Source organism: Primulina eburnea, chromosome 12 (assembly GCF_022965805.1).
Source record: "Primulina eburnea isolate SZY01 chromosome 12, ASM2296580v1, whole genome shotgun sequence".
NCBI lineage: Eukaryota > Viridiplantae > Streptophyta > Magnoliopsida > Lamiales > Gesneriaceae > Primulina > Primulina eburnea.
Genome location: NC_133112.1, coordinates 5,908,477 through 5,971,956, shown reverse-complemented (window position 1 = coordinate 5,971,956; position 63,480 = coordinate 5,908,477). Strand labels below are relative to the sequence as shown.

Below are 63,480 nucleotides of genomic sequence, written 5' to 3'. Positions count from 1 at the left end.
GCTGTTTCACAGGAACATGTCTCATATCCTATCCTAATCATGAAAAATCATTGTTTTTTCACTCAAAAAATTGACCCGTGACCCATCTGAAGGATATATCCTTGAGACCGGCACACATAAAACCAATTCAAAAATTGGAGAACTATAAAAATTCATAAAAAAAAACAGAGAAGTCAAACAAAAAGAATTATTTTTAAAATAAGGATATAATTCATTCTGTGAAAATATATTTAAATTTTATTATTCTTCTATTCATTTTAAATTATATTAAAGATATATTTTTTAAAACAAATAAAGTATAAATTTCATTTCAAAAAATGGTGGCTAAATTTAATTTTGTTCAATTTTATTTAGAATTAATTGATAGTTGGGAAAAAAACAAACAATAGAATATGTATTTATTATTATTATTTCAAATTTTATTAAAGATATTATTTTTTTAAAAAATGATGTGTAAATTTCATTCCAAAAAATGAAGGCTTAATTTAAATTTCATTCTAAAAACTGGTGGCTAAAATTTATTTTTCTTCAATTTATTTTAGAATATATTAAATAATATATGGAAAAAAACAAACAAGCGAAGAGAAGTATATTAATTATTATTATTTGCGTTATTCATAGATGTTAATTTATTTAAGTTAAAAATAAAATGGACTCAGAAACTCCTATGAGGTTGTTTCACGAGTGAATTTTGTGAAACATGCCTCATATCTGACTTGAATCGTGAAAAAAAAAGTATTTTTTCACTCCTGAAATAACTGGGTCAGCCCCTCTCAGGATTATATAAATGTCTCATATAAATGGAGTACACATTTCATCACAAAAAATGAAGACTAAATTCATTTATCTTCAATTTATTTTAAATTACATTAATTAATAGATGAAAAACATATAAAACCAAAAATAATAATAATAATGGAGTGCAAATTTCATCAATAAAATGAAGGCTAAATTTCATTTTTCTTCAATTTATTTTAAATTTTATTAATTAATTAATATATGAAAAAAAAACAAAAAAAAACATGTATTACTGAAGAATGAAGGCTGATGCTAAATTTTATTTTTATTTTCTTCAATTTAGTTTAGATTCAATTAATTAATAGATTAGAAAAGACTAAAATTCATTCTCTTCAATTTATTTTAATTTCATTTTTCTTCAATTTATGTAAATTCACAATTCACATTTACACACTCCATATTTAATTTATTTAATTTAATTTATTTAAATTTCATTAATTAATAGATGAAGAACATGAAAAACAACAAAAAAATTAAATATGGAGTGTGTAAATGAAGGTAAGGACATTTATGTAAATTCATTTTATATTAATTTATTTTAAATTTTATTAATTAAAACAACAAAAAAATTATTATGGAATGTGTAAATGAAGGTAAGGTAATTTATGTAAATTCATTTTATTTTAATTTATTTTAAATTTTATTAATTAATAGATGAAAAAATGAAAAACAACAAAAAAATTAAATATGGAGTGTGTAAATGAAGGTAAGGACATTTTTGTAAATTCACAATTCACATTCATATATTTATATAGATATAGATATAGATTATGTAAATTCACAATTCACATTTACACACTCCATATTTAATTTTATTTTAATTTTAATTTATTTTAAATTTCATTAATTAATAGATGAAGAACATGAAAAACAACAAAAAAATTAAATATGGAGTGTGTAAATGAAGATAAGGACATTTATGTAAATACATTTTATATTAATTTATTTTAAATTTTATTAATTAAAACAACAACAAAAATTATTATGGAATTTGTAAATGAAGGTAAGGACATTTATGTAAATTCATTTTATCTTAATTTATTTTAAATTTTATTAATTAATAGATGAAAAACATGGAAAACAAAAAAAAAAAAAATATGGAGTGTGTAAATGAAGGTAAGGACATTTTTGTAAATTCACAATTCACATTCATATATTTATATAGATATAGATTAAAACAACAAAAAAATTATTATGAAATGTGTAAATGAAGGTAAGGACATTTATGTAAATTCATTTTATTTTAATTTATTTTAAATTTTATTAATTAATAGATGAAAAACATGGAAAACAACAAAAAAATCAAATATGGAGTTTGTATATATTTATATAGATATAGATACATTAATTTATTTTAAATTTTATTAATTAAAACAACAAAAAAATTATTATGGAATGTGTAATTGAAGGTAAGGACATTTATGTAAATTCATTTTATTTTAGTTTATTTTAAATTTTATTAATTAATAGATGAAAAACATGGAAAAAAAAAAAAAATTAAATATGGAGTGTGTAAATGAAGGTATTATTTTAAATTTTATTAATTAAAACAACAAAAAAATTATTATGGAATGTGTAAATGAAGGTAAGCACATTTATGTAAATTCATTTTATTTTAATTTATTTTAAATTTTATTAATTAATAGATGAAAAACATGGAAAACAACAAAAAAATTAAATATGGAGTGTGTAAATGAAGGTAAGGACATTTTTGTAAATTCACAATTCACATTCATATATTTATATAGATATAGATTTAAATTTTATTAATTAAAACAACAAAAAAATTATTATGGAATGTGTAATTGAAGGTAAGGACATTTATGTAAATTCATTTTATTTTAGTTTATTTTAAATTTTATTAATTAATAGATGAAAAACATGGAAAACAACAAAAAAATTAAATATGGAGTGTGTAAATGAAGGTATTATTTTAAATTTTATTAATTAAAACAACAAAAAAATTATTATGGAATGTGTAAATGAAGGTAAGCACATTTATGTAAATTCATTTTATTTTAATTTATTTTAAATTTATTAATTAATAGATGAAAAACATTGGAACACAACAAACAATTAAATATGGAGTGGGCAAATGTAAATGAGGTAAGGACATTTTGTAAATTCACCAATTCACATTCAATCATATTTTATATAGATATAGATAGATCGTTCATACTGTTGAAAATACTATTTAAAATGTGTGGTATTGAATATTTGAATGTTGAATTTTATTTGAATGTTGAAAATAAGAGTTGTAATATTGAAAATTAGTGTTTTGTGTGATGTCGGTAAGAGTTGTATTTTTATTTTTTGGATTATTTGTTAAGATTTCCTATAAATTACGATCTCTTCATTTGTGAGAAAATCACAATTGAGTAGAGAGAAAAATATTATAAAGTGTTGTAGTTTGGTAAATTTTGAGGAGTTTGAAATTTTTACTTTTTCACAACACGTTATCAAAGTTTTGAGGCGATTTTTTATAAGAATTGACAGTATAAAAGGTATACATATATATAAACTTGTTGCTAAAACTCTCAAATTAACGGGGTTTTATATGTATTACGTGTGCTTTTTTATGTACCTGTACGTGGAATTACATGGGCAAACAGATGTGCCCAAAGTTTAAAATGATATTTTGGATGCAAGATAGAATAATATATAATTAAGTTTCTTCATCTTTATAACATGTTATCGATTTTCAAATATTTCATATGAAGATTTTCGAGTTTTTTTAATTAACCTCCCGTGAAATAGAGAAAATTCACACTTCTCCCTTAAAAATTAAATAAGTATCTTATACTTTAGTCTTTTATAAAAGTTATACGAACACCCCCTGCACCAATTAGAAATTTGGCTAATTGAAATATTTTGATGATAATTCATAGACCATTGTTCAAAATGATCATCATACAAAACAATTAAAAAGAAATCTCATTTTTTTACAAGTCATATTTTAGGTCGGCTAGACTAGTTCGAATGTTATCTAAGCTAACTAGACGCTGCAAGATCAAGATTCTGGCTGGATAACATAGATACAACAGCCGACAACGTCCGGTTAATATAGATAACATCCGAACTAGTCTAGTCAGACTGAAATATGACTTGTAGCAAATCGAGTTTTCTTTCTAACTGTTTTTCTGCTAATCATTTTGATAATTGGCTTATAAGATATTTATTAGAGTAGATGTCCAACAAGTCAACTTGTGACATGAGTTTTATTAACTCTTATGTAAGACAATATTTATTTTAATAATTTTTTACAATTTTATCCAATTATGACATTTACTTTATTTGTATATCAATGCAAGCTGCATAAATAAAGTCATTGGATCATTAAATTTATTAAGAAGTATATTGAGTATTATAAATTCGTTCATATTCGATTCAACAGCCTAAAACAAGGATAAAGATCGCTTGAGTTTGAGACTAGTATATGTGATGTAAACGTCACGTTTAATTGATAAGGGCATGAAAATGTTCTTTCATACATATGTGTGCTCATTTGACGAGGCACTGAATAATCCTCACTCGAACTTTCCAAGTGATTGTTATTTATTGAGTGGAATAGTATGTGGCTTTAGTTGTACACTATTAGTCCATAGACCCTGGACAACATGAAAGCTCTACATATTAGTATGTACTTTGATTTCTTTTCCGACTCCAATGGGGGTCATCAAGTGACAAGGTTGAGTGTAGTTTTGAAATACGTAAGAGCCAATGTAGTATAGTCGGTGATTCACCGCTCATCCACGTGTGTGGATATCATATGTGATCTGATGAGTTATGTAATATCCCGTGCTAAAATAACTATTACTACTTTAAAATTTACGAAAAAATAATTTTTTTATTTAATTAATAAACCCTCGCATTGTGAATTAAATAAAATATGTGACTAAATTCTTGAAATTAGTCCAAGTACAAAAATATTTCTAGGGCATAAAATATCATTCATAACAACGGAAAAAAGCATTATTCAAAAACGAGCATAAGAAAATACATGGTTGCCAACAAAACGTGAATCAATAAAATCAGAGTAAAAAATGTTTAACGTGCATCACTCCTTTCATAACAATAGCACTCCACAGGTTTGTACTGCACGGTCAGAGCAAGCTCACTAGTCAACACCTCATGCCTCCTCAAAAGCATCATCATCTGCATCGATTAAGTCTAATGAGCCTAAAGACTCAACATGCATAAACCACAAATAGCAAGTAAAACTTAATAAAATTCATGCATTTGAAAGGATATGTAGTAAAAGCTGAGCATACATAAGTATAGACGGGCCATAGCCGCATAAAAGTTTTCGTAAAAAAGTGCTTCCATCATATCATACATAATCATACTTAATTTTGCGTAGAAATATGTTTCAAAGCAATTGGCCCATAACATAAATCGCCTGATCATATTAAACCACATTATTGGCTGGAAGGGATCACCGCAGCCTTTCGACCGGATCTCCAATCCCACATACATAAATCACCGGTCATGCTTTACCGGGTGAGCCTAAAGACTCAATATGCATAAACCACAAATAGCAAGTAAAACTTAATAAAATTCACTCATTTGAAAGGATACGTAGTAAAAGCTGAGCATACATAAGTATAGACGGGCCATAGCCGCATAAAAACTTTCATAAAAGTGCTTCCATCATATCATACATGATCATACATAATTTTGCGTAGAAATATTTTTCAAAGCAATTGGTCCATAACATAAATCGTCTGATTAGATTAAACTATATTATTGGCTGGCAAAGATCACCACAGCCTTTCGACCGGATGCCCAATCCCACATACATAAATCACCGGTCATGCTTTATCGGGTGGAGAGTTCATCGGTCATGCTTTACCGCTTTCCAATCCCGTAATCATAAATCCCCAGTCATGCTTTTTCGGGTGGCCACAAGAAAAATCACATACCTCCAAAATAAAAATATTTTTGTACGTCGATCATACTTACAAACGTTGTGGGCTTTGTTGGAACGCTCTGGACATGCTGCCCCAACCTCAGAAGTAACTAATTAAACATAGTCCCAAAGATGCACTCGGACGCGTACGATTCTCGAATTAATTAAAATAGCTTAAGACTTACCGAATGACTCGGGACTCGAACCATACTTATCCAACAACCTAACCTACTGTCCAAGAGCCTAAAATATCCCTGAACCATGTTCCAACCACTTAAAAACGCGAACAACAGCGCATCTAAGAAAAACAGCGCATGAGATGCACTATGACTCGAATACGCTTCTCACGACTTCACACCTAAACCAATGCGAACCGGACCCGAACCAGAACCTAGACTCGACCCTTAGCATCCCATGAGGACCTGGTCCAGCCCTTTCCAGACCATACCAGCAGCCCAAGCCTCCAACAAGCCAAAACCGTGACAGCTCCTTCATGAGACTCAATCTGTGCACAACGCACATTGTTGGTTCCAGCCTTCTACCCGACCACCCATCCCATGAACCACCACCACAAGACTCATCCTAGGACCCTAATACACGCCCCAGACCATAGCCAAGATCCCTGGTCAAGCCATACAGTGAGTCGCACGATCAAACCCAAGAACAACCCTTACATCATGTGACTTGCGCAAAACTTCATCCTTCGGCTCCTGCTGTACCAGACCACTTCCAGCCCCTACCAGTTCATTTATCAACATCTATAGCCAAACACAGCAACAAAGATTCAGGAGATCCCAACGAATTATGCAACTAAAAACTCGAGAAAACGTGAAGAACATGCACAAATTTTCACATCTTGCTATCGAATCAAATATAACACAAAGTGATTAGAAAGTTACGAATTTGCTATCGAATCAAATATAACACAAAGTGATATAAATCATAGGTTGAAAATGTTTCCATACAACCAACCTATAACTCGCAGAAATCAAAATAACAGAGAATAATGGGTTTTGTGACACAGAATTTTTTCCAGCTTGAGTGGTTTTACGATAAAAATCATACATTCATCGTTTGTTATCAGAAAAATACAAATTTGCTATCAAATCAAAATTATTACAGAGTACTACAAATCATATGACTAAGACGTTTCCAGAAAACAGACCTATAAACAGCAGGAATCAAAATGACAACGAATTGCAGGTTTTGTGACTCCAAATTTTCAGAAATCGTTTAAATCATAACTCATCAAACTTTGCACATATAACCAACATTTTTCTTGCATTTTTCACATCAAATATACATATATGGCATGATCAATGCATCAAGAAAGGTTTAGAACATGCCTTTGCATCTAAACGCTCGAATAAACGAATACCGACGCGATGATACGTGGAGGATGAACGGAGGACGATTCCTCGACGTTTTGCTTGACAAAAACTCATCAAAATATCTAGTATATTGCTAGGATGAGTGCTCAAGAGGTTGCTACTCAATGGAGACACGACTTTAGCCTTTTAGGTTAGTTTTAGTGTGTGCAAAAGTGTGAGTATATGTGTGTGCAATAGTTTTTTTGTTTTCTTTCTTCTTTATTTTTTTCTTAACTTTTAAGCAACTTAATTAAATGGCTAAACTACTAATTAGGCTAAATAACTAAGCCCAAAAAAATTATAAAATAATAAACCGTAAGTTAAAGAATTAACTCCTAATTTTCGAAAATTGCAAATAAAATGCTAAAAACATTTTAATTCATCTAATAAATTAGGCTAATTAAGGTAATTACGCATAAAAACAAATGTTTTGTGAATTACATGAATTTTTAAACCTACATCTAGCCATATCTCTGAACTATTGAGGGTCATACAAGTATTGGATTTCATGTTCTCGTTGAGATAGTCCAATTCAAGATGTTGTATTTGGCAACTGTAATTTGATGGATATCCAACGTGTTGCTTAAAATAAGTTTATAATTAGATTCATTACTGAAAGTTGTGGAAACAGGAAATTAGCTTTAAATGATAATTAAGTTAGAAGTGTGCAACTACCAAAATTAGCAAAGAATTTTACAAAGCTGGCAATTTGAAAAAAAATGGAACTTCAAAGTTTTCACTTTCATCATATTAACAAAATTTGTACTCTCGATACATTGCGCTATCTGATCGTCGATCGGAATTATAATGAGTTCACAATTACTTAATTAGTGAATTTAAAATATTTTAATTAAATAATAATTGATTAGTAATGACTACTGATACCCCATGGATGAGCCCATTACCCTTGGTCCATCCCTAGCCCAAATGAAAGATAGGTCCATCAAGGGCCCAGGTATTCTCTTATAAATACCAGGTTTGATTGTTAATTCGATTCATTCAATATATCATTTTCAGCAGCACCCTTAGCTGCTCCCCCCATATATCCTCAGTCTCTGACTTGAGCGTCGGAGGGGCTACGCGACCCTTAAAGTTGGCTCGATTTCATGGCATGAATGCGGAGTGCCATGAAGCAAAGTGTTGATATCTAACACTTAGTTATGTCCTACATAACTTAGGCATATTGAGTTGGCAAAGTATATGAACAACTTGGCACATTGTGGGGATGTGTTTGGTGCAGAAAAGGTGTTGGCAATAGTGAGCTTGGTTGCCATTTCGAGTTGGCTGATTTGGGGACACATGACAGTCATTTCTGATGGTTTGAAGCAGTTGTTGGGAGTTAGAGACACTTGGCAACATTCAGAAACAAGTGGCATACAGACATGGCAGTTGTGCATGGCAGTTACACTTGGCTCCATGCAGATTTGACAGGTGTCCTAGACAGTTAATTTCGGTTTTCTGCATTGTATTGTGTTTATATGCTTTGGCCTTGAGTTGCACAAGGCATTCACGAGTGTGAGCCTTCTTTGTGTGTAAACCTAGGCTTCCTTTTGTAATTCTGAATGAGGATGAATGCAAAGGTTGGGCATTGCCCGTAATTCGTTGTGTGCTTTACATTCTGCACGTTTTGGCTTGGTTTGCTTGGCTCTGTGAGTTCGATATTCCACTAAATAATTAAACACGAGTGTTGAAAGATTGGCTGATTGAATCAGTGCGTGATTCAAGCCGCACAAGGGTTAGGAACTCGAGAAAACGTTGTATGGAGTTAGGTTGCAGGGTATTAAACCATTGTTGGGCAGACCTCACCAACGTGCCCAGAAACACCCTGCACCTGACTCCATCTGAATACTGGTGCAACAGAACCGCATTCTCGAATCTTCCCAAGTGTTCCTCGGGGTCAGAATGTCCATCATATTCTCTAACATTTGATTGTCGGAAATGGGGAGGAAGCCCTTCCTCCAAGATGGCTAGTGAAAAAGGGCTTCCTCTCTTGAATACCGGCGCCCTGCTTCCTACATGCTCCCTCAACCTCCGTATCTCCTTCCACATCTCCCCCATCTCACTAATCTCCCCACTATGGAGGGGTTGCGTCTCCTCCACCCTGCTCTGATGGGCTTCAACATTTTCCTCACGCTCCTGACGAGCGGCTTGTTCCTCTACAAACACAGACTCTTGATTTCTCTTCATAGCCTCATCCACTGTCCGAGTGATAAATTGCCCCAACTGCTCCAAGGTCAAGTTTCCCACATTTTCATTAGGACGGGGTTGCTCGGCCCTGGTCTCTTGACGAGGTTGTTCAGTTCTCGTCTCCGAACGGGGTTGTTCATGCCTCGCCTCAACATGAGACAGTTCGGGTCCCCTCTAAGGACGCGATGCCGCTGAGTTAACTATTCTGCTTCCTCTCCTGCCTATCATCTCTACGTCTCAACTCAAAGTTCCCACAGACGGCGCCAAGTGATATTCACGAGAAATTTAGGGTCCGATCCACGCAAGCGTCACTAATCCCGACACGGGCTTCAAAATTACCCTGGGCCTGAAATCACAAATAAGACCTGTTAGGAGGGGGCCAGGAGGGTGTCCTGGCGTAGCCCCTCCGACGCTCAAGTCAGAGACTGAGGATATATGGGGGGAGCAGCTAAGGGTGCTGCTGAAAACGATATATTGAATGAATCGAATTAACAATCAAACCTGGTATTTATAAGAGAATACCTGGGCTCTTGATGGGCCTATCTTTCATTTGGGCTAGGGATGTGCCAGGGGTAATGGGCTCATCCATGGGGTATCACTGCAAGTGATACTTACGGGAAATTTAGGGTCCGATCTACGCAAGCGTCACTAATCCAGACACGGGCTTCAAAATTACCCTGGGCCTGAAATCACAAATAAGACCTGTTAGGAGGGGGCCAGGAGGGTGTCCTGGCGTAGCCCCTCCGACGCTCATGTCAGAGACTGAGGATATATGGAGGGAGCAGCTAAGGGTGCTGCTGAAAACGATATATTGAATGAATCGAATTAACAATCAAACCTGGTATTTATAAGAGAATACATGGGCCCTTGATGGGCTTATCTTTCATTTGGGCTAGAGATGGGCTAGGGGATTAGTGACGCTTGCGTGGATCGGACCCTAAATTTTCCGTGAGTATCAACTACTATATAAGTTTCTCATGAAATATTTTAGAAGGTGTCTAAAATTAATTAATGAATTGATTAGATAATTATTTTTTTATTATATTAGATCATGTATTATCAAGAGTTGATAATTATTTATATACCAAGTATTTTCAATAATGAAAAATACAAGAGTTTTAATAATGGACATATAGAATCATGATTCAAGAAAAATCCTGATAGGTTGAAAGACTGTGTTTAATAAATACAAGTTATTAAAAAGTTGATAACATGTGATTAATACAACGCGCAACTAGAAAATCTACAACAAGCTATTGATTTTATCTCTAAACACGAGCAATTTTCGTCTACCCTTGGAGGGTCTAGACCGATCACCTCCCTTCAACCACCACGTTGTCGCCCTGTCGTCATAGATATGTCATTGTTCTGCTAGAATCTTGCTATTTTCGGTGATTGTTTATCTCAACGCAAATTTCATATGGATTTCTAGTGCAATCTACGCGATGAACAAAGTTTCTGATTGTGGACTTAATTATAAGGTTGAAGAAAGTTTGTAGGATTTATAAAAATGACTAACTCTACTAATTCAGACATGTTTGATGTCAAGTGTTCTTAAACGTAAAGGTAAATCAAATTTAAACACTATTAATAGTTTAAATCATACGATGCCTAAGAACATTTTGAACGTCAAAATTTTGTTAAAATTTCCGATGCTTCTTGGGTATGAGAAAACAATACTCCAACAATATTGTCAATATTCTTGAGCTCGCCATATTTTCAAATGGTGTAGGGGTGTTTGTAATGCCCTAAAATAAATATCACAATTTGTTGATTTAGATTACGAGGTTACTAAATAATTAACGGTGTTAAAATAACGAAATATGTCATATCTTGGACATATAAAGTCCAAATAATTTGAAAATTAAAGATGAAATAAAAAACTCAAAGATTTAGAAGTTTTGTTTTTGATATTTTGGTAAATTTGATCGTTTGACTAGTTCTAACAATATATTATGTTGAAAATGTTAAATATAATGTAATATTAAAAAAAGTAAATTTGAAATGTAAGTAGATGAATGAATTCAATAAATTCATTTACCGATATAAAGTTATAACAAACGAGCAAAAGAGATATAAATATGGTTTCAATTTTTCTTTTCGATCTTCCGACTCAATAGTTTATCTAATCAACAAACCGACTTCAGTTCTGGAATTGACACAAGGTATTCGATTAGAGGAATAAATTTCATATTTTTGACAATATTTGGAATTCATCAATTTTTGGAATAAATATGATAAATTGTTAAAGTACACTGAAATTGAAGATTGTTGAATATTGTATGATAGAAGATTATAGTTGCGTTATTTGAAATTATTCTTAATTTATTATAACAAGAAATTTTAATCGTTAAATCGAAATCGAGGCATTGTTTGTTTGTTGTTAAATCAAATTATTTATTCTGAGCCTACAAGGCATATAATATACTTTGTATGAAGTTTTCATAATTTAACGGATGTTTTGATATATTATATTATTTTAAGTTATTTGTTTAAGGTGAATTTATAGCCTTCATGTGCGAGTGAGAGATGTAAGAGATGGGAAAATGGATTTACTCATTTACAGGCTTCCACTACGCATATGAAATAATACATGTCCAAAAAATTGAAATAGGAGTGGCTGAGACTTTCTTCTTCAATTCATTGTCAAATCATAATATATCATAAAAATATTGAAGCAGTTGGACTGTGTAAATTGGACTCTTTCCCTTTCGTGTTTGGCGTAGGACCAATGATAGCATAACTATATCGTTGGAAGAGATTAGTAAATCGAATACAAAAGATCATATACCGTATGCGATATTCGTGTTAATATCTGTAACAGACAAACTTATAACCATACAGGTTTAGCTCATTCAATTTTCTTAGAGTAGGTCTCATGTGAGACCGTCTCACGGATCTTAATCTGTGAGACGGGTCAACCATACACATATTCACAATAAAAAATAATACTCTTAGCATAAAAAATAATATTTTTTCATGGATAACCCAAATAAGAGATCCGTCTCACACAAATTTTTGTCATTTTCTTACGAAGGTTTCGACTTTAAACTTGTTAGCACATTAAGTTTTAGCCCCCCCCTTTTTTTTTTGACGATAGGTGAACTTCAATTTTAAAAATACAAAGATATATAATTTATCAATATTCTTGACAGTTTCACTATCATATAATATGGTCTTCTCTTTTTTTTGGTTGGTTGTGGGGCATACCAGCAATGTCCTTCTACATCTGCAATACTTGTCGTCACTCTCGCAAGTATCGTCATTATTTACTGAAACATTTTTACCACAATTGTTCTCCTTGATCATCACTTGCAAACGAGGGATTCGATTTGAAGTTGGTTTTTCTAATTCGTCCTGGCGAGAGTTCCTAGAACCCTCATGAGGAATCTTTAAAATCCCCGCTACTTAATTTTCAACAATGCGTCACTGACCATCAAATGAAATGTGAATAACCCGTCCTCCTCTCTTTGTTTGAAAGAAGGGGCGCTTCAGTTTTGACAGTGCTTGAAACAATTTTGTTTCTCCATATTACTATATCTCTAGAGTCAATAATTCTATTTAGATTTATCTTGTGGATGTACTCAAATTGGATCGGTAAGTTATGTTATGGTCAGAATCCTACTCATGTTTTCTAGAACCAATATAAGGAATAGACGCATATTCATACGAAATAAATCTCACAAATAAATGTAAGATTTCAACTAATCAATTCGTCTTTTTTGTTAACATATACATAATTTACTTTTAATATACAAATTAAACTTCTATTATTTGATTAATATTACATTTGAGTAGTTTGCACAATCCACGAATCTCTGAAATTATATAATTGAAAATAGCTTTCCTGTTTTACGATCACTTTGATACAATACATTCCAAAATATGTATTTCAAATTATCTCACTTTCTTGTTAAATGTCTTTTCTTCCTCCTTCAAGTTATAATGTCATGCAAATAATTTTTTTTTGGTCAAATACCTTGTGTTTCGCTTGTCAAGTGTACCACTCAGGTATCCCATCGCATGCAGCAGCGCATGCATGTTTTCTGGTTACTGGTTTATATCACTAGAGGCATTTTTGAATTCTCCAGTGGGTAGTGTGTAAGGACTTTTTGAATGGGCCGTGTACTCTTTAAATATTTTACTGGTTTCTATAGAGCGACGTGCCATAAAAATTCTTATTAGCATACAAAATACCATATAAAGTCAATTACAGCACAGTAAAATCTCAGGTAAACATCAGGGCAGAACAAATGTCATACTGATACATTTACATGGCATAAAAGGTCTCACATTACTTCATATTCAAATGCATTTTAAACACAAGCGAACTCCAACTAGAACTCACGACGTTTTATTTAGAATCCATCCTCAATGGGACTTTTATTCATCGATGCCAAACGAACCCGAAAACAGCAGTGTTTATGCCTTCTCCAGAAGCTTTTTAATATCCTTCTGCAAAGTCATAGGATCGAGGAATTTTTGAGCTATCGGGATTGTAAACGAGGCAATGTCACAAAGCAGAAACTAAATTTCTTTACCTCTATGCTGAGGGGAGAGGTGGTGGGTAAGAAACGATCAACGACATGACCCTCTTTATCGACAAGAAATTTTGCAAAGTTCCATTTGATACCGTCCCCAAGAAGGCTACCTTTGCTCGACTTTAGGAACTTGTACAATGGGGCAGCTGTGGGACCGTTCACGTCGACCTATATGTTTGACATGACAGGTAAAGTTTCTTCTACAACTATGTTGAAACGGCTCGGCCAGCTCGAAGATAAGGCAACATTTCACAAATCAAAGAAGTGTTTTTCAGTTGGAAAAAACTGAAACACCAAAGGAAACCAGCTATGTTAAATTGTTACCTTGTCGAAAATGGGATACTCAGCCTTGAAGCGAGTGCAAGCAAACTCTTGAATTTCTTCATTGGTGCCAGGCTCTTGTGAGTTAAACTGATTGCATGGAAAAGCCAATATCTCCAAACCTGCACATAATGGAAACTTTTCATAGCGTGTCCAGGTATTTTCCTCCAGAAAATTACACAAATTATGGGAGAAAATTAAACTCAAACAAGGCGAGATTCAAATACTCATTTGTTGCAAGACATAATGCTACAAAGCTTTTCAAGCCTCAAACAGCAGGAGTAATTTCGTCACCTCCAAGTACAAAGTGCGACAATAAAAATTAAAAGAATAAGACACAAATATCAGACCTTGATCCTTGTATTTCCCATACAACTGGGCCAACTCGGTGTAATTTCCGCTAGTCAGGCCACTGCACAGGATAAGGAACGAAATCACATCAACTTTTTCATCAGATTGTAAACAGATGCACTACTAAGTCAAACAGAAACAAACTTGAAATGCTCATTCTCAAATGGTGCACAAAAGCTTGAAAATCACAAAAAATCCTCTCTTGTTTATCATAGTAAATATATGATAGACACCAGAAGCCAACATGCGGGTAAGCATACTATTGACATATACGAGATTATCTAGGATCAACAATTTGTATCTATGGATCAAGCATGACAACCAAATAAGAAAGACAAACTCAACACGACGTCCCAATAACATTTTTTGAAAGGGCCTAAACAGCGAGCACAAGTCAAGGTGCCATCCCAAGCATGGGAAGTAGCATAGAAGAATTCCTTTCCCACATTCCAATTCTAAAAATAATTCATTAGTACAACATAGAAAGGGGTATGCGCATACCACTGCGAGGCCACATTGACAATAAGCAGGACCTTTCCCTTGTAGATGCTTAAATCAACATCATTTCCTTTAATATCCTGCAACCACCCACCATTATCATTGAAAAAATGGAACCAAAAGGGAAAGCATGAGCTAATTGTAGGAAAGGATCATCTAATTTGGTCCAGGGATCTGTTAAAGAAACCCCATGTGATCGATCCTGTGGATCAATTTTGTTTTAACCAAATCTTCTGACGGACCACTGAAAAATATTTTTTTTTTTACAAAAATAATACTTCCAGTTGCATGTAAAGGTAGAGACATCCAACCAAATAATATTTTTATGTCAAAAATATTACTTCCGATCTCTGATCTCTTTTATGTCAAAAATATTCCTTCCGATGCGAGATCGACTCTAAACACACGAGGGTGTGAAACTTTATTTCTCCTAGTATTAAATTCGTATCCTATTAAAATTTTAAGATCATATCTAACATTACAGATGATATTTGAGATCTTGAGGCTGTTCAGCCAGACAAGATCAAGCTCATGCTCTTCTTTCTTCCAAATTATAACCAATCAAGTTAATTCAACCACTAAAATGTCGACACAACCTGATACAAAAAAATTTCAGTCACACCAAACAAATCCCTAAATTCCCCTCTCCAAGAAAAAGAAATTTGGCAGAAATTCCAATATCACAAAAAAAAATTAAAAAAATAACAATAACAAATCATTCACACTAAAATTAAAGAAACAAAATTGACTACAATCAACAATAAAGGATACGCCTATAATAAAATCACACACTTAATTTAAAAATTAGAGATATGAAATAGAGGTACCTTAACAGTGAAGTCATGAACTGATTGAGGCGCGGCTGACTGGCTGGCCATTGTGTGATCTGCTCTCGCGCCTAGAAACAAAGATTTTCTTGAATTAATCACACCAGAGACAGCTGAAGTACTCACAAATCTAGCTTCGAATGGCTTCGAAGAAAGAGGAATCGAAGAAATACGCGGTGAACCGAAATGGGTTTTCCTAAGAATCGACAAAGATCTCAAAGGTCCAACGTATTTGTTTAGATTGTTCAAAACCCGGTTTGAGAGAGAGAGCATAATGATCGAGCATATATATAAAATCCAAAGGAAAATGGAGAATAAATATGGGGTGGTAATTTGATTCTGTATTGGCACGTGTCACGGTGAAAATTACAGTAACGTGGAAGTATAGCCTCCGAGCATGTGCACGTGATTCGGATTTTTTTGGAGTTATTCTATTTTTTTTATTCTATTATATATATGGTGTATTTGTATAATTTTTTTTTTAATGTTGTGAGACGGTTTTATGATATTTATTCATAGATCAATTATATTCATGTTTATAATAAAAAACAATATTTTTAATATAAAGATAATACTTTTTTGTGGACTACTCAAACAAGATTTTTCTATCATAAGATTGAGTTGTGAGAACGACTCATAAATTTTTTTATAATTTTTTTACATAAAATACAAATAATACCATAATCATATTGTAATTTGTGATTATTATGTATTGTAATTTGAATTGTTTATATTTAAGCAAGATTATGTCATAATAATGAAAATTAGTAAGAGATTGATCAACAATTTTCTAATGATAAATTCAAAAAACAAAATAAACAAAATACCAAAAAAAAAAATTCCTGTTATGACACAATCGTATAAGATTATATATACTATAATCTCATATAGAAAATTAAAATATAGCGATACCTAGAAAACATATATTAAAAATTATTTTTAAAAAAAAAATCAAAATGCAATTTGTTATAAGTGGACATATGTAAATTGGGGGTGCAAACGTGTCATCTAGAAACAAATTAATTACATAATTGCAGAATATTGGATAAGAAGGATAATATTCTTCTATAGTGATGCAACTGTGGAAATTAATATTTGTTTTCCTTTAAAATTTTGTGTCCTTCCTGGTAAAAAAATTATGAGTGCGTATTCTATGAGTCAGTCTCACGAATCTTTATTTATGAGACAAGTCAACTCTATCGATATTCACAATAAAAAGTAATATTTTAACATAAAAAATAATATTTTTTCATGGATGACCCAAATAAAAAATATGTCTCACATAATACGACCCGTGAGACCGTCTCACACAAGTTCTTGTCAAAAATTATTTCTTTGTTGAAAAGTTCCGGTTTACATATTGATTTATAAAGCATATTTGAAATGATTTAAGATAATTTTGTAATTTCAAAAATATTTATATGTACAGATTTTTTTTCTTTTTAATAAACTTACAAGGTTAAATTTATTTTAATTAAATTGAAGGCCAACTGATAACATATTAAAAAGTCATTACAAACATACACCTAAAACATGTCCCAATCCAAAATAATGTCCAAAACCAACATAACATAGTTTACAACATGCTATCGGTCCTAGCCGGAAGTCGCCTGAAGAAGTTCACGGGCACGGAAGGCGATCGGTACCGGAACCGCGGGTGCCTCATCATGTACAAACCTGTCAATGCTGCAATTACCTGAAATGGCGTCACATACAAAACTGAAGCAGCGATGAGGCAGAAAGTAACAAAGATAGCCGTGGCCCGAGGATCCCTCCAGCTTAGCAAAGATTGGCATCGCTCGCCTTGAGTTGCAATGTCCCCAACAACGGTCTGAATCCTCCCAGCAACGCTCCTCAGTCGATCATATCTCATCCGGACCAGATCTGGATTTTTACTCGTCGGGAATGTGTCAAACTCTTCATCGAGTTCATCAGGATGAACCGCCTCGGCCTGTGAGATTTTGGTGTTCATGTGGGGTGGATATCTTGGTCTATACCGGAAGTTCCATATTCCTATCAGAAACATGTAGAGGAAAATTGTAGGTAGGATCAACTCGGGAAAGGAGACGAGCATGAGGTATAGAACATGCACGAGCACGGTTGTCACTGGGTTTTTCCAAATACAGATATCGGCGAGCCATTTCCCTACAGAAAACAAGCATGAGAAGACCGACATTAGTCGGAAGAAGTTGGCTTTGCTTCGGCGCATGCTCCAGAGGTGTGAGTCGACATCAGACATGTATTCTACGACCTCTTTCCTAAGTGGGGGCTCGGCTCGACCCAACCTTGTGGCCACTATGTTGACAGCTTGGTGGCGTAGCATGTCTAACTGCATGACCGTGAAAGGCCTTATGTAGTGCATTTTCGGAAGTAGGGGTCGTGAGTAAACATAGAGCATGTTTACGAAAGAAGAAGTTGACGAGAATCGTAATGCCAAATGCAACTCTCCCATTTTCTTGATACCGGTGGGGTGGAGAACTAGCAGTGGATAAAAATGTGTGTAGACTCTACCCGTTTCTAGTGTTGAAATTCGAATACGAACCTTTCCAATTTTCAAGTCCTTGTTTCCATTCGGACCCTTGTCGCCCAATTGGCTGTTGTCGAAGACACCGACTGTCAGAACAGTTGCTGGATCAAAAACTTCCCATGTATACTGCTCATTGTATTTCGGGGAAAGGCTGTCAACAATAGTACGGGTTCGGATCCATTTGTGCCCGTATTTTGCCACACAATATGTATCTGAAGTGCCCTTTCCATCCCGAGTTTTCATAGGGTGAAGCCCAACAGCGTTCAACACACCAAGTTCCAAGATCCCCACTAGAGGCTTCCAAAGTGGTTTTGCTGTGGGCCGAAGGTCGCTGCTGTAATGAGTTGACTCGTCAAGAACATGGTAGCCTCCGTCTAAACAAACCCGGAGATGGAGTTTACTAGAGAATTTATCTTTCTTGAGTTGATCGACATCCACGAAAACAGGCTGATCAAGATTAAACCAACGAGAATGAATGACGCGATCATCAGCACGTTTTTCAACCATACTTAATGATATAATGACCCTCCCGATTGTTTCATCTTTCCCCGGAGCCACGCGATCCTCGACCGTCAGAACAAGATGGTCTTCAAAAGGTTCCGCAGCTACAAAAAACAGATCCTCGTTCCATAGAGGGTTGAAATTTCGTGCCGGAACCGGCTTCGTTCTCATAACTTGATTGCCTATCTGTGCCTTAACATAAGCATCTGGAAATCGACTCTTCTCCGATGGTACTAAGTCCTGGGCTTCAACAACATTTACCCGGACATACCACAAGCGCGGTGAATGATAGACTTTTGAACGCATGAGAGCAGATGCAGCAGCTGAGCTGTCGATTGGTGTTGCTGCATCAGAGTGACATGCATCAGGAAAGGCCTCATCTGCTTGAGTACCGATCCAAACCGCAAGCATCAACTCACCCTTTGTCTTCTCTCCCTTCTTGTCTTGGAGTCGATACCACTCAGGAGCCAGAGGACTATCGGGTGGAACACGCATTGGGACCTCATTGAGGTCGAATCTGATGAAGCCAACAAAGTCATCTTTCATGAGATCTTTATCCTTGACAACTACTTCAAGCACAGATGCTTGCATCCGCTCCTGAGAGAAGGCGAAAACAACATTCCACAATGGATTTTGCTGTTTCTCAATGTGCTTGGTAACACCTTTATAATTTCCTATTTTCACCTCCACATACGGATCCAAACTCCCAGTGACATTCATAGCAGGAAGGTCACGAGCCTTAACAACCCTGACAAAAAGGAAGTGCATTTTTTCAACTAGATCGTAAGTACCTGCAGCTGTCCTATCTGTCTGAATCACACGTCCCCCAACAACTCGCCCTCCTCCAAGAAAAGGACTCGTTTCCTTAAGCGAATAATCGACCGGTTGTGCCGATGATGCTGATTGAACCCGAACAAGGGTTGAAGGCTGTTGTTCAGCAGCCTTCATCTCGTCTGCCACATATTTAGTTGTTTGATGAGGAACTGAAAATGCCGGAGCATGATTCTGCTGTTCTGAACTTTCTTGCTTCGGGAGATGATGAAATGTGTGTCTCGCCTCCGATTTAAAATTTTGACTTGAATTAGAGATAGGTTTAGCAACCTGTTCCGGGGGCACTTGAGTTTCCTCGACTTCAGAAACAGGAGCAGATGACTTTATAGATGGATCATCTGTAACATAAACTCTCAGTCCTAGCTCCCCACGAACGCGAGAAAAGATACTGCGCTTCTCCAAAGGATATTGCAAGACAACCGCGTCAGAATAGGGAACGAAGGAAGTCCCGTTAATGCTTACTTTTCCAAGAAAGGACCGAGTTTGAGCTGCTTTCACATTATTGTAGATGCAAGCATCAAGAGTAAGACTGTTGAGGGCAGATGGATCGGTCATATTGAAGAAAAAACTCTCATTCCACACCGGATTGAGATCTTTTTCCTTGATACTCGTACGATACTTTTGACCATCGAAGCAAAGCTCCACAAAGGAACTAGATGAACCCTGTCCGTCTTTGGGTAAAAGGTTTTGAGCACCAACAACATCAACTCCTATCTTCAGGTCACCCATAGTCATTGTAGTATGTTGTCTACGAGAAAATCACTATCCGAAGAATGAGGTTCCAAGTCCTGATAGCTGCAACAACAACAAAGAAAAACAATTGGATCTCAAATAGCAGTTTATGACTGTCATTGAACGAAAGAAGAAAAATTATGCCAGAAAAAGCCAAGCAAGAGCATTCACATGATACCGAAAGGACAAATCTACGAGTAATACAAATTTAAGCACAGCAAAACCAACATTTTTTTCCGTAAAACTTGATTAAATGCTGCGTCACAACCCACCTCTCAAACTAAGATTTCAAGTCGCATGAAGAAGGAATGGGACGAAATTCGCAGAAATAAACTTCATAAAATGAGCTGCAACGCAAGAGCATTGCGAGTAAACATCAAAGAAAGTGATGACATATTATTGTTATCGAGCTTTTCAAGACAATCAAGAAAGTCATTTACTATGAATCAGAAAATGCTACATGTTCTCAGATTATTAGCAAAAGGACAGAGACGAGATTTTCTGTTCATAAACACCTTCCACCTACAACCTTAAAATATATAACCTTAATTAAAGTCCAACTCTCGGGTCACTCGGAGGGGAATGGTACCAAATTCGATCCAACTTTATTAGAAAAAGAAACAGATCAGAGTAACAAAAACAATAGTTTATGGCATTGTTTATGGCACATGAACAGATCTAGCTGGAACAAATATTATTTTAGTGCAAATCAAAATCAAAATTTTGTCTTTGAGAATGGATTTTGACAGAATCATGCATTACGGCCCACAAGCTAAAGTAGCAATCATTATTAAAACAAAGATTGACAGGAAATACAGACAAGAAATGAAATCACGTTCATTGAAAAGTCCACCTATCTTTTCTTAAAATTTTCACAAAATACACCTCAGAGATATTACTTTACTCTAACTGACAATGCAACAAAAAGAAATATACTTTTTTCAAGAGAAACTGGGTGGCAACAACTTGGTGAATTTTTTTTATTTTCTTTATTTAGGAGAAGGAAAAAATTGGGTCAACAGTTTCATGTTCTCGTGTGTGTACCTCGTGGAGAGATCCATGTACTTAAACAAAGAATTCTTGAAATTACAAAACTAAAGTTTGCCTAAGAAAGAGAAAGATTCATATACTTTAGTCACATTCGAGTCTAAACTGCATATACTCCACAAAGGAACTAAAGAGAGAAGGCATGATATAGACATCAATACATAATAATTAATAAGTATAAATATAAAATAACATAATATAATTACAAAAAGGTTAGCCAAAGTACTTTGATGAGCAAAAAGACACCACTTTTTTTAAAATCATTAAAACTTAGATATGAAAAGGTTATAATAAGATAAACGTAATCTAAAGCAGCTAAATGAAATTTACGTTGCCCAAGACAAGAGAGACGCACAAATGTGTGTTGTTGTGCGTGAAAAAACTGGAAAGATTAATCTTTTACCAGAAACAAAAAGCTCATCGAAGTCTTCTAAAATTTCCACACAAATCGGTGTTTTATGTCAAAAAATGAACTTTTTCAAGTTTTAAAAAAAAAAAGAAAAGAAAAGAAAGACGCCAAAAACCAAAGAATTCAAGAAATTTTAAAAAATCGGAAAAACATTTCCTGTGTTCTGAAAGAAATACCAGTATTTGTATCTGAAAACAGCCCTTCAGCAATTATCCACCGACACAAAATGTACCCCCTCAACTGAGAACCAAAAACAAACAAAAAGAAAAAAAAAGGGGGGGGGGGGGGGGGGGGGGGGGGGTTGGGTTCACAAATCAAGAAAAATGCACAGGGGTAAGAAAGAAACAGATAAATGCAGCAAAAGCACAGCACTGAAATGTATGTAAGATTAATCGAGATTGGGTGGCAGAGGAGATACTGGGGTTGGGTGGGTGGAGCTTTGAACTTTAAATCATCGTATCTGTGCAAAGGAAAATTACGGTCATCATCAATGGCATAACAGTTGGATGATGGAGGAAGAGTTGCAGGAAAATTCACTTTTTCTTTCTTTCTTTTCTTTTTTTTTTTTAAAAAAACTTTATGATGGTCAAATATATATTTTAAATAAAAATGAAACTTTGGAAAGTATAATTAAATATGAAAATTTTGAAATTCCAGAAATGCATACATGCATGGAAAGCTTCAATAAATATATTATGATAATTCGATAATACTATTTGGAAACCCCGAATTGAAGTTTAAGTGAGTCAAAATTAGAGTCAACGGATATTGTATCTTTAGAAGATAGTGAATTATTTGTAATTTTTTTTAAAAAAAAACATATATTTTCTAGACTATTAATAATCTATTATATTAAGAGTTTATTAATCCACGAACAGATACAAGGGCATAAATCGCAAAAACCATTAATATTTAACTAGGTTTATTATGTGTTGTCTTGAGTATAAAAAAATATAACTTTGTCTTGAATAACATGTATAACTTTTGGCCTAGTGATAAGCGTTTGAACCTAACAATTAATATCAAGTTCTCGTACGTCAAATTGTTAATCTTGTGCTATTTGATTTGATTGGTTAGGTGAATCGTAATACTATGTATAATATGTTAAAAATGATTTCTTGTAATTTAGTTACTTGTAATCTCACAAAACAAATATAAAGCAGGAAGAAATGAATTCACCTGACAAAAATAATATGACAAAGGGAATGGAAAACTTGTAGATTAACAGTATGTGTAATATACCGTACTTTTTACTACCTAACATTTGCGGAAGAATTAAAAAATTTCTTAAATAAATCATGAATCCCAAAACTAAAAACTTGGGCGGTCCTCGGGTCTAGCCTCCTGCTCAGTCCAAGCATGCCTCTTGGTCACACCCCTAGTCTCCCCATAATCATCCTCACCTGCATCGATCAAGTTTAGTGAGTCTAAAGACTCAACACGTATAAACTGGAAGTAACGAATAAAACGTAATAAAACCACATGCAATTTCAAAATAGAGCGTACATACTTAAACTTGAACTTGCAATAAACTTGAACATACATACATATCATAGACGTGTCATAGCGTGAAACTTTCATAAACATGCTTGCATACTTGTACTTACATAACTTCATCATTTTGCGTAGAGGATGTTTCAAGGCAAGTGACCCATAACATATTTCGTCTGATCGGACTAAACCACAGTACTGGGCTGACTGGGAAGATCCACTGCCACATACATGAGATCCCCGTTCATAATTTAACGGGTGGATTGGTCCCCGTTCATAATTTAACGCTTTTCAATCCTGAACTAAACCCGTTCATAATTTAACGGGGTGGAGAGGTTCTCGGCCACGTTCACCGACCTCCAAACCCATTCATAATTTGGTCACAAGACATTTAGCATACCTCAAAAACTTAAAATATTTTCTTTTGCACGTCAACATACTTACTTGGCGTTGCAGGATTCGTTGGATCTCACTTGGGGCCGCTGCTGCACATACTAACATGAGTTCAAATACTTATCTTGAATAACTTATACGTAGGTAACTCGTGATCGCCACCGAAGTAAATAAATAGGTTATGACATCTAGATCACTCGGGACTTGACCTCGTTTAATAATCGTATTAAGCCATGATATAGAACCCCAAAACAAATCTTATATTTTTACATAAATAAATTTTAACCAAACGTAATAAACCATGATATAGAACCCGAAGCAAATCCTAAAAAAATTAAGAAGGGTACACGGTCCGGGTAGGCACTGGAATTTCGTATTTTTGAAGGAAAAAGAACACGGACTCCGTGGGGTCCGGGAAAGGGTCCAGGTACCCTCTGTATTTGTAAATTCACGAAAATTCACTAACTTAGGGGGGTGTATTCAATCTAAACTTTTAATGACTTTTATGGAATTTTAAAATCTAGAGGTATTCAATCTAAACTTTTAATGACTCTATATATGTTTAGTGGTATTCAACATGGATTTTGGTAGAGTTTTAAAAAGTCATGTGGTATTCAAACTTGACTTTTTAAAACTCTACAAAAGTCAAGAGGTATCCAAAAAATCCATAGATTTTCAAGGATTCTTATTTTATTATTCATGTACAAACCTTGAAGCCTTATGTACAATTGCATAAAATCTAAAATATTCTTCCACCTATACCAAAGATTTTGATGGACTTTTTTTTTTTTGAAAAATACGCTATCTCTCTTCTATCTCAAGCCATCTCTAGGGTTCTTCTCTCTCTCAAAAAAATTTCTTCTATTCAAGGTATGATTGGTCAATCTTGAATTTATTATATTGCCAATATTTATGTGTAAAAATAGATGAATTGTTGTTTTTTTCTTAAATCATTATGATTATTGTATTTCATAAATTGTTCATTTTAATAAAATTTTATTATGAACTTATAAAAATATTGTTCATTAATATGTTGAATTGACATAAAGAATTGAAATTTTGATTTCAATAAATTGGATAGTTCATTTGTCATTTTTCACAAATTAAATTTATTTAACCTTTAAATAAGTAAAATTTATTTACATTTTCATTAATAAAAAAAAATTTAAAATTTAATAGGTTATACATGTCCAATAATTATTTAAAAGAAATTAATAAAAAATAAATCACAATTATAAAAGTTTACAAAAGTTTACAAAAGTCTACAAAAATTTTGAAAAAAAGTCTATAAAAGTCTATGAAATATGTTTTACAATTCCATGAGATTCTATAAAAGTCAATCAAAATCCATCAACTCCACAAAAGTCCACCTTTTAAAAAAAGTCATTAAAAGTCATTAAAATTTTAGATTGAATACACCCCCCTTAATAATTCACCCTTTCAATCCAAGCCTAAGGACCATGAACCAACACCTCGAGACTCATCCTAGGATGTTATTACATTGATTCAAACCCGTACAAACACCCCAAACGTCCCTAAGCCTCGACATACAACTTCAATACAACAATTCGACATCATTTCGCTTCCTACGACTTCTATTACATCACAAGCCAATCCCGACCCAAACGAAACACCAAATAACACCTAAATACCTCCCATAACATACCTAAATGCAGTAGCACAAGCCCGGCGATGCCCAACGAAGCCTGCAACAAGTAACTTCAAGAACACATTTTCATAAAAGTCGCAGTTTGAGCAGTCCCACGAAAACAATCATAACTCACTCATTTCTTATCCAAATATTTCGAATTTACTGTTAAATCGAAGGTATCGAAAAGTTCTAAAATTTTCATTTGAAAGTTTCTCAAAATCACGACCGAAAAATCGTAGTTTCAAAAATGACAGCAAAAACGAGATTTGAGATCTAAAAACTTCTTCAAAACACATCCAATGAATTTTCTGCTCAAACGACTACATAACATACTCATGTTTTCACTCAAAATACATTAAATTAAAACTATGACAAGATCGACGCAGGAAAAATAGAATATACGTGCCTTTAGATCTTTAATGTCACCGAACGACGACACCGAAGCTGAAACGGGGCGAGGCTTGATCCGGGACGATTGTGGCACTAAAATCTTGCGATGAAATTAAAGAAAAGTTGCTGGAAAATTTTGGAGGAGGGGGAGGCCGCTTCAAACTTGAGGAACTCTAGGTTTTGATCTCAAATTTCTAAAAATAAAATGTGTAGGTGTGTGTTGTGTGTTTTGGTGTGTGTAAAAACGTATAAGTGTGTGTGAGTGTGTTTTAATTAGGAGTAATTGGTGCTAATTTAACTAATTAAAAATGTTAACAAAAATTAACTCACACTAATTTAATCAAACTCCTCAATTAAAAATATGTACGCACTAATTTTAACTTTTAAAATTTTAAAATCATCTAATAATTAAATTAGGCTATAAAATGCTAAACTTAATAAATTATTTAAAATTTCCCAACCTCAACTTAAAATAAAAATACCGCATTTAAAAATTGTCAAACTCGTCACCGGTCTCTATTCCTCGATCCCGCCTCGAATAATCTTCTGAAACATGACACTTGAAAAACATTTTAACGTGCATCACTTAAACATTAAAATAATGCAATTAAAATAAATAATGCATCACTAAAATCATTTTAAACTTAAATAAAATATTTAATAATTAAATAAATGTATAGGTTATACGTGTACTGATTTTTGAGCTCTACAGTATCCATCTTCCTATGACTTGTGCGTAGGAAGTTTTCTTTAAAAAAATTCAAAACGATCAGAAAGAATACTAGTAGGAATAATTTTAATATGCTATATCTTTAATTGAACAATATAATTATTTTATCATAGGAATAATTTTAATATGCTATATCTTTAATTGAACAATATAATAATTTTAATGATAAAACAATTAAAATGAAAATGTATTAGATCTGCGATGAGTCGATAACCAATTAAGCTGTTCGATCCAATATTATTTTTAAAATTTTAAGCAATAATTGTATGACATGGTCTTAACAATATATGAAAGCCCATTTCAAATGTAAAGTTCGCAAATATTTATATTTAATTTAATGAAAATCCTTTATTAAAATTGCAACTGAAAATTGTTTGATTATTGAAATATAAATTTATAATCGTTTATACAAGTGAGCTACCACATGTGTAATTTATTCCGAATAAATGAAAGGACACAAATGGAGATAATAGTTTTTTTAAAATTATTTTTGAAATTACTATAAAATCTCAATCAACTTCAAGTCATTTGTTTTTTATTTCGATTTGTCCCCACAAAAATTGTTAAACTTTGATCGCTAACTCCATGTTAATTTTTCAAAGAATAAAAAGAAATATATCGAGAGAGGAAAATAGTGTATTAGAAAAAAAAAATTCATTAAAATACCACTAACCTTATCTTTATCTCCTTAATTAATATAATACAATGTTTTAGGAGGCGAAACGTACGAGAATATGATATCAAAATTTTGAATTGTAACAATTGCTACTTTCCTAGTACGTGCTATTTATTATTCCGATTAACTATTATTTATTTGCTTAAATGGATACCAAACTTCTCCATATCCCTTCTTCTTTTGACGTTTCCCAACTACGTACTCACCTACCGCTCTCAATTGCCTCACTTTTTTAAGAAAATCTTGAGAAACCTTCTTCACTTATTTTGATAAACTTAATAATCAATCTAATAACGTGTAAATCACGTTGATCGGATGAAAATATTGAACAAGCCTTACATAACAGACTCAAACTGAGGAAACAGAGACAAAAAGAAATTAAACACCCGACCATTTGGTAGGTGTCAGTAGTAAGGGTTCATTCGATTATACCTCAACAGACACTGCCTGAATCCATTTATATTGCTACACGTGGTACTTAATTTTATTATAAAAAATCTTTTTAAACATTATCAATCTGGAAGATTCATCATGTCAATACTTTGTAATTTTCAGAAAATCGATACAAATAACTCTCAAACCCAAACCATACCATGGTTAATTGAAATCTACCCAGTAGTGGGAAATAAAAATCAGATCTAATTTTGTTCCATCAACACCACACAATCTGAAGCTTATCTACTTTTGTTCTTCTTCGCTTTTTCCATCGGACGCCGCCTCTTCCACCATGCACCGCAAGCAACGCTTCCACTATGTGCCGCCTCTTCCTCGCCTGCGCCGCTAGTTATTTTCCATGGCTTCCACCGCGCTCTGCCATTAGCAACGCTTCCACCGTGCTCCGCCGCTAGCAACGCTTCTTCCTCGCAACGCTTCCACCTTGCTGCAGGTACAAGGAAAACACAACTTTGGATCACTTTATCTATCTGAAAACCTTGACTTAAATGATGATTACACATTTTGGCTTCATAAAGATGACCAAGAATATATTCATGACTTGGTACATGCCACATGCTCTCAAACATTGAATATGTGCTTGTTAAAAATTTTCATTACATAATATTGTTCGATTCTATTTCATTGATGTTTTAATGTCTTCGATTATTGCTGGTGCAGGTGGACCTTTAGATTTGTACAATGATCACCATATTTGCACCCACTTTGGAATGTTTATTGATGAAGATAAAGATCAATGTGTGAATTTTCAAAGTTTTTCCAGATTTCTTGGTTTGCTAAAATATAAGGAGTGAACTGGTACTTGTTGATATGATCATAAGATTGTTTAAGAATTGCATAGGGAGCTATGATTTAAATTGTTTTCATGTCTTTGTGGTTTGGAAGTCCTATGTGCAGAACCTTTCTTCAAACCGATAATGTGCCTCAAATTACTGGGACTCAATCTGATTTAATCCTTGTAGAGTATGGAAAATAAGGAAAGGGACAGTTTAATCTTTTTAGGAAATACTCATATTTATCATATCGCAAATGCAGCTTTCAGGATTGAGTCGAAAGGATTTTTTTTACAGCAAAGCTAACTTGCTAAGTTGGTAAATTTTTCTTGTTCGTGTTTTACGTTACTCTACTGCAAAACTTTAAATTTATTCATGCTTAGTATTGACTTTATCTGAAAATGTTATTAAAATTTAGGTAAAAACATATGTTGTTTTTACTGGAAAAACACTTGGTGTTTATGATCGTTGGGAAGAGTCACAAGTGCAAGTAAATGGATTTCGTGGGGCTTCCTACAAGGGATATCACAATAAAGCATGGGCATTGAGAGCATTTGATGAATATATGGAAAAACATTATGCCGCTTCAAGTTCGACGTCCACTGAAAGTTCAACGTCCACCGAAAATTTTAGTAGAAAAGCCAAACATAAAGAAAGAATTGCTAAATTGATAGATGCTCAGGCAGACCTAGCTCGTGAGCATCAGAAAAATGCCTTAAAAATGATTGAGATTTCTGAAGAGTTCAAAGCAATACTTGAATCTATGAAAATAGTGATGATGTTTAGTGTTTATTGCTATTGATATGTTGGCTTAGTTTCTTAATGTAATAATGAGATTTTTATTATGTTGTTTCTTAGTTGTTTCTCAATGTACTAATGAGATGTTTCTTATGTTATTTCTTATGTTGTTTCTTAGTTGTTTCTTGATTTGTAAATGCATCATGTGGTACATTTCTGAAAATGTTGTTTTATCGCATCTGAAAATGTGAGAATTTTTCATCATGTTGTTTCTCGCATATGAAAATGTGAGAATTTTCAATTGACATGAACATGTTTGGATAAATTCTTGGTGGTCATTGTTCCAAAGTAATAATATTCAGGGAAAATAAATTTTGCAACAAAGAAAATAATTACAGACAATAAGGAACAATTGTGAAACAGAAGGCAATCTCTGATGTCCTTTAAAACTCGGCCACGACTTTGGATTTTTTTCAAACTCTTTGCTTTTGGATTCCCCCCAATCTTCCTTCAATTCTCATGACCAAATCCCTAAACAACGTAAATTTAATTTAATCAAATATAAATTTGTAAAAAAATACCTATTTGATATTTACAACAATCCTTACTTGATGTCCTTGTGATGTAGGAGGAGCCACAAACGGATAAGAATGTAAATTCGTTTTTCAAAAAAATTAGTATAACCTTCCTGCATTTTGATGACCAAATCCCTAAACATCGTAAATTTAATTTAACCAAATATAAATTTGTAAAAAATACCTATTTGATATTTACAACAGTCCTTACTTGATGTCCTTGTGATGTAGGAGGAGCCCCAAACGAATAAGATGGTAAATTCATTTGAGAAGCTTCAAAAAAATTAGTATAACCTGCCTGCATTTTAAATATCAAAAAATATGTAATACAAATTTGCATATAATTATGGAAAAAAACTAAGTTACCGTTTGACTTGAATATTGCATTTGGTCATTGTGCCCAGATACAGATGGAAATTGCGGGGATGCAAACTGATTTTGCGATAGTGATTGTATGAAGTTTATTTCCCGTGTTTTGTTGTCATCTTCTGAACATTGCCCCTTTTTTTTGTTGTTATTTCATGTAGCACGTTCAAACCAATATAAACATCAACTAGTAGATAAAGTGTATAATATGATCATGTAAATGAATAAAATGAATTGTATACAAATACTTACTTGAGATTTCAGCTTTCCTTTCCTTTTACCTTTTCTTTTTTTGCTCATATGATCCCAGTGTCGTGTAATATTTTTTGCATTTGTAATCCCTTTCTCTTTTGCAGTAAGAGGGTTACGAATGCATACTTCGCCTATTTGATCTTCACTCGGATCATCATCACACTGCTCGTTTATACTCAAATTCTGCACAAGGTTGTAGATTTCATCTTTTGCGCTGTCAACCAATGTATATAATGTTTTTCTCGCACACTCATAGGGTTTGCTCAATTTACTTAGATCATATACCGATCTCATTATTTGGTTGACAAATTCCATCTGAGATACATGAGCACCACCATCACCACCACTGCCACTTTCTTGCAAATCGGTGCTAACTCGACTTTTTATATTCTTCATCCATCTCCTCAAAATATAGCACTTGGGTATAACAGTGACATCCATGCAATTAAATACCATCAAAACATGTTTACACAAAATCCCCATTGTCTCAAACTTACAACAACTGCACTTTATTTCACGACTTTGCTTATTGAACACCACATGCCTAACCATTGAGTTTTTATCATGAGATTTTACTTTGATCTGAATCCAATTCCAATCATTGCCAAAACAGGCTGGTGGTTCAAGAGATTTACAATTCAAAGAATTCGCCAATTCAATTTCAAATAACTGATAAATAGAAATTGTATAAACATCAGCAGCATGAATCAACAAAAGATGGTTTTTCAAAATCTGTGGAGGCTTACCGTGACGACAACGAGTATCCTCTGTCTTCTCTTTCGACCGCCAATTTTCTGAATCTTTGTATAATTAAGCACAAATTCATACGAAGAACTCATCTTATTGCCTGTTTTTTTTTTTAAAACCATATTCGTGACTTTGCTCCTCGAAGTAGCCAATAGTCCCGCACTGAACTTCCCATTACTAAAAGTTATCTCCCATTTTTTCCTGATTATGTACATCCCATTCAACCACTTATGACCATCCAAATTATATGTATCAATCATGTATTTCCATGTTGCCTCAAATTCATATTCAAATTCACAATATTTCATACATTTATACCACAACTTCTTGAAATTTGAATCACCATTTAAACTACCAAAGTATGAAGGAGCATTCTGATTTATATGTCATTGACATAACCGACGATGTGAATCTGGGAAAACCGTTTCAATGGTATTCATCATGGCTTGACATTGATCTGAAAAGATAGTTTGCGGTTGGTTTCCATTTATAGAATCAAGAAATGTTGTAAACAACCATTCAAAAGAGCTTTCGGTCTCATCTGGCATAAATGCCAAACCAAACATAACATTTTGCATATGGTGATTGATACCAACAAATGGAGCACAAATCAAATTATACTTACTTGTTTTGTATGTTGTATCAATCGACAATACATCACCAAAAAATTCATAATCAACAGCACATCTATAATCCCTAAAGAAAAAGTTCATCACTCTATCGTCATCATCCAACTGAACATTCCAGTAAAAGTAATTCTCCTTATTCGCCTTATCTATAAAATATTTAATAAGCACAGTGTCATCTCCATTCTCAACTTTTGTATGTTTTTCAGTCGACTCATATGATCATATGCATCCTTTCTGATAAAACCTAAATTTTCTATCACACATGCTTCATGTTCCATAAAAGAAACAGCATTGGAGACAGATATTCCAGCATTTACCATGGCTTCTAAAGTCGACTTTTTTGCATGTGATATATTGTGTGCCGATCTTAACAAGTGATTTTGATCAGATACAAACATTTCATGGTTATGCTCCTGCACAAATCTACTCACCCGCCATTCACTTTCTTTTTCCCTTGTGATCTTCAATTTCGCTTTACAGTTTGTTCTAATGATAACCTTTTGATAAACTAGAATCTTTTTACTAGAATTTCTTTCGCCTTTTGAACCTTCACATGAACAGATAAATTCTTTGGACTGAAGTTCATTAGTATGAGAAAAACATCGTTAGTCACCCTTCCTCATACTAAAACCTTTGGCATGTGCATCTTGACAATACAATAAATAGACATCTTCCACACTATTCACAACTTTACCCACTAGTATTTTACTCTTCAAAACATCAACAACCGAATTTTCATTTTGTACCTCGAAGTTTTCAACCACGTGTTATTCAATTTGCTCGTCATCTTCTTGACCGTAGTTTCTGTCCAACTCCTCAAGTGAAATTGGCTCGTTATCTTCCATATTCCAACTATGCAATCTGAAAAAACAAAAGAAAATAAAAAAATAATGAATAATACCAGTTATTTATGCAACGAACGATTTCAATAAAACAACACATTGAAACCACTTCTATAAAATCATCTACTACATCTTCTCAATGCCTTAAATATGCAGTCCCAAAATAAAAATAATGTATTCACTGATTCCAGTCACAGACACTTCTTAGTTTACTTTTATACAAAATATATAGTCAAATTTTGAAGTTTGAGTATTTAAAAAGATATTCACAGCCGACTTCCTTTTTCTATGCACAAAGAAGCGTAAACAATATACAGTCACAAAGAAGCGTAAACCAAAAAAAATCACTCTGATGGCGAATCGGAATGCCATCAACATTAATCTATAAAAAAACTCACCTTTAAAAGAAGTTGACGTCGTAAACGGTGGGAGGGAAATGACGGCGAACGATGGATGCTTTTAGAGGAGACAAACATTGAGTGAGAAATGTCTGGGAACGAGGAAGAAGTGTCCGTAAAAATTGTCGCACACTCCTTGTAAAAAAACACACCTTTAAAGGAAGCTGATGTCCCAATTTTTAATCAATTGAGCAACGTTGGAGGTGTCAACTAATCTTTGCCAGGAGACTTCCGTTGAGGAAGAAGTGTCATGGAGGTGTACATTTTGGGTATTAAGGAGGTGAACGACGGAAGAAGAACACAGGAGAAACAGGGTAGTTCTACAATTCCAAAATAAAAGATGTACGTGGGAAGTGAAATTTTGAATTATTGGGCCAAACCCTAACCATAGTTATGACTTTTGTAATTTATTTATCTTTTTTGGTTATTTTTTGTTTAAAAATAAAAAAAGAAGAAAAATTCCACGTGACACAATTTGAGTGGATTCAGACAGTGCCTGTTGATGCACAATCGAATTATCCATACCTTACCATCTCAACTACCATTGGGACAAGTGTCTCACTCCTTGGTCTTTCTTATACTTAAAAAAAAAATTAACATCAAATATTTTATATAAGAAATTTTATCATCACTAATAACAATCCTATATACTACAAATATAAAATATTTTCTCATTATTGTCATTGAATATTTATGAAAGCACAGAGAGTGGAAATAAATCGAACCCGTTTTCGAAAATTCAGTCCATCATTTACTCAATTCATTATCAAATAGCATAAAGGATCAACTGATATCGATCTATCGAGAAAGAATGACCAAATGATACGATATTTGAATGTTAGGATTATGTATGGAAGCTTAAAATTTTTGGGATTTATTTGTTGTTGATCTCACGTGCGACAATTTGAGATAATAATATGAATACTGGACACCGAGATTTACGTGGAAAATCTTTAAATATTATTAGAGTAAAAATCAATGAAAAGAATTCAACTATAATATTTTATCGTGTACACACATTCTTTTAATACAGAAAAACAAATAATCACAAATATTATAGAACTAAGCACTCAAATACTATAAAATAAGAGAAAGAAATCAAATGAGACACTTGAATTATGAAGGATTGCATCGTATGAACACATGCTTCTTCCTCGTCTGAATGTATATTTCCGTTTTAGTTTTTTCTACTATTTTGACAAACCTTTAACATGTGAGCTAACCATTCAACCATCATCATAAATTTGTTGTCTGCCACCAACCTATCATTTGCTTACATTTGTCTTGGTTCTAGCAGATTCATTGTTTTTAGTATTTGGCTTCATATTGAGCCTTAACTACATTGGAGTTGAATCGATTCCAAACGCAAAATCAGGAAACTTTTGAAAAGAAGGCGGCAAAGCGGGGAGAAAAGATGAAGAACAAGATGGCTATCATTCATATTACAGCCGAAGAAATTCAGGCCACAGTTGAAGCTGATCGCGAGCAAGCTGTTTTAACAGTGGAGGAGGTGTCTGCGAAGTTCCGTGCAACCGGTCCTATTTCTTTGGCTGGGAACGGGCATGAGTTGATCGTAGAGGGACCGACCCTTTGGCTGTTGCGAATCCATATTTCGTACGCTCGTGATTATGTTGATGGTGGTTTTGTGCTTGTGCATAATCAATGACCATCACATATGCAGACCCAATCATACAGTATAACTAGAAACACGACGTGGAGAGGCATGCACCTGCAAGCTATCACAAAAGTACAAGCTTGGCTGAATGAAAATTCCATCATAGTTAACCTTCCAAGAGATTAATTTATATCAAAAATCAAAATGATGGTGACATGTCACTCTCAATTTGGGGAAGTCTGTACATTTATCATTTTATGAACAATATAAAATAGATCTCTCAGGAGTAGCCAACTGAAAATAGTAATGCCACGCGAGACGATCATGAGCAGTTTGATCCGATAAAAATGGTTTCTGTCGTGTACCTTTTATTCAAACACTTCTTCCTTGGTTTCCTCCTCCAATGTGCATTACTAAGTGGTTGAGAACCTACAAATGTAACATGAATTGAGAACTTGATCGACCGTTTTCCCCATTTCCCAAAAGCTCAATGCAAGACGCTGAAAATTTCACCAACATTTTTAATATTGACACCCAAAAGAGTTAGATTTCACTGGGATGAGTTAATTCCCAGGAGGTCATATAACAAATTCATTGTCAACTTTTTACTCAACTCGAAAGCAAGCATGGCACGTGTGTAAACATATGTATATGAACTACATGAGTATATATATAGGCACATATGTTACTAGAATATTCAAACAAAACACAAAATAGGGATTTCACATATTGCTTTCATCTTTCTTATTAACAGCTTGAAAAAGAGAAGCCAAAGCATTAAGCATGTTAAAGCAACAAAATTCAGATTTAGATAAAAATGAAAACAGAAGCTGGATATTAATGTAGTAGTTAAATAAACAATATAGCTAATGCATGTCAGATTGAGAGGAAAATCAAGAACACATCAAAATCGAGTTGAGTAACAACAAATCTTTAGTAAATAAAAATTTTGTTTATCTGAGTGTTCCTACAAAGAACAAGATACATATATACCTGCATAGGCACTAAATTTCATGTCGATCGATACCATGAAACAATATGTCCATTTTGCCACGTGCTTTATTATAGCAATAATTGATTAAAGACCATCATTTAAGACTCCAGCGCCCTTTTCTGTTGATCAATCAAATGTCTTGGCAGCTAGAGGTTCGTAATGCAAGCTTGATTGATTAAACAGATTAAATCCAATCTTGCTATTTTACGAATTCTCATGCAATTTATCCAATATTCTCCATGTTACAGCATCCGGTGCTAATCCATTGTTTTTCATTTCACCAACAATCTGATAAGCTTCTCGCTTCAAACCCAACCTACACGCATAGTCAACTACGATGTTGTAATTTACAGTGTTGAGAGCAACCCCACAATCAGCCAATTCATACAATAAATCACGGGCCTCGTTATATTTTTCAGAGCGGCAAAGGCCTTTAAGTATGGAAGCATAAACAAAATTGTCGTGAACTCCCGAGGGCCAAACAATGTTCTCCCAAAACTTTTTGGCTTCATCTATCCGAAAAAATTCACATAGCCCATCGATTATAATAGTGTAAGTAATACAATCAGCTGCCACCCTGCAATGGACCATACTATCAAAAACTTCCATGGCTTCACTTACTCGGCCTAATTTAAACAATCCACGAAGCATAGCATTATAAGTCACAACACCAGGGGAAAAATGATTCTCATTCATAGCCTTTTGCAAGAAGTCAACAGCTTCCTCAACTTTTCCCACATTCAAGAGTTCATATATAAGAGTAGTGAATGTTACCCCATCAGGAGCACAAAATTTCCCTGTCGTCATATCACCAAACACCTGCAAGGCCTCTGAAATTCTCCCCATTTTGCAAAATGCCTTTATAAGAGTATTGAGGGTAATGACGTCTGGAGTGCATTGAGATTGAAGCATCATAACAAGTACATTTAAAAGTTCTGTGGGGTTATTGATATGACAAAGGGCCCTCAAATATATATTGTATATCCTAATCCTATTTTGTTCCACGGTTTCGTGACTCAACATTACATCTAGAACTTTCTTCGCTTTAGAAAGGTCTAGCTCACGACAAAGACCCTCAACCAAGACTGTATAGGTGAACTCTGAGGGAATATATCCAAGCTCCATTCCTTCTTCTAACAACTGAAACGCCCTCAAGCAATCGCCGTCATTACATAGACCATGTATGATGGAATTGTAAGACACAAAGGTAGGGATATACCCTTTCTTTCTCATCATATACACAATCCTCGCTGCACCGTTGTATCTCTCAAACGTACACATAGCATAAATCATTTGTCCGTAAGCAAATTCTTCAAGAACATTCTTTCCTTGAGGCATATCTTCAGCAATTTTGAATAATTCATGGAACAATCCTTCTCTACACAAAGAATCAACCAAGCTACAAAACGCAGCGTTATTAACTTGCATAGCTTCCTCTCTTTTCATGGCCTCCCAAATCATTCCCATCCATCTGTTCCCGTAATCAAACTCCCTTTTCCTCAACACCCCACGGAACAAAGCACAATAACTGAGAGCATTTTGCTTCACTCCATACTCAGACATTTCATCAAACAACTTTTCAGCAGACCTCACGTCACCAATTCCACAGTACCCATCGAGCAAAGTTGTGAATGAAACAACATTCAGACAGTGTCCTCGGTCTATCGTATGATACAAGATCAAATGGGCTACTTCCAATCTCCCTATCTTACAGAAACTATCAACCAAACGATTATAATTTACCAAAGAAGGCACAAACTCGGGCTTCTCCGCAGCCAACGCATTCATCACGCGCAACGTCCAAAAAGGTTCACGCCCATCAAGCAACCTCGCTATAAGAACGTTGCAGGTGCGTTCGTCAGGCGAGCAATGTGAGTAAACGAAGTGAGCGAATCGATGATGAGCTTCGTCGAAGCGATTGGCATCGCAGAGGGCGTGAAGAATGCTGCTGATGTTAAGTGAGTTGGGACGGCATCCGCGGAGGCTGAGGAGATGGAGGAGGTGGAGAGCGGCGTCAACGTCCCGGCATACGGTGCACAACTTGTGAATGCGTCGCGTCCAGTAGGTTTCGTTGGTTACGCTGATGGGTCCCCTGCAGAAGTCGTCGTTTACTGCTGACAACTGATTTTCCGACTGAGAAGAAACATTGGCTTCACAAACGGCGGAGGAATGTGAAATGTAGGCGAGATTTCTTGATCTGGGGTAGCGCCATGGTTGGATTCTCCATGGGCGCATTTAATCGAACATAGCACCCTGTGACCCTTGGCCTCAGTATGTAAGTCGCAACCCATTTTATTATATTAGTAATTAATATTTATTAGGAGAATTTGGTTTCTAGTAAAATCGAAGGGTAATTTTATTTTAAATACATTTGCTCAACTTGAATTTTCAATCTCAATCTGAAAATTATGTATTTACATTCTCTTATCCACAACAAAATTTATTTGAGTAAGTCTCTTATTAGATAGTTTCACGATTTTTTTATCTCTAAGACGGGTCAATCCTACCAATATTCACAATAAAAATAATACTCTTAACATAAAAATTAATATTTTTCATAGATGATTCAAATAAGATATTCGTCTCATAAAATACGACCCGTGAGACCGCCTCACACAAGTTTTTGTCAATTTAATTACATTATCTGAATTCACATGTATTTTCTCGAATGAAAATCGGTACAAAATATTAAAATTATAATACTGATTTATGATATTTGAGTATCAATTTTTTCAGATCTGATACTAATATATAATTTTTGTGTACTCAAACATGTATAACAAATTATTGTATTAATGACACATTTCTCTTATTGGATGAAAATCAGTATAAACATTGAAAATATGTTTATATTATAATATTTGAGTACCAATGTTTTATATCCGATACTGATATATGATTTTTGAGTATCCAAAAATGTGTAACAAATGTTTATATTAATAAAATTGTTCCAGTTTTATACTTAAATCTTATCTTTTTGTATTATATCTAAAATAGTTAATACTCAAATATTATATATTAGTACCATATTTTTAATATTCTGTACCGATTTTCGTTCGAAAAAACAAATCCGAAAAGAAAAATATGTCATTAATATCAATATTACTTCATGTTTGGGACTAAAAAAATCATGTATTAATCATATATGAAACAATTACTACTCAAATATATATCATATATTAGTATCATATTTTTAATATTTTGTACTGATTTTAAAAAAAAAATGATATATTGTCTAAGGAAGTTCAAATGCATTTTTCTAACACAAAAACTGAAAACAAATTTTTATTATTTTGGAGATTTTTGAGCAATCTGCTGCTAATCGAACTAGAAAAAAATTTAATGTCAATTAGGTCACTAAGTTTTTTAAAAAATATTCTATGAAATTTCGAAAATACTTCCAAATTTTTTTATAGATTCTTAAATATGTTGTAACAAAATTTCAAATGCTTATGAATTAAACCAAATAACCTTTTATTAATCTTCGATAAAAATATTTAAAATATTAGCACATTGGTTTTTTTAATTAATAATATAAATAAAATAAAATAAAAACTCAACATTTTCAAACATAATAAGAAGTCAAGATATCAAAATGAGTTAGCGGAACCAACAAGCGACTCCAAATAAGAAGTCACGATTGATTATTTCAGATTATCCTCTTAGTTATAGGTTTCATACCAAAATGCAGGTTCTACTGGAATACCTTGTTTGTGAAAATTATACACTAATGGCCGCGTTTGGTTCGGATGATTAGCCGGGATAGATTATTTTATCCTACCTAGTCAGTTGTTTGGTACGCGTGATTATTTAACCAAGTCAATCACTCCTATTAATGATTAGATTATATTAGGTAGGTTAAAATAATACCTCCTCACCCCCTAGGATTATTTATCCAACTCTTAATCCTTCCTATTTTCCAATTTTACCCTTCTCTTATATTCAAACTCACCACCACTTCCCGCCACCGACCCCGACGGACCGCCGGCCGACCGCCGCCGCCGACTATTTCCGGCGCCGGTCGACATTTCCGGCCGGCCGTTTCTGGCCGCCGCCACCGCCGTCGCGAAGGGGAAGGGCAATTTTGCCTTTTCATCAAAAAATTCAAAATTAACCCACACTTAAAAATCATACCAAACATAATATTATTTTACACCATATATTACAATCTTACCACAATCATTTTCTTTATCATTTACATATTAATCATTAGTTTATCATATCCTTCCAACCAAACGCAGCCTAAATACAATCATCTAATACTTTTGTCCAAATTTCTACTAATGAGTTAAACCATTTATTATCATTAATCATACAACTTGATTACATCTTGCTCAGCAGTTCTTAACCCAAAATAAAGTCGAGGAAAACATAATTCAAGAGCACACACTATAATTAATGCCCTTGGCTTAATTCAGAATATTTTTTATGGTGCATTCCTTCTTCTTATGTCCTAATCCCCATATATCTAACAAGCTCCCAAAATTTTACGACATTCATCTATCGGATGTGGCATCCCTCAATGTCTAAATCGAAACTTCTTCCTATCAAAGAGATGAATTTCTCCAAAACTAGGGGACTTTGTTCCTACTGTTTTGAAAGATTTTCTACATGTTCCAATGAACTGGAACTCATGCTAATACTCTTGGAGGATCTCTCTTGATGCTCCATAGGCTTGAGGTCTGCCGATCTTAGATCTGAAAGCCCTATATCTGTTGTCTGGTAAATCATTTGTGCATACTAAAAATCCAAGATGGCTCTTTTGAATGCTCTCAACAAAGCCGCCCAAGAAGTTGCTGCAGTGGACTGCCGCCACTTTGGAGCTCTCCCCCACAAAATAAACTCAACAACTAGGAGTTTCTCTTCATCTCCATATCTAAACTTAGAGTCTTGTTTCCTCATAAATTTCTTTTCCTGAAAGCGACAGAAGTCCGTTTCAACAAAGTTATTTATATCCACTTGCAACTTCCTCGGCGCCTTCGACCCAACATCATCCTCGTGATATCTGTGACCGAGGTTGTCATGGTTGTTACCTTATCCGAGGTTCCTTTCTCCTGAAGTCATCTAGAAGGAAACCAAGGAAATGTTAAAACCCAAACATAAGTCTATGTTCCAAAAAATATTTGCATGCTCTGAAACCACCTAAATTGTAATGACCCGAATCCTTATTTTTAATGAAGTACTAATTAAGATATGATTATAGGGTTGTTAATTAAATATTATTAAGGAATTGATAATTTGAGATCAACTTGTTGAGATCCACCGAGTTTAAAATGGACAACTCAATCTACTTCAGATTATATTATCCTGAGAAATCCAACTAGACGAATGAGATTCTAACACATGACAGATGAGATTGATTTTGGATATTCTGATCTAGTCCAGATGCAACCTATAAATGGAAGTTGATTTCATTTGTTTTTTACAACGCTTCCTTCACCTACTCTCTCTTGAATTTTGGCCATATACCTTAGGTTTTCTAGTTAGTTTCTAGGGTAGTTTTTGTCGGGAAGTTTCGGAGCTATTGTCGACTCGAGGAGGGTCGGTGAACTAGGACGCAGATCGAGACATCATCAACGGGCTGACGACATATGCAAGTATAATCCTAAAGCCTTAAATAGTGATGTAAGATTATTAGGAAGAACTTTGAAGCATGTTTGTTCATTCAAGATCTGGCTTGATAGTGATTTCATTATGTTGGTATTGTCTAGGTTCAGACGAGTAAGATTTCTGTCAGATTGCTTTAGTGAGGTACATGATATACTGACTTAGATATCGAGGTGTAGTATACACACTTATATGCTGCATATTTATTTGTTGCAAGATATATGTTTTACTACTTTGGTATATTATGCATGACATATCATTGTTGGGCCTGATATCTTTTGAGATATACCTCATTGTTGGGGCCGCTCAGCCCTATTCTGTATTGTGAACGGTTAGGCATAGAGAGCTACAGTGTCTGACGGGACCCGCAGGCTCTGATGAGTGATGATCCTGGATATCATAGGTCCACGTCTTGATGATGAGTGTGAGAGCCAAAACAAGCCTAGGACAGATTAGAGACTGCACACTCAGGCGCCTCTAGACTGAGCATGAGATTCTTAACTTAATCCTTGATATCCGAGCATATTGCATTTATGCATCATTTCATTTTGTATACTCGTACATTCTCGTATTGTGCGATTGTCGCTTGCGTCATTGTTTTTCATCTCGGGCAGCCCATTACACGGGGCAGATCTTAGGTTTGACAGTTCGGACGACCAGAGCAGTTTTCAATATGGTTATATTTGGGGTATCGTATTCTCGTGCATGATTTTGTTTGGGTAATCTAGTGGAGTTTTTATTTGGTTTATCATATTCTCCTGCATGAGTTTGTTTTCGATATGGTTGTATTAACGTTTAAGACTTTGATTATTGTTTTGTTTTTTTTTTTTTTTGTAAGATGATTAAGTTATTTGGTTTCCGCTATTTAATTGTTGTTATCATGTTTAATTTTGCCAGTTTATTAGTCTGTTTAGTAGTGACTCAGGTAAATACGCTACATAAATATAGTGTCTTATCTGGAACGACTATGTATTAAACATTCTAGCATGCAATAATAAACATAATTAAAGTTAAATCATAATATACGCAAACTTCTAAAACCAACAGAAAATATAAACCGTACAAATCCATTGTATCTCTGCAACACTAGTGGTAAAACCTGAATAAGTTATTATGCAACCATATTGAAAGCGTATCTAAATCTGAAACAACTGATAAAACCAGCCACTAATAATCTTCCTTGGTAGCACCGGTCTCAACTAGCCACTGCACTGTCCATTTGACTTGTCCTACCTGATACCTACGCCCATGGGAATGAGATGCCCAAGATAAAAGTCAGGGCTTGAGCAACGAAAGCTCAGTATGTAATGTATAAGTATACAAATTTATATATGCATGCATGAGTCATGACTGGGTATCAAGGATCAAACTGGACTCAAACTCGGACTAGCACAAATGTATGTAGTACACTTCTCCATTGAATCAGCGAGTATCTATCTTAATCAGCATTTACGTAACTCTAAATTGGTCGGGAGTACACAGAATGTCTACTTGCTGATCTTAAACATTATATCTCAAAGAATGATATTACTATCTATTTATTCATGAATACTCAATTATTATTCCACGAGTATAACTAAAGCCATTGGATCATACCTTCGTCCGTAGACAACCTTTTGGGGATTATAGCTCCTACTTGTTCCTTTATCCTGAAAAATCCTCTGTACATGCTTCGTAACTGGTTAGGATCGAGGGAAAAACCACTAAAAGCTTAGAATGCACAAGAACAAGAGAGAATAACATGTAAATGATATGAGAATTCTGAATCTTGGATGACCTATTTATAAACACGGTTCGGAATCTCCGAACTTGGGTTTGAAAGTTCCAAAATATACACGTCATTACCGTCCCGACATCTCACTATTTGGAAGCTCTTATCTCCCTTTTGGAAGCTCCGAACTCTTACGTGTCGATGCTCATAGGACACAATACTTCGGAAGCTAATCAACGTTCGGAAGGTCTGATATCACTTGAGAAGGTCCAACTCAGTTCAGAATTTTCGACATGTTCGATGGTTCCAAACTGCTTTCCGGTGGTTTCAAACTGACAACTGAATAAACAATTTGATTGACAAACGCCTAAGAAGACAACGAAATCGAGTAATTAAACTAAAATTACACACCTTATTAAACTATCTATCTAATGATTAAAATCAGGAAAAAAAATGTTGGATAAAAAACAGTTAGTGTAGTATGCTAAACAATATAGCAAAGATTATTATTTTTTAATTTGTAGTTAATTTATTTAAAAACCCCAAGCAGCGCACATTTGTTTTCCAGTTTGGTCACGTGCCAAGCCCGTTGCGTTTTCTCTTGTGGATAAATTGATAGAACTCGCTCGCTTTTTCTCACTCCAACCCCGCTGGCGTCAAATGTCACTGAATTGAAGCAAGCCTCCCGATGTTTCTTACTGTTTTCACATAAAAAATTTCCCATTAATTTCTCAAGAAAATGGATGGCATTACTCTCAGCAAGACTTCCCGTCCAATCTATTCATCTGCACTTCAATTCTTCCCTCAACTCTTTCCCCCTGCCAGTAAATCACGAATTTTATCTTTTTCTCCTAGAAAACCCAGAAAATTTTCCATTTTTGCTTCAAAGGATGAGCCCAGACTTGATGAGTGGGATGAAATGGAGCTTAAGTTCGGGAAAATGATTGGTGAAGACCCCAAAATTACGTTGGCGAAGGTCCTTTTGTTACTATCTTTCCTAACGTGCTTTAAGTATATATTTTTGAGAATATTTGACTTTTGTGGGTTTCTTGTTCTGTTTCTTTATTCTTGTTGCTCAAAATTTTCCATCATGTTGTTTCGTAAGTTGCTGTTGAAGATGTGTGCTACCTAGCAACTGCTTTCAGCCTTTCGGTGCGGAGCAGTCCAAATTTATTATTCTACAAGGAGGCGAATCATTGTATTTGTTGTAGATTGGAGTCAAGCTATTTGTTTATCTCACAGTATTCGTTTTGATCGCATATGCAGAACGAATGAATTATCAATCAAAATCTTGTATGAACAATAATCAAGAAAAGAAAATAACTCTCAAGACACGATTTACGTGGTTCGGTCATGAATCGACCTACATCCACGGGAGGAGCTTCTCTATTTTATTGATCAACAATAGGAATGAATTACAAAGAAACCAACAAGCAATCCTACAGAATTCACTCACAACATGCACTCTCTTTTGTACAGAATACATGTACTGAATTCTCCTTCGATGTGTGCTTCCTTTCTTCAGAGATGATCCTCTTGTTTCTGATTTCGACCAGCATCTTATAGACTCTCTGCTTCTATCCAGTATAGGCATAACTCCTTCTTTCAGTTATCCTAACCGTTCCAACAGAAATCTTCCTCTTTGATGCTATCTCGATCCATCAGCTCTTGAAGTAATTTCCTTTGCCAAGTCACTCTCAAGTGCTGACTCAGTTGGTTGAGATGGCAAATTGAATCCACAATTCTCTACCTTGACAATCAACCAACTTAAACTGATTAGCTCCTCCATGTTCCCTGCTTCTACGTCTTTTCCTTGCTGGAAACATTTATCAAATTCAAACAGTGCTGAAACTTTGAGTTTGGAATAACCTTTGTACACATATCTGCAGGGTTATCTTTTTTGTTGATCTTCCTTATAGATACCGAGCCTGATTCAACCACATCTCTTACAAAATGCAAGCATACATCTATGTGTTTTGATCTTTCATGGAAGACTTGATGCTTGGATAAAGGTACTGCACTTTGGCTATCACAGTGAACACTTATTGTCTTTTGATCATATCCGAAGTCTTCCAGGAATCCTTTCATCCATAGGGCTTCTTTTACAGCTTCTGTAACAGCCATGTATTCAGCTTCGGTTGTTGATAGGGCTTCCACATGTTGTAGCATAGCTTTCCAACTTACTGTTGTCCCATATACCAAGAAGATGTAACCTGTTAAGGATCTTCTTGTGTCTAAACTTCCAGCAAAGTCGAAGTCAACATAGCCAGTTGCAATGTTCAGAACCTCACTGGTGTGTCTGAACATCAATCCAAGCTTAAGAGTCCCTTTAAGATATTTGAGAATCCATTTAATTGCCTGCCAATGCTATTTTCCTGGGTTAGCCATAAACCTACTTGCTAAGCTAACTGCATAAGCAAGATCTGGCCTGGTGCAGACCATTGCATACATTAAACATCCCACAGCACTCGCATATGGAATCTTCTGCATATTGGCTGTCCTGTTCAGATTTTGGTGACTGGTTTATTGACAACTTGAAGTGATTTGCAATTGGTCCTTGCACTGCTTTACAGTCACTCATCTCAAACCTTTGAAGCACTTTTCTCAGATATTCAGTTTGAGTAAGCCATAGAACTGTTCATCAAGGTTTCCATGCAGGAAAGCCGTCTTAACATCCATCTGTTCCAGCTCAAGATCCTCAGTGGCTACCATGGCAAGTACTACCCTTATAGATCTATGTTTGACAACAGGGGAAAATATTTCTTGGTAGTCTATCCCTTCGATTTGAGAGTATCCTTTTGCCACTAGCCTAGCCTTATATCTAGGCTTCTCAACACCAGGTATACCTTCCTTTTTCTTAAAAATCCACTTAGAGCCAACAACTCTCTGTCCTTGTGGCTTAGGGACCAGATCGCAGGTCTTGTTCTTTATTAGAGAATCAACTTCATCTTTCATTGCAGTGTACCATGAGTGCCTCTCTTTTGAGCTCATTGCTTCTTCCACATTTTGAGGCTCATCCTCATTCACTTGAGAGGCAACAGAAAAAGCATAAGAGACTAAGTCTGCATGACCATATTTCTGTGGTGGTTTAACGGTCCTTCGTTCCCTGTCTCTTGCTAATTGATAATCTTCCAGGTTTGTCTTTCGCAATGTGGTGCTTTCTGTGGAATCTGGAATGATATCATCCTCTTCCTTTAATAGGTTAAGAAGCTCCACCTTGACTGATGTATCATTGCTGTTGGTACTGATTTCTGGAGTTGATATGTTTAGTGGTTTATCTTTAAAAGGATACATATCCTCTTTAAAGGTCACATCCCTGCTAAGGAGCAGCTTCTGATTTCCAGGTTCTATACACCATAGTCTATAGCCTTTTACTCCTTCTGGATAGCCAAGAAATACACACTTGATAGCTCTTGAATCTAGTTTTCCTTGCTTTATACGTGCATAAGCAGCACATCCAAACACTTTTAGTTCATCAAGATTTGGAGGTGACCCTGTCCAATATTCCATGGGAGTTTTAAAGCCCAATGGTATTGAAGGACTCTTATTAACTAAGTAGCATGCAGTAGCTACTGCTTCAGCCCAGAAAGACTTGGGCATCCCTGAGTGGGACAAGATACATCTTACTCTTTCAAGTAGTGTTCTATTCATTCTTTCTGCTGTGCCATTTTGTTGTGGCGTGCCAGGGATTGTTAAGTGCCTTGAGATACCCTTATCTCTACAGAATTCAAAGAATTCTTTCGAGCAAAACTCCAGTCCATTGTCTGTTCTTAGCTTCTTTAGTCTCTGTCCAGACTGATTTTCAGCGAGAGTCAACCAAGTTTTGAACTTATCTAAAGCTTCACTCTTATTCTTCAAAGTGTAAACCCATACCCTTCGAGAGAAGTCATCAATTATTGATAGGAAATATCTAGCCCCACCATTTGAGGCAACACGTGAAGGTCCCCAAAGATCAGAGTGCACGTATTGCAGAGGGGCTTTTGATGTATATAATCCTTTTGTGAACTTTACTCTTGTAGATTTTCCTTTTACACAGTCTTCACAAAATGCTAATGGGGCTATTTGTTTATTTCCTATCAATCCTTGCTTGTGTACCTCTATCAAGCCTTTCTCACTTGCATGCCCAAGCCTTAGATGCCATAGCATTATCTTATCTTGGTCCTCCTTTTCTATTGTAGCAGCTGATCCAGTAATTGTACTTCCATCTAGTATGTACAGACCATTTTGCTGAGTTCCCTTCAAGTGAATAAAGACCCTCTGGAGACACTTAAAATTCCCTGAGCCGCTTTGAATTTATATCCTTGTTTATCCAGGGTGCCAAGAGAAACGAGATTCCTTTTAAGCTCTGGCACATAACGTACTTCTTCCAGAATTTTCTCAGTACCATCTCTCAGTCTTAATCTGATATACCTAATGCCACTCACTCTACAAGTTTTATTGTTACCAAGAATGACTTGTCCCCCATTGAACTCATTTAGAGACTCAAACCAAACCTTGTTAGGACTCATATGATAAGAGCATCCACTGTCTAGTATCCAAGAGTTTTCCTTTCTCAGGTCTGATGTGCACAGAACATCCCCGCTTTCATATCCTTCAAGTGTCGCCTCTGCCTCACCTTGATCACGTTGTTTCTCACCATTTCTTTTAAGTTCTGGACAATTTCTTCTGATATGACCAGGTTTATGACAGAGAAAACACTTGAATTGTTTTGTCTTGGATCTTGATCTACTTCGATGTTTTGATCGAAATTCCTTCTTTTCAGTTCTGCTGCGAGAGTACAATCCATCTCCAACATCTTTGTACTCCTTTTCATTGAGTGTTTGAGATTCTTTTGCCTTTAAGGCCTTTTGAATATCTTCGAATGACAGGGACTCCCTGGCATACTTCATTGTATCAGAGAATACTGAGTAGGATTTTGGAAGGGCATTAAGAATGATAATGGCCTTATCTTCATCTTCTACGTCGGTACCAATGTTTTGTAAATCTAAAATGAGTTTGTTGAACTCATCAAGATTTTCACATATAGATTTCGTCTCTATCATCTTGAACCCGAATAGCTTACCTTCAAGATAGATTCTATCTTGAAGGGATTTTTTCATATACAGAGATTCTAACTTGTTCCATATCCCAGCAGCTGTTTTTTCGGAGGATACTTCCCGAAGAACTTTATCGTCTAGATTCAGAGTGAGGGTGCTGAACGCCAATTCAAGAATTTCATCTTTCTTCTCACGGTCAAGAGTATCAGGGAGATCCTTTTCACCCAGTAGGGCTTTCGCAACTTTCTGTTGAACAAGAATGGCGTACATTCTTCTTCGCCATAAGCCAAAATCTCTCTTCCCGTCAAAACGTTCCACCTCAATCTTTGTACCCATCACTTTGACTTTACAGCTTTGATCTTGTGCTCTGATACCAGTTGTTGTAGATTGGAGTCAAGCTATTTGTTTATCTCACAGTATTCGTTTTGATCGCATATGCAGAACGAATGAATTATCAATCAAAATCTTGTATGAACAATAATCAAGAAAAGAAAATAACTCTCAAGACACGATTTACGTGGTTCGGTCATGAATCGACCTACATCCACGGGAGGAGCTTCTCTATTTTATTGATCAACAATAGGAATGAATTACAAAGAAACCAACAAGCAATCCTACAGAATTCACTCACAACATGCACTCTCTTTTGTACAGAATACATGTACTGAATTCTCCTTCGATGTGTGCTTCCTTTCTTCAGAGATGATCCTCTTGTTTCTGATTTCGACCAGCATCTTATAGACTCTCTGCTTCTATCCAGTATAGGCATAACTCCTTCTTTCAGTTATCCTAACCGTTCCAACAGAAATCTTCCTCTTTGATGCTATCTCGATCCATCAGCTCTTGAAGTAATTTCCTTTGCCAAGTCACTCTCAAGTGCTGACTCAGTTGGTTGAGATGGCAAATTGAATCCACAGTATTTTGGGTGAAAATTGCATCTTTTTTTGTTAAAAGAATAACAAACGATGAAATTTTAAAATTTACATGTGGGAGGCAACCTTGAGTTGCTTGTTAATAGTTGTTATGATTTGTTTGAGGCCTTTTGAAATGATGTCAGTCTCATCAAAGATCATGGAGAAAAAAAATGAAATGATGTTCATAATCACATTAGGTAGTATCTCTCTAGCCCAAGATTGGAAAACTGTGTTGTGGAAACAGAGAGATTTTGCATATCTAATATGTACCACCACCATTGTTATACAACATATGTCATTCTCGAGATGAGATACTGCATGCATCACTTTGTCCCTTGTACTCTTTATATACTCAGATGAGGACAAGTTAATTGATCCCATCCACATTTATGTATCATGTGGATCAATGACACTATATAGTCAATGGAACACCAAGACTTTCCCTCACTGTATGTAAGGTCTCTGCAAGTCTGTGTCACAGTGACCGGTTTGGGAGGTGCTTTCTCTAACATTTCTTTGAGTGTGTGTTTGTGGTTGAGTTCGAGAATACAGCTGGTGAAGGCTTGACTAGTCTAGAGCTTTGGTACAGAGGGCAAGGCTAGATAAAATAGGGTTCGGGAAGTAGCTGTTATTGTAATACGTTTTCCTTACGTTTCTGTTGTGCAAAAGAGTGGTGAGGCTACTGCTGTCCTCGTTAATATTTGGTGGGAAGCCAGAGGGTATAGCTGGAAATTTGCATCGATGGAAGACAATGCTTTGGTGACTTGTCTCTAGTGCCTTGCTCTTGCTAACTGTAGTCGCTGCCATTTGTTACCACTACCAGATTAATACTGAGCATTTCCCACTGCCGTAGCTGTACTTCACGGATGGTTTCAGTTCTGGCATTTAGAGAACTCTCCAGGAAACAGAAGAAAAACTTGTATTAGTCGCTTTTAATCTTGAAAACGCATTGGATAAGTTCAACACATGAAGTAATTATGTTCTACTTTTTAAAATGGGAAAAAGTTTAATCACATCAAACCATCAACTAGAGTCACAAATATGGAACAAATCAACCAAATTGTTGTTTAAATGATGCTGAAAATCACAAGGGGCAAAGAGATGCAATCTGAAGTTCAAGGGAGCAGTTCTCTAATCATGTGAGAGTTTGGGGTGAAAACTTTGTCCAGTATTATTTAGTGGAATGGGATTGTTTATATTTGTTCACTTTTGATTCACAGAGTGTTTGTTTATAAATCCATTGTGCTGTATTTTCCTAACATCAATGTTTTCTTTCGGCTGAAATAGTATTTAATCCTGTATATTTGAATTTGTAGATAATGGGTAGGAAGTCCAATCCAGATATGACTTACTTGGAAATTGAGAAATTACTAGATAAGAAGAAAGGTAAAACATCGAATGATGAAATAGAGGAGCTCCATTTTGATGCATCTGAGGGGAAAAATTTGACAAAATCCGTGCAAGGATTAAATTTGGTTAGGCCAGTTCCCAAGAGTGGTGCCAAATTTCAGACAACTGATAAACCAGTGGAATTAGACAATAAAAAATCTAATGAACCATATAAAACGGGAACGAAAGAGAGTAAAAGCAGTGTTCCTGATGTTATCTTGCGAAAACCGAAGCTGTTTAACGAGGATGATGGTAATGAAAAATATTCAAGATTTGGAATGAAGCCAAATCTAACATTGAAAATGTGGAAAGAGCCGCAGAAGGAGAGGTTCAGTGATATAACTCTGTTAAAGAAACCTGAGATGACAATTAACCCTGATGGACTGGAAGGGACCGATACTTCCGGTTCTGGTGATGCCAAATCTGTAGTTATGGATGGAACTGAAGATACCGTTTTGAAACCTGGTGTGCTTTCACAAAAGCCAGAGCTGATACATTTTAATTTGAAGGACGAGCAAGACCACAAAACATCCGAGGAGTATAGCGAGCCTAGCTCCAGTGAAGTTGATGCTGAAGATAAGTCCCTGATTTCCAACTCATTTAATGCATCCGCAGCAGGTAATCTGATCGATGTACTGATTATCTTTTTAATGTTTTAGCATCTGAAGCCCAGAAAATATAGCAGTTTCGAAGAATCAAACCTTCATTTTTTAAATCGAATATGCCATTTCTTTTTCAAGAATCGCGGGCTAATATGTGGTCAGATGGGAAAATATCTTCGGATGGAGCTTCTCAAAGTACACTTGCAACATCTGCATATACTGTCCTCATTGGAAAACCTAAAAGGCCTGTAATATCCGTCTATCTCTGCATACTCTTTTCATATGCATTTGTTTTTCAGCTGCTAAATATGTTTTTCTAATATCATTTTTACTTCTGAGGATTAATTTTTTAATTCATCATTTTTAAGTATTATACTATTTACAGATTAGACGTTCCTCGGAAAGCAGAAAATCAAAAAATTCAGAAGGAGAGAGTTCCCTTGAATGTTGAAAACTTGGGAAATTCTGTGGAACTTGAGAATTTCATCTCAAATTCACCAGTTAAGGTTGGCAGTGATCTCTTTAATCCGAAGCTCATATATTATGTGTTATATGATTTAATGTTGCCAACTCATCTAGGAGCGTGAAGATGATGACTGGGCTAGAGCTGAAGAGCTCATTAAGACAGGGCATAGGGAAAAAGTGGAATTGATTAGCTCCAGCACTAGAGGATTTGTTGTGAGTTTGATTAGTCCAACACATATTTGTCGGGTGAAGTGTTGCTAATTTAGTTTTATATCTGGCTTTTCAATTTGAAAATTTCGACTTCACGGACAGGTATCATTTGGTTCCCTGATAGGATTCTTACCTTATCGCAATCTTGCTGCTCGGTGGAAATTCTTAGCGTTTGAGTCATGGTTGAGAAGGAAAGGCGTCGATCCATCTATTTACAGGCAAAATCTTGGCGTAATTGGAAACTCTGAATCTACTAGCTTGAGTGATTCCTCTGAATCAGGAGATTCAGAAATTGATCATAAAGGTAGCAGGGCAATATCATCTGACATGAAACTCGAAGAACTTCTTATGATTTACGACCAAGAGAAACTAAAATTTTTATCTTCATTTGTCGGTCAGGTTTGTATGAAAATGTTTGGCATCAAGAAACTCACCATTTTTATTTATTTATATTTCACAAATATAACTGTTGCAGAAAATCAAAGTTGGTGTGGTATTGGTCGACAGAAATTCCAGGAGGTTAATATTTTCTATAAAACAAAGAGAAAAAGAAGAACTGGTCGAAAAGAAGAGAAGTCTCATGGTAAAAAAGTGTTGTTCCATGATGTAATTGTTTCTTTTATTTAATCTTTTTTACTTTGAAGCCATTGGTAGCATATTTATCTACTTTCGATGAGCTGCAAATGATAGAATTTGAAAAATTTATGATTATTACAACCTTTATAATAATGGCAGCCCCTTATCCATGAATGTTTGATGCTGCTTATGAGTCTCTCAACCTTTGGAGTCATCCCAGTCATATCCTGAGAAAACAATGAATCTACCGCTAAGCTCATTGACTGACCCCATTAGTATGATTTTTTAGTAAGTCTGTCGTTTTGATGTTGTCATCGGTTCTCATAAAACCTTTGCAATTGCTGCTACTTTTCATAAAATAGAGGGCCTTGATCACGTATAACTTGATGAAATTGATCCGATCACTTGCAAAAATTATACAAGGAGGCAACATTTGCAGAGAAACTTCACTTTGAGAAATCTTTTACTTGATTTTTCACTCGTTATTGCTTACTAAATATTACCACATTGTTCTATGTTCTCTTTGATATTTTATCTTTTGGAATTAAGATTTTTTTTGTTCGGACTACATTTCTTGAGCAGTTATATTGTTCTCTATTGCAGGCACAACTAAGTGTCGGAGATGTAGTCAAGTGTTGCATTAAAAAAATCACATATTTTGGTGTCTTCGTGGAGGTATGTAAAATATTATGTACCTGAAACCAATATGTAACTCCTCCTTTTACAAGTTGTGAGTTGTGATATATTGTGACAACGGATGCTTTGTGCAACTATGTTGTTCTAAGCAAAATTGATTATGATGATTCATTTACAAGCAGCTGAGTATTTATCGATGAACAAAAATATATCTAGGTTGAAGGTGTGCCTGCACTCATTCATCAGTCTGAAGTCTCATGGGATGCCACTTTGGATCCTGAATCATACTTTAAAGTAGGCCAGGTAATTTAATTTCTAGCAACATAGGGAATATATTTCCTTGTTGACATCATATTTGCTATGCTTATCCCGGATCAAATGCCTATCATTGTTTCTAATGGTGGATTCAAAATATATTAAATCATCTATCAAGTTTCATGTTTCAATTGTTATGCCACATAGGATTATCATAATAGAGAACTAAGGAGACAAATGCTGCTTGCATAATCAACAGATTCCGTGACAAATCTTCTTATGATGCCCTTATACTTTTAGCTAATCAGTATTCTTGGTTTCAGATTATTGACGCCAAAGTTCACCAACTGGATTTTTTGCTTGAACGTATCTTTTTATCTTTGAAGGAAATAACGGTAACCCTCCTGCATGGTCAATGACTTTATATTATTGATTTAATAAGTTTACATTGAAATAAAAGATGATCTAATAGTTGCTTTTACATGGCAGCCAGATCCACTGATTGAGGCCTTGGAGGCTGTTGTTGGCGATCATGATTCCTTAGGTGATGAACTTGAAGCAGTACAGGAAAATTCAGAGGTTGTTATATCTAAATGCTTCATAATAGAAGAAATATTCTGATTTCATAGGTTGCATCTCTGAGTCGAGATGAGAGAATCCTGACATTTTATATTTATTAGTGGACTGATGTTGAATCTCTCATCAAAGAATTGCTGCAATTTGAAGGAATACAATCTGTATCGAAAGGTCGGTATTTTTTGAGCCCAGGTTTGGCTCCGACTTTTCAGGTAAGATACCAATATATTTGTCTGCCTTCCAGATTTTTTTGCCCAAATTTTATTGCACAGCTGATATGTCAAAGAAATTCACATATCTGCCATGAGATTCTTATTATTGAATTCTTGTAGGTTTACTTGGCGTCTATGTTCGAGAATCAATACAAGTTACTCGCTCGGGCTGGAAATAGGGTACAGGAGGTAAAACATTCCTCACTCCATTTATTTGCAACTTGTTTGTTGATCAAATGAATGCCATAAACTTTTTATTTATTCAAAAGAGAGACATATTATGTATCACAATGTTTTCTGGACTTGGCCAAAGGAATCGGAATTTACATTTTTGTTGTGTATGTCAGCGTGTGTCGATGTGGGGTTGGAGGGAGGTGGTAGGCATTGTAAGAAACATTTTCTTGTATAACATGTATACTTTGCTTCACAAATCACAAGAGTCGAGTAAAGCTTAATTGTTGTCATCTTTGAGCTTGATTCAATGAGCTATAGCACTACTCTAGCTAGAATGAGTAGTCAATATCGAGCGAGCACTTGAACCTAATTCAAGAAGTCGCTTGATTAGCTGTCGCTTGGTCCGAACCACTTGAGTGGAGATTATAGACAAGCCATTCTTGATGCAACAGTGGTTTCCGTTGCTTGCATTCCTATATATAGCTATAATAAAACCAAACTAACAAACGCGTATATATGTGCATGACTTTGGCAGGTTATTGTGGAAACTTCACTGGACAAAGAAGAGCTGAAATCTGCAATCCTCACAAGCACCAACAAGGTGGAGTGATCAAAGTTCCAGGCTCCATATTATACGTACATTCAAGAAAATGAAATAATATTGCTGTGTTCTTTGAAACCTCCACTTGTTGGAATGATGATCGAAATATGTGGAGATGTCGAAGGTTTTATCTTATCCATTCGCTTTGTTGTGGTTAGAATCGAGCAATTTTTGAGGTAAATGTACCTCGTATATATTCTATTAAATCCAGAGGTTTATTTCCTTATTTTAATCAATTAGTACTTGAGACAAAGAAATAGAGATATAATCTTCTTTTGTTAAAAATATTGTTGTAATATTAGAATGATATCGTCTCCTCGATTTTTGTAAATAAACCGAAACTAAATTTAAGAATTTACGATTTGGTTTCGATTTTTGAAAATAAAGATTCAGCAACATGAATGAAATGGAATTGGTACCACGAAATATTTCGAAAATGTTATTTAAAACGCTTAGTGAAACGACGGACCATGATCCTCTACCGTGGCATCTCCACAGTAGAGGATGATGTGTCACAATTTTTTTTTAAAAAAGCTTATATTTTTTTTATAATTTTTTTTTGATTTTTTGTTTTAATCTTTTTTTTACTCTCACTCAGAATTTTTATTTTTAAATATTTTTTGCTCCTTTTAAAATATATTATAATTTTTTTCCCTTTTTCTTATTTGTAGAACCAAATATTTACCACATTGATGAAAATTCGATGTTTTTTGATAGAATTGATTGATGACGAAAACAAAACATAAATTTTTAATCTTGTTTGATTATCGATGAAAATGGACGAATCAAGCACACGAAAAGAACTAAAATTGAAACATAAAATATGTTTTACTTTCAAAACAAATGAGGTAAACAAAGTGTCAAAAAAAGAATCAAAAATAGGAGAAAAAAAGAATTATAATATATTTTAGAAAGAAAAAAAAATATTTAAAAACGAAAATTTTGAATGAAAGTAGAAGAAAGATTAAAACAAAAAATCCAAAAAAATAAAAAATATATATATAAAAGCTTTTTAAAAAAAATTGTGGCACAGGATCGTCTATTGTGGGGAATGGGGATGCCACAATAGAGGATCCTAATCCGTGAAACGACGCACACTTTTCTTAGATTTCTTGGAGCACATCAACACCGTGAATGGTGGTACTGAGTGAATAATAAGTTCAACACTTTAGTAATTAGTTAACACAAAAATTCTCGTGAGATCATCTAATAAGTCAATTTTGTGATATCAATATTTTACCCGACTCGTCCAAGAGAAAAACATTTTTTTATATAAAATAATATTACTATCTTTATAAATATCGATCTGGTCTAATAAATATATATCCATGAGACCGTCTGTCTCACAAAAAAAACTTACTCGTAAAAGTATTATTTTTTTTTATAAATATCGATATGATCAACCCATCTAACATACATAGATTCTTGAGACCGTCTGTCTCATAAGAAACTTACTCATTGTGAGACAGACTCATATCTATGTAACATAGTACGTTCATATAATCATTGACTCATATCTATGTAATATACTACATTTATATAATCATTGAACTACTCCCTATAAAAAAACCATAATTAAAACATTTGAAATATTTAGAACAAAATCCCATCTTGATATATAATTTATTTAAACACAACTAATTTTTATGGAGGTATGGAATATATAGGTACATGGCCATTTACAAGCAATAGTGTTCACAATAACAAAAGACCTCATCAATCCCAGGGTATTGGTCACAATGTGGATATGGATTCAGATCCGTATAGTAATCATAGCATAATTGTATGCATCTAGCTTCACTCAAAGTCTTTCCACATACTCCCAATATACTCACACAAGTATAAGGATACGTTGTTCTTGGGGCGAGTGCAGGTGAAATATCAGTTTGATACTTCGACCTATGTAGTATCGGGTATTCACCTACGTATATATATATATACATCATAATAAGCAACAAACGATAAACCGATGGTGGATGATATAATTAAGAAGATTCAGATTCACGTCTTCCAATCTATACCGATTTAAAACGATATGGTGCATGTCTTTGTTATAGCCCATGTATTGCTGTAGTTCTAATTAAATTCTAATTTTTGATTCGTTATGTTATTTGTGTGTCCCCTGGGAATGATCAGTGTAGTTATAACGCAATTTTTGTTTTTTTTTTAAAAAAAAGTAACAGATGACGATGCTAATATTAGTAGGTTCTTGTTTGGAGTTGTATAGGTGCTCAGTTGCCTTTTAGTAGCCGAGTTTTCTTGTAGTGATAGAAGATCTATCTCGCAAAATTAAATCACGAGACCGTCTCACAAGAATTTTTGTGAAAAATAAATTAGGATATATATTTCCAAAGACTATATTTCCAAATATCGTTAGAGCGTGAAAATTTCATGCTATCTTTATGATAATGTTTCGACATAAAAACTCTTTGTGAGAATTTCTCACGAGTCAATTTTTTGAGACATATCTTCTCTTTTGAGTAAATCATGAAAAAATATTATTATTTTTATTATAAATATGAACAGGGTTGACTCATCTCGCGAATAAAGATAGGTGAAATCGTCTCACAAAAAACATATTCTAAATAAATTTGCTACATATTTTATTTATGAGTAGGATTCTTGTGAGACGGTCTCACGAATCTTTATCTGTGAGACGGATCAAACCTACCGATATTCACAATAAAAAGTAATATTTTTAGCATAAAAAGTAATATTTTTTCATGGATAAACCAAATAATCAATATTCACAATAAAAAATAATACTCTTAGCATGAAAGGTAAGACTTTTTCATTAATGACCCAAATAAGCTATCTGTCTCACAAAATACGACTTGTGATACCGACTCACACAAATTTTTGTCTTTATTTATGTTACGAGATGTTACGAAGAAAGAATAATAAATAATTTACTCAGAATTGGAGAGATGAGGGGGTAAAAATTTCTACCTGAAGCAAGAATGAAGGCTAGAGAAAGGAATAAACTCAGAGCCTTGTTGGCCATGTTGATAGTAAACAAATTAAGATTATTTTATAATTTTTTAAACTTTGATAGATTCTGTGCTCCAACATTCTCATGTTATATAGTGGCATGGGCTCTATTAATGGAGTAACTTTGAAGATTTACATAATTTATTATATTTTGCTAATTTGGTATAATAATAAAAAAAGTAAATAAAAGTTGCATTTAGCCTTGCGGAAATTTATATTCAATGATTGCGTGAAATTAAGCGAACGTAATCTAATTCTTGTATCATAATAATGGCAAAAACTTGTATGAAATGGTCTCACGAGTTGTATTTGTGAGACAGATCTCTTATTTGGGTCACCTATGAAAAAAATATTACTTTTATGCTAAGAGTATTACTTTTATTGTGAATATGAGTAGGGTTGACCCGTCTCACAAATTATGATCCGTAAGACGGTCTCACATGAGACCTACTTCATAATAATATATATATTTGGTTATCTCAATCATTTTTTTTAACTATGATTTAAAAATAATGAATTATCTATTATTTAAAAATGATTTTTTTATTCAATAGATTGCATGCAATATTTTAGTTTTTGAATTTTGTAATATCCATAATGGCTAGTGGATTTACATATGTTGTTGAAGTAAATCATAATTACTTAATTGTACTTGGAATTTTTGTTTCATGCGCGACGTGGTCTAACCAATTTTTTTTATTGCCCAAATCCAATTTTAAATATCGTGGAAATATAGCCATAACTACCCAAAAAAGAAGTAAAGCAACCTTGGGTCAACGCAATCATTAAATGAAAATTAATGAATGAGATTATGCAATTTTTACTAGATAATAATATGATCTCTTCCAAATATATATCGGCAAAAGTACAAAATCCTAAGTCTGCCACTTTTATTATATATAAAGGTTTGAATTTTTATTTTTATTTATTTTGTGTGTTTTTCATCTTTAAATATACTCAATATATAGGCAAAAACTTGTGTGTGACGGTCTCACGAGTCGTAGTTTGTGAGACAGATCTTTATTTGGATAACCCATGAAAAAGTATTACTTTTTTTGCTAAGAGTATTACTTTTTATTGTGAACATGGGTAGGGTTGACCCGTCTCACCGATTGAGATCCGTGAGACGGTCTCACATGAGACCTACACCAATATATATACACTCATACACACACAGTGGCGGAGCCACATATATGTGGCAGTGGCGAAGTCAGGAATCCGATTTTACCCGGACTATCATTTTAAACTCTAAAATCATTTAATATTTTAAATTGATCTACCCGGACTAATATCAAATTTATCCAAAATTATACAAAAATTTACATATAATTTTTTAAAAAAATTAGGACCACCCGGGCTTTACTGTGGCTCCGCCCTTGACGGGTGGCCCGATTTTTTTTTAAAAAAAATTATATGTACATTTTGTAAGAATATGATATTAACCCGGGTATATTAATTTAAGATATTAAAAGATTATACAGTTTAAAATTTTAACTCGGACAGAGCAATATTTCTGACTCCGCAACTGCACACACGTATATATGCTGCCCACCGGGAGGGCGCCAATCCAAGTTGTGTGGAGCTTCAAATCCTTTCGGTTGACTCACATAAGTTTCCTCATTCAAAATTAATTTAAAAATGCACTTTTCACATTTATCTGATAAAGTTTAATCCTCATATTACATGCAATGTCAAGCAACAGTCGGGTTGACTCAATGCGGGTTACATGAGCGAATGTTTCATCAAAATCAATTTCCTCAACATGTGTATACCTTGAGAAGAATACATCAGTTTTGTTCTTAAAAATCTATTTTTTTCCAATCACATTAACATATTTATTGCTTATAAAATATATTATTATTTGGGTGTATGTGTTTTTTATGTAGAGATGAAATTACACAATTTTTAATTTAGAAATGATCTCATTTTTTTGGAAAGTGTTGTTCTACCTTTGAGAGAATATATGTTTATACTGGCCTTTTTTAGATTTATAAGCACTATTTTATTCTTGGGATTACGTTTGTTTTTTTTTTCTTCAATGAGATGGTTAAAATCAAAAGAACTCATGTTACTAAAAATCATGCAAAGGCTCTTCTTATTCATAGAGAATGATAACCCGACAAACTAAATAGATACATGTTTTTAGGATTTTGAGCAATCATGCTCGCATCGACAAGCGAACACATCGGTCATGGGCAAGTGAAAACAGCGTGCGAATGGATTCCGACCTGCAAAAATCCTATTGCACTTTTTGTTGCACTCCTGAGGTGTTATACCCATCATACATATCCCCAAATAAATCGCACATCGACATGTTGGGCTCGGGCTCGGGCTCGGGCTCACTTTTGGAGTAACTCACCACATGTGAAATATCGATTTCATTTTTCGCGGTATGTATCAACTGATCACGTGTATACACAATACACATCACATGAAAAGAGGATTTTCTAAATTTTTTTAGAAAAACTTTTATTGTAAAATGCTATATACCAAATTGAATAAAAAAAATTATAACACCAAGGTGATAAGATTTAACTATGATCATGTCTAAATGTGCATCGATTTGTTTCGTAATATCAAAATATCAATTATCAATCAAGAATTTTAGTCCTAACCTAGTTTGGGTTGAGTACTGTATATAAATAATAATCTCCAAAGTTTCAATAAATTAGAAATTAAATGATGACTATTAATTTTAATATTAAGATTATTTGTTTATTCAATTTCTCTCCTTCAATTTACTGACGAGATCTGGCCTGATTTTCTCTAAAGAAATCTTCAATCTAATACATTTTTTTTATTAAGTATTTAGATAATTCTTTCTTTGAAAAAATTTTACAATTTTAGTAATGTAAATTGATATATTTTTTGTTTTAGTTATATCGATGTTTGGTTTTTATTCACTAACTTGGTTTTTGTTTTGTTTTGATCTTTTTATCTGAAACCACTAAATCTATCAAATAATATTTATTTGAAACTGATACTCTCATATATGACTCATATAGCATGAATGAAACACATATTATACACTTAAATTATATCAAACAATAATTTTGCTTTATTTTTGTCATTTTTTAGGTTTATTTAAGTGTGATTAATATGAGTCTATTCTCACTACAAGAGTTACGTAGGTAAATATTCAGATTAACAATATTAGAAAATATTAGTGGTTTTTGGAAAAAAAAAAAAAAAGAGAAAAAACCAAAACAAAAAAAACTCCAAGTTAATAGATTAAAACTAAACATTGACTAGTTATATGATTAGAATAAAAAAACAGACCAGGTTATAGGACTAAAATGGTAATTTTCTCGTTAACGACTTGTTTATCTCAACATTTATATGTCATCAGTTTTTTTAAAAAAAATTCTTACATTGAACTGAAAGAGGAAAATTTATTTGAAATCGAGAGGAGAAAAAAAATTAAAATTACCTGATGGCAAAAAGAATACCAGAAGAATGAATAAACTCAAAGACTTAATTGCCATTATTGCGAGAGAATAAAAATCAAGAATAAATATTATCTTCGTACTCAATTAATATGTTGGCTCTCACAAATGCTCATGTATAATATATAGCAATGAATCAAAGATTTATATAATATTCATATAATATATACTATAAATATTTTGTCGCGCTTTAAATATATATTCACATAATTACTTGGTTTATTATCATAATTAGATTACATAAAGTATATTTATTTATTTAATACATAGTCACCCACAAAATCAAACTTGGCAATTGTAATTTAAAACAACTTACAAGTTTTGTTATCTGTTTCTGAGCTTATAAAAAACTGTTATTTTTCATAAATTATTATTATATTCAAAGTTATAATATATTAATTTTAAATGTAATAATTATAATTACAATTATTTATATTAATAATAATTAACATGTTATTATTATTCAAATATTTAATTAATATTATTAAATAATAAATAATAAATTTATGTTGTAGCTCTTCAGTCTGCTTAGCCGAAAGATGGCATTTAAGGCGATTATGAATGATTTTTTATGAATTTATGTTTATGAGGTAGACCTCGGTAAAATCTTCTGTTGTTTAATTTCTTTGATTTATCTTTGTTAAATCCTTTTATGTTTTGTAAAAGTTCCATAAATGAACCTTATGTCAATTATTATTTCAAGACTTAAATGTCTTTTTTTACTAGCTCAAAATTATTCCAAGCATCAATTATTTATTTAATATAATAATTGTTATAATAATAATTAATATTATTATTATTATTATTATTATATGTCAGTGAATTTTTATCTATTTATTATTGTTTTTTTAAAAATTAATTTCCATTATATATTATACTACTATAGATTTAATATATGATAAAATTATTAAGGATAATTTGATCTTTAAAGGATATTCAAATAAGATTTTTAAAAAAATGTTGGTTAAGAATAACTTATAAGCTGTCAAACAACTTATTTTAACTGTTTATAAGATCTTTTTTAAAACCTTTATCGAACAAATTTTTAGATCTTATAAGCTCTCAAACACCTTATAATTATAAGCTAAGCCAAACACTTTTTCTATATCAAGATTTATGGAAGCATCTATTATTATTATAACACATGGGAGCCTTTTAAATTTGATGATATAAAAAACACGAGACGAAATCATATGTTACACTTGGTACTCCAAACTGTGCAACACTCTGCTCAAACAAACTCCGTTTACACAAATTATTAAAAAGTAAACGCACTAAACATCATAGCAGGGCCGTGCCAATTAGGAGGCAAATGAGTCCAATGACTTAGGCACATCTCTTTTTTGGGGACCAAAAATTTTTTTAAAAAATTATTATATATAATACTAGTTATTAGATAACTCAAAACCAAGTATTTATTAAATGGAACTTGCTTAGCATGTCATCAATTTATTCATCAATCTTCCCCAATATTCATCTACAGACAAACCTTAATCGACTTCAGTCGTTGCGTCGTCTCTAGGTTTGATTGAAAGACCCATGAGGAGCTGTAAGTCTATTTTCTTTTATTTGTTTTGTTGGGGCTTCTAATTTTTTATTGTAGTTTTTTTTTACTTTCTTCGGTGTTTTATGAGGTATCTATAATCTACGCTTTTTGACTGAAATTATTGAGGATGTAATGCTTATTCGGCTTTCAAATACTCCTATTGCTTATAAAATCTTGTTGACTGTCCTGGTCACAGTAGCAAGTGCAAACCGAAGTTTCTCAAAGATAAAGCTCATCAAAACTTTTCTCCGATCAACTATGTCACGAGAAAGATGGAATGGATTGGCTATGTTATCGATTGAGAAAGAAATTACTGAACAACTTGATTATACAAACTTGATTAGTATTTTTAGCTCTAAAACTGTTAGGCGGGTTGTTTTTTAGTTATCATTTTGGACATGTTTGATATTTTTATTCCTTTAGTTTTTTATATTGTCTTTGACGTATTGATATAATTTGAAAAATTGCTATGGAACGAAAAAAAATATGAACACATATTATGATTCGGAGGTCTCTTTTTAAAAGTTAGACTCAAGCCCAAATATTGTTAGGATCGGCCTTGCATCATAGATGAATAAAATACAATTAATAAAACATTTGATCAATCTATTTTTTAATTAAAAAATATCATATATTATTTTAATCATTTATCGTGTTTATGACATCACTTTCTTTTTTAAAAATAGATCAATCAAGCGTTTTTATCAATGAATAAATTATATTTTTTTCATCCATGATATTTAGTGCGTTTAATTTTTAATAATTTGTGCAAACATAACTTGTATGAGCAAAATACAGTAAGGTTTGGAGCACCAAGTATAGAAGAGAATTTCGTCCCAAAAACACTCCTTCCAGATTATAAAATACTGAATTTTCATTTAATAAAAATACTATGAAAATCTGTTTCCACATATTTGTAACTCAATTCGATTTTCCGTAATTTTTAAAATTACCAGGAAAACACTTATCTA

At 33.9% G+C, this 63,480-nt stretch overlaps 4 protein-coding genes and 1 long non-coding RNA gene across 18 annotated transcripts; 1 reads left to right on the top strand and 4 right to left on the bottom strand.

The window, feature by feature from the left end:
* Positions 1-13,428: 13,428 nt before the first annotated feature.
* On the bottom strand, positions 13,429-16,090 carry LOC140807849 (probable phospholipid hydroperoxide glutathione peroxidase). Its single transcript, XM_073164809.1, has 6 exons — positions 15,803-16,090; positions 14,979-15,055; positions 14,477-14,538; positions 14,130-14,248; positions 13,806-13,973; positions 13,429-13,719 (listed from the first exon to the last, which is right to left on the bottom strand). Exons 1-6 carry the CDS (start codon positions 16,073-16,075, stop codon positions 13,687-13,689), a joined length of 732 nt encoding a protein of 243 aa, XP_073020910.1. The 5' UTR covers positions 16,076-16,090; the 3' UTR covers positions 13,429-13,686.
* Positions 16,091-17,255: 1,165 nt separating this feature from the next.
* On the bottom strand, positions 17,256-22,399 carry LOC140808095 (multiple C2 domain and transmembrane region protein 7-like). 4 transcript variants are annotated; one of them, XM_073165114.1, is made up of 2 exons: positions 22,268-22,399; positions 17,256-20,456 (listed from the first exon to the last, which is right to left on the bottom strand). In XM_073165114.1, exon 2 carries the CDS (start codon positions 20,394-20,396, stop codon positions 17,379-17,381), a length of 3,018 nt encoding a protein of 1,005 aa, XP_073021215.1. In that variant the 5' UTR covers positions 20,397-20,456; positions 22,268-22,399; the 3' UTR covers positions 17,256-17,378. The 4 variants fall into 4 exon arrangements, with proteins under 4 accessions (XP_073021215.1, XP_073021214.1, XP_073021217.1 ...); XM_073165113.1 differs by lacking the exon at positions 22,268-22,399 and adding an exon at positions 22,026-22,137; XM_073165116.1 differs by lacking the exon at positions 22,268-22,399 and adding an exon at positions 20,938-21,593.
* A 7,206-nt stretch (positions 22,400-29,605) lies between these two features.
* Positions 29,606-32,518, bottom strand: LOC140808053 (uncharacterized). Its single transcript, XR_012112799.1, has 3 exons — positions 32,460-32,518; positions 29,931-30,017; positions 29,606-29,675 (listed from the first exon to the last, which is right to left on the bottom strand). It is a non-coding gene; the product is annotated as an uncharacterized lncRNA (long non-coding RNA).
* Positions 32,519-34,221: 1,703 nt separating this feature from the next.
* LOC140807443 (uncharacterized) lies at positions 34,222-37,864 on the bottom strand. 7 transcript variants are annotated; one of them, XM_073164285.1, is made up of 3 exons: positions 35,562-37,864; positions 34,934-35,068; positions 34,229-34,689 (listed from the first exon to the last, which is right to left on the bottom strand). In XM_073164285.1, the coding sequence occupies exon 1, from the start codon at positions 37,795-37,797 to the stop codon at positions 35,767-35,769; it is 2,031 nt and encodes a 676-aa protein (XP_073020386.1). In that variant the 5' UTR covers positions 37,798-37,864; the 3' UTR covers positions 34,229-34,689; positions 34,934-35,068; positions 35,562-35,766. The 7 variants fall into 7 exon arrangements, with proteins under 7 accessions (XP_073020382.1, XP_073020381.1, XP_073020386.1 ...); XM_073164282.1 differs by having other exon boundaries at positions 34,229-34,807; positions 34,934-34,997; XM_073164283.1 differs by having other exon boundaries at positions 34,232-34,689; positions 34,934-34,997.
* Positions 37,865-43,501: 5,637 nt separating this feature from the next.
* On the top strand, positions 43,502-54,758 carry LOC140806994 (uncharacterized). 5 transcript variants are annotated; one of them, XM_073163621.1, is made up of 14 exons: positions 43,502-43,856; positions 50,147-50,837; positions 50,984-51,065; positions 51,207-51,327; positions 51,401-51,499; positions 51,599-51,895; positions 51,972-52,079; positions 52,676-52,747; positions 52,925-53,011; positions 53,287-53,358; positions 53,453-53,545; positions 53,644-53,751; positions 53,872-53,940; positions 54,461-54,758. In XM_073163621.1, the coding sequence occupies exons 1-14, from the start codon at positions 43,620-43,622 to the stop codon at positions 54,533-54,535; spliced, it is 2,211 nt and encodes a 736-aa protein (XP_073019722.1). In that variant the 5' UTR covers positions 43,502-43,619; the 3' UTR covers positions 54,536-54,758. The 5 variants fall into 5 exon arrangements, 3 of the variants coding, with proteins under 3 accessions (XP_073019722.1, XP_073019721.1, XP_073019720.1); XM_073163620.1 differs by having other exon boundaries at positions 43,503-43,856; positions 50,960-51,065; positions 53,453-53,542; XM_073163619.1 differs by having other exon boundaries at positions 43,503-43,856; positions 50,960-51,065.
* The last annotated feature ends 8,722 nt before the right edge of the window (positions 54,759-63,480 follow it).

Excerpts from the sequence above, each read along its gene's own strand:
- LOC140806994 (XM_073163619.1), top strand. The coding sequence starts at position 43,620 with ATGGATGGCATTACTCTCAGCAAGACTTCCCGTCCAATCTATTCATCT. Across the intron at positions 51,066-51,206 it reads CTCATTGGAAAACCTAAAAG|ATTAGACGTTCCTCGGAAAG; the intron begins GCCTGTAATATC and ends TACTATTTACAG. Across the intron at positions 53,752-53,871 it reads GTTTGGCTCCGACTTTTCAG|GTTTACTTGGCGTCTATGTT; the intron begins GTAAGATACCAA and ends GAATTCTTGTAG.
- LOC140807849 (XM_073164809.1), bottom strand. The coding sequence starts at position 16,075 with ATGCTCTCTCTCTCAAACCGGGTTTTGAACAATCTAAACAAATACGTT. Across the intron at positions 15,056-15,802 it reads TTCATGACTTCACTGTTAAG|GATATTAAAGGAAATGATGT; the intron begins GTACCTCTATTT and ends GGGTGGTTGCAG. Across the intron at positions 14,539-14,978 it reads GTCAATGTGGCCTCGCAGTG|TGGCCTGACTAGCGGAAATT; the intron begins GTATGCGCATAC and ends TATCCTGTGCAG.
- LOC140807443 (XM_073164281.1), bottom strand. The coding sequence starts at position 37,797 with ATGCGCCCATGGAGAATCCAACCATGGCGCTACCCCAGATCAAGAAAT.
- LOC140808095 (XM_073165114.1), bottom strand. The coding sequence starts at position 20,396 with ATGACTATGGGTGACCTGAAGATAGGAGTTGATGTTGTTGGTGCTCAA.